The sequence below is a fragment of the Coffea arabica genome, chromosome 4c (assembly GCF_036785885.1).
Source record: "Coffea arabica cultivar ET-39 chromosome 4c, Coffea Arabica ET-39 HiFi, whole genome shotgun sequence".
Classification (NCBI taxonomy): Eukaryota; Viridiplantae; Streptophyta; class Magnoliopsida; order Gentianales; family Rubiaceae; genus Coffea; species Coffea arabica.
The window spans coordinates 47,087,534-47,159,622 of record NC_092316.1 but is presented as its reverse complement, the minus strand read 5'-3'; the positions used below and the strand labels follow the sequence as shown (position 1 = coordinate 47,159,622).

The window sequence follows — 72,089 nt, the reverse complement described above, 5'->3', positions numbered from 1 at the left end:
CTATAGTAGTTGGCTGGACAAGCACAAATTCGTCATGGACTAAATTAGTAATTGGCTAATGGGGAAAAGCAAAGTCATCAAGCACTCAAATACTAATTGGCTGGACTAGCACAAACACCACCCAAGCATCTGCAATCACGCGCCGACCGCTAGTTGACCAATAGTAGAAAAGCAATGTCATCCTACTAGAGGACCAGTGTCGGCACCAAAAAAAAAAAAAAAAAAAACCACACCCACACACACAGTGGAAGAAAATTCAATTTGACGCATATTAACATACATATACATACACATATTCACACACACACACATACATATATATAGGAAAGAGAAATTTTATATTATTCTATCAAATAATATCACAATATGAGAAAAGGATTAGCGGTAATACCACTTCCCCACCCCCCTCCCCAAATTCCCCAAAAAAAGAGCAAAAGAATATATACTTTACCCTACTTCAAGATCGGTCAAAGGTTAAGTTAATGTGCATAGTAAAAAATATTAGTGTAATAACTGAATTGCCAATTATGCAAGGGTGAATGGGCAATCATTAATACCTCTCGGCTGTCTAATCATTATCTTTAGAGTCAATGACAATTTGCACCCCAAGTTTGGGGTTAATCACCAAATATTTAGGTACTAATGTACTATAATTATTTAGGGATAATTTTAGAAACCTCCACTAATGCTTTGGATAATTTTACTAAGCTCCCCTGAAGTTTACAAAATGTCACCTACCTCCATTAATTTGATAGTTTTAGCCACCGAAACCTTAAAATAATATTGACTTGATCAAAATTTTAAAATACCTTCATTTAAAATAATATGAATACCTTACAATACCCTCGTGTAATGAGTTTTAATTTATTTTTCTATACAATTATAAAATTATCTAATACAATTATAAGAAAAATGCCAAATTTTTCATGTCTATATCTACTATTTGAGAAACAACTATAGTAATAATTTTATCACTATGATAGGATACTTTTGATGGTATTTTACTATAGATTTAGACTTATAAGATAGAGAAGAAAGTATTGAAATAATTCTTTTAGAGGTTGTGAATTTTTCGAGTAGTGGGTTACCATAGTTTGGCAGTGGTTTTGGACCTTTTCTTTCAATTTATTGTTGATTTTAATACCAAAAAAAAATAGAAAACAGAGATAAGCAAAAACATTGGATTACACATATAAAGTTAACTCGTTAAAAAAAAGCACTAACTCGACATTTGGCTACAATAGAAGCTAGAGACAATGATTGTAGTTTTATAATTTTGTTGGCAAAAAAATAAAAAAGAGGAATAAGAAGGAAAAAATGAAAAATAATTTTAAAACTCATTCTTAGTAAAAGCATACTAAACAATGTGCAATTTTTAAAATCTTGAGAGAACTAAGTGAATTTATCAAAAACCTCAAGGGAGGTTTTTGAAATTACCCCAATTATTTAATTATCTAAACTATAAAGTACTTTAACATTAACTAAAATTCGTTATAGAGAGAGCACACATCCTTTGGTATAATTACATAATTCTATAAAAGATAAATTCGTAATAAATTTGTATTTGGATTGATATTGCTAATTGTGTGAAGGCAATTTTTCTTATCTTATTAAGTGTTTTCTTTTAAAAACTACATCCTTTCTTACTCTTGACCAAATATTCTGAGTACTAAAAGCATATCTACATCATTTTAAATTAATCCAAACTACATACAGTAAAATCTCTATAAAATAATAATTTTAGAACCATGTAAATGCTATTAACTTAAAGAGATATTAATTAGTTCATAAATTAATAATTTATTAATTTATCGAGTGTACTTACAATTCAAAGAAACACTCATTTAATCAACTAAAGTTAATTTTATTTTATAAAAATTTGAATTATTCTATTAATAAAAGAAGGCTAAAAGTCTAAGGAATATAAACTAATCCAAATTTAGAGGTCTTAAATTTAGAAGAAATTGTTGTTGGCATCACTGAAAATCCTATTAATGATGAAACTGATCTGTTACACAGAAGGAAGTACTCAAACTCTCAACAAAGTCTTCATAATTTCTTATTGTAATATGAGAATTCAAATTCAGATCTTTTAAATGCAATAAGAAATATTAGGGATGAGATTTAGGTAGATTTAAACTTTAAAAAATTCACAGACCATACTTTAGGAATATATGATATGTAATTTTAGTGAATTATTAATTTATGATATGAATGGAATCAAAGCTTATGTAAGTTTTCAAAAATTTTAATATCTTATTATCTTATAACAAAATTATTAATTTAACTCATCAGCCCAAGTCGAATTTGGAAAATTTATGATTCAATATACTACAGGGAGATCTAACTCAAGAATTTCTGGCTTAAAAAGTTAATTTAAGAAAGTTTTTCTAAGAAAAGAAAACAATAAAATAAGGAACTTCTAATCCGTATAGAATTAGTAGTCTATCTTAAGTCCCCTATAAGCTAAATAAAGGACTCTGCCATTTAAAGATTATTAATTTATTGAATATTAATTTATAGAGCCTTTATTGTAATTGTCAATTGAGGTTGATGTACAACTCTTCATTATCTTTGCCTATAAAAATTTTGATAAGGTCCTTCCAAGAAACATATATACGTATGCATACGTATATGTACAGAGAAAATTAGGTGGTAGCAATAACACTAGAACGTAGTAACCTCGGACTTGGACTGATAATCATCACCAAAGACAAACACGTGTTGACGGACGTAATAATTTTTGGAAATTGGGTTTAAATCCTGTGTTGAATCAGACATAAGAACAACAATATACAACCTGACTTGACCGATAAACAAATGCCACATGAACAACTAGAGAGTACCCATTAGTTACACTTTACCCCCTAACTTGGGCCCTTATTACACTTTACCCCGATAAACTCCAAATATATACACTTTACTCCTTGTAATCAACTTTTTGATGAAATTAAGATGAAGTTATATTTTTTATGACAAAAATATCCCTACCTAATTCTTAAACACACATAATAATTGTAACATAATAAATACCTACTTTCTATAATAGTTGCTAAATGCAACTAAATACAATTACACTATATATTTTGATCTTTCAGCTCTAAAATGAATTAGCTAATTTACAAAAAAGAAGTTAAGCACCTTAATGAATTTATCTCAATGCTGATAGTAATACTTATTTTAAATGAAATAAATTTACTTAGAGCATTTGGAATGGAAATTATTTGCCTATATTTTTTAAATTGTAGCTCTTTTTATTGTGTTTTATATGAAATAAAAACTTGATTAAAAATGAGAATGTATTGAAAAATATATTTAGAGAATTTTTAATTTTTTAAATGTAGAATTCAAACAAAATACAAAGTAAGGTGTGAATGTGGTATAAAATTACCAAATAGCATCTTATTGACTCGTGAAAATCTTATGAAAGCTGCAAGGTAAATGAAAATTATCAAAACCAATCTGTTTACAATTTAAAGGAAAAATAATAAGTGATGAAAAACTTGTGCAGATATATTAGGAATTATTAAATTCTTTTTTCTGCAATACAAATCTTCAGTTCTTTGATATTATACTATCTTTTATTTTTTAATTTTTTAAATCATGTGACTTTGTATTTTTTCTAATAAGGTGTTTCATATTCCAATTAAAAGTATAGCATTATTCTAAAACTATTGTGTAAGGGCATGAATGTTATTTTGTTAGAATTTTGGATGGAGAATTCACCATTAATTTTGACTAGTCAATGAAGCGAGCAAGGTGTATATATTTTAAGTTTACAGGGGCAAAGTATTATAAATGGTCAAGTTCAGGCGGGCAAACTGTAATTAACACTTTTGGTTTATCTTCTACAACCAGTATTGATGAATGACAATCAGGTAATGAGTCTGAAACCCTAAAGCATGAACATATTATCGGAAAAAAAAAAAGAGCATAGACATAGATAACATGGCTGAAGCATCTGTTGACCTCCCAGCAGAAATATTACTGTCCAAACGGGTCCAAGAAATGGTCCTGGATAATAAGGAGCCACCTGCCCCATATAAATGTAGGGATGATGCAGATTCTGAAGATGATGATCCCATTTCCATGTCTCCAATCCCACTTATTGATCTCGGCTGTCTGTTATTGTCAACTTCAGAGGTACCTGCACAAGAAATTGTAGAAGTGCTGGAGAAAATTAATGCAGCTCTTTCTTCGTGGGGATGCTTTCAGGTCCATACACAACTAGCTTTTCTCATGCTGATTATGCAACTTCAAAATAATTGATGTGTCTTGAACTATACTTTTAGCTTTTTGACTTTTTCCTTTTGGCAGTTGGAGCTAATGTTGCTAATTGAAAAAATTGTTCAGCTAATATTAGTAAAATTTGCAGGCTATAGGTCATGGAATTTCAAATCTTTTGCTAGATAAGGTGAGACAAATTTCTAGAGAATTTTTCGCACAGCCAATGGAAGAGAAGAAAAAATATGCAAAAACAGTCGTAGACTTCGAGGGTTATGGAGCTGACCCTGTCCCGGAAGAAGGTCAGTCCTTGGATTGGTCAGATCGGCTCTTTCTTAACGTGCAGCCCGAAGATCAAAGAAACTATAAATTTTGGCCAATGAATCCAGAATCCTTCAGGTGTTTGTTTTCCTAGGAAACCATATTAGCTACTTATATAACACTTTTTTATCAATCTTTATCTATGTAGAGTACGAAACTAGATATTCACGTAACTTCGTCTCGCTGGCAGAGATGTTTTATTGGAGTACACTGATGAGATGAAAAGGGTAACAGAGCTCATCTCCAGAGCGATGGCAAAGTCATTGAATCTGCATGAAAATTGCTTTTTGAAACAGTTTGGCGAGCGATCACAATTACAAGCAAGGTTTAACTACTATTCGCCTTGCAAAAGACCTGATCTTGTGCTTGGTTTAAAACCCCATTCGGATGGATCAGGATATACCATTATTATGCAAGATGAAGTAGGCCTCCAAGTTCTCAAAGATGACAAATGGTATAAGATTCCAAAAAATCCCCATGCCCTCCTTGTTCTTATGGCTGATCAAATGGAGGTAAGCCACAAAATTCCTGGCATTCAAAACCTTAATGGCAGTTTGTGTTCTTTTACATTCAAATATGAGTGGTTTTGCGTACAAGGAAAATTGATCAGGTGTGATATATTACCATTCTCGAAACTTATGGTCTATGTGTTTATGCATTGCCAAGTAATTCTTAGTTCTGATTTTCCTTATGTTCTGTGCATTGACAGATAATGACCAATGGAATATTCAAGAGCCCAGTGCATAGAGTATTGAGTAACTCGGAGAGGGATAGGATTTCTGTGGCTGTATTTTATACTCCTGAGGTAGGAAAAGAGATTGGACCAGAAGATGGCTTAGTAAATGAAAGAACCCCAAAATTGTTCAAGATGGTGAAAGACTATGCTGATACTCACTTCGGCTATTACCAGCGGGGGATGAGAGCATTACATACAGCACAAGCTTAAACCTAGGCCTTTCTGCACTGATGGAATGAGGTCCGCCTGCAGGAAATTCAAAACTCGTTATGTACCCTTGTCCCTTTCCTGATTGTTTTCTCTGTTTTTATGCATATGAATTGTCCAAGACAGAGCACAAGATAGTACGCTTATAAGGTAAACCATTAAACTACAAGCTCAACTTGATCAGATGTCAACATTTACCCCTGTTGTTCGAGTGAGAAAAGTTGCATCAGCATGAACATATATTTGTTGGCTGTTCTTACATTGCAGTTAAGTTGAAGTATGTCATCCAATGTAAGTGGATGTTACTGATTAATTATCAGAAGGCTTGTGTTTGTTCAGCGATAACACAGGGGACGGTTCATTATCTAATTTGTTGAAATTCAGCTGTACCATTTTAGCCTTATCCTTCTATCTCACTAGTTAGCTGAAATTCTTCAGATTATTCTCACTTTCACTTCTAGAACCTTTAACTTCTATAATCTGTCTCCAACTTTTCACGATGTACGAGTGCATCCCTTGAATATTTCATATACTAAAGTGCTTAGAAGCATTTAACTGGCATTCTTACTTTGCAGCCAGGCAAAGTAAGTAGATAAGCAAACAGGAAAATTGTGTTGTTGGCTCCATTACAACATATACTTAATCTGTATTCAAGGTTTTCTTAGAAAAATGTATTTATTCTGGCATACTTTCCTGGGATTGCTGGCTTCATCTTCAGTTTAAAGCCGAACTATTCTCCCTTTTCTTTTCTTCTTCTTCTTTTTATTTTATTTTATTTATGGAGTAGTCCATTCTCCATTCTTGTCCTCCCCGCCCCTTGTATGAACTCATAATCAGATTATCGACTCGTTCCATGATTATAAGTTCATTCCATAGCGAGTTTTGGTCTGAGAGTTAGAATGGAATTGGTTTTGCCTATGATAAAAATGACACTAATCAATGTGTCGATGTCCACAGCAGACCGACCTAGTATAGTTTTTACATTTAAGTTCTTATCGTTCTGCTTAGGGTTACATGATAGCATCCCCAAAAACAGATCAGAAGTCTTCTTTCTTTTCTTTTATCTTCTTGTTATATTCGATCTGCATTCCCGCAATTCTTCGCCCACCCCTCAACCATTGTTGATCTGCCCACCTTTTTTTCCCCCAAAGTTCCATATCATGAATGCGTGAACAAAGATGTGTCAAGAAGTCAACAAAGTTCCACTTGAAGCTTGAAATTCCTTTTGGAAGTCAACGAAGAATAATGCAACTTTTTACCAGCACTGTTTTATTTTTTGTGTCGGCCATGGTACAACCCTTGTTTTAAACCCTTAGTAATATTCTAAATATGAATTCTAATGCAATTCCAACTCGGTCAATGACGATATTAATCAGCTAACCGTATTTTAGACTATTAATCAAAGTAATTAGCTAATAATTCAAAAATGTTTGCTGGACATCCATGCTTGGTAGTGCATGAGTAGAGGTGTCAAAATAGGTGACTTGGGCGGGTTTGGGTTGGGTAAAATGGGTAATGGGTATAAGTGAGTCAACTCATTTATACCCATTTAATTAGATGGGTATAAATGGGTAAGTCAAAAAATGAATTGGGTAACCCAATTACCCATTTATAATTCATTTATTTTAACTTTTTGCAAACTCATTTAAATTCATTTTTGCAAACTAAATTATCAATTTATACCACTCTTTGTACCCATCATTAGTTTTAAATATTTACTTATAATGTTCAATAAACTTAATTACCAATTTTTTTCATTTATACTCTATGTCACAAAATTACCTATTATTTAATAATTGAATAATACGAATATAAAAATTTGAATTAAGTACTATAAAAATTAATATAAAAACTTAATCCAAAAATTTTGAACCCCTAACATTTTTTTCATATATAAATTTAAATTTTCATTTTATAAAGATAAGAAAATAGGCTAAAATTTATCATAAATTGGTAATCCTAAAAAATGAGTAAGTTAACAAACTAAGAAAAAATAAAATAATAAGATAAAACCAACAAATAATAATAATAATAATAATAATGTTAACATCATGACAAAATGAAAAATTTGAAAAAAAAAAAAGGTAGGGGAAAAGAAGAGACTTGGGGGGAAGAGAATTTTAAATGGGTTAATTGGGTTTGATGGGTTACCCAATAATACCAATTTATTAAATGGGTATTATTGGGTAACCCATTTATACCCATATGCAAAAATTTAAGATACCCATACCCATCTATTCATGGGCGGGTATGGGTAAATCTAGTTAAGTGGGTTGATTTGCTACCTCTACATGAGTAACCAAATTATTCTGGTGACCCGGTCAGGAGCAACTATCCTAATATGTGATTGGAAATATCTATGAGTATTAGATAGTCTATACTTTTATATCACATTAATTCTCCTCTTGTATCAAAAAAGAAAAATGAAAGATGTGATTTTTCCATAGTTATTAAACCCAACCCGGGAGGGAACCCGGCGAACGAGGTGGGTCAACGGGTTACTGGTTCAACCAGTGGGTGAGTAGTTGAACCGGTAGGTCACTAAATATATTTAAATATTATATTTCATAATTTTAAATATAAGATATAAGATATAAATTGTAATAAATAATATCATAGCAAATACTCATATAATTTAATTTGCTATAAAATAATTAATTCATATAAGAATCAATAAAATATAAAGTTATTTAGTAATACACCAAATTTTAAGTATAAAATTTAATCTATATTCAGTGTAATTATCTAACTTATTTATAAGCTTTAAGTGCAAAAAAATATTAAAAATAATATTTGTCTTTAAAATGAATTATGTAATATGTTATTTTTGAAGTCTATTTTATAACTTATAGAGTTTGGGGGTCATAAATTTTTATTAAAAGATTCCAAATAAATTTGTTTTAGAGAAATAAAAAAAAAATAAAATTGAAAAAGGTTTATATATTATAAGTAAGAAACCTTGGCACCATATTGTGAAGTAGCTTGGTGGTATCTACGTTGTTGCAATGCTCATACGTCCAATGTTCGAATCCCATCTAAGGCATAAATTTTTTCTCAGGAACCCGATTTCTAGACAAAACCGGCCGGGTTCCGGTTTAATCCGGTCGAACCGCCGGTCCGTTGACTAGTCAACGGGTTGATTGCTTAAACGATCTAACTCAAAACCCAATCCGGTCCAATGCCTGGTTCACCGGTTCGACCGCCGGACCGGACCGGATTTAATAACTATGGATTTTTCCCTCGGGTTGAATTAGGCTAACAACATGAATACATATTTTAAATACATTTTTATTCTAATTTTTTAATTCAATCTTCAAAATTAATCTTACAGTAATGATGAATCATAATATTCGATTTATTTTATATTGAGATAGATAAAATGTGAAATTAAAGCAAACGTGGTATTAAGTGAGGGTTGTAAAAACAAGTTCAAACCCTTGTCTTTTTGCATTGAAAAAATAGTTTTAATATATAAGTAGCATGATATCAGAAGTTTCTCATATTGCGATAATAATGAAAACTTAGATGAATCAAACGTGAAACAAACATAATTCTGGGGATTGGAGATATATTTGTTGAAATGAGAGGGAAATCAATCGATGATATTTGTGCATAACATTTTACCTATTGGCATATTTTGTACACAAAAAACGTTAAACATCATACCATAGACATAAGTTGCACAAGTTTTGCTAACTGAAATGGTTTCTAACCCACAATTCAATTGGAGCAAGTAAACCACTATCAAGTTAGTTTATGAACAATGTATGTCAAATAGTAAATCATAAACCAAGTGGATAGGAGATTATTTGGGATAATTTTTTTTTAAAAAATACTGTAGCATTTTTTAATGTGATATATGTGAGATAAAAAGGTAATTAAAAATGTGTTGATAATGCAAGCAAGTTAATGTGTATAAATAAAGTATAAATAATGTGCAATCCAAACACATTGAAAAAGTGTAGTTGGGGAGAAGGGTTCATTAAACTTTGACATGCGTGTGGTGGAACTTTTAATGTCTAAGAAATGGTATAGAGTTAAAAGAAAAGCAGCGCCAAACGGCTTAAGTTAAAAAATGGGATAAGCAAACATCATTCAAAGCTTGAAATTGGTGTTGGGGTAATAAATTGGTTTGTGCTAGAGTTATTAACCTGGCTCGGTCCAGTGGTTGAACCGCTCAAATAGATGGACCCGCCATGGAATCGGGCCTATTCAACAAATGGACCGGAATCGCAAATAACTCAATTTGAACCGTTTAATCCAGACGATCGAACTAATGACCCGCTAAATCCGACGGTTTTTATGAATTCGGCGGATTTTGGAGATTTTTTAGAAATTACCTTTTTTATCAATTTTTTAATTTGACCAACCACACCAACATGGGCATTGTTGTCTTTTTAACAATTAGATAAGAAAATTTGAAAAGAAATTTGGGAATTAGGGTTTATTTCTTTCTTTGACACTTATTTTTATCATTTATGTTTGTATATAATATCAATATGAATTAATGAACTAAGAAACAAGTATGGGTATGGATTGTGTGTATGAACTATGAAATGTGAATAGGTTATGGCTTGTTAATATTTAAGAATTTCTGTATTTATATTATAATTTATATGTTTATTTATTTATATTATATATTTTTTTATTATATAGTCTGACCCAACGGTTCAACCTATGATCCACTGGTTGAACCACTAATCCATCAACCCGATCCTCCTGTCAGATTGATACCCGAGTTGGTTTTAATAACTATTGTTTGTGTAGCTTTGAAATCAAGGAAAAGTAGGAATAAGTACGAAAAGGTGCACTTCTCAAATTATGTGCTAAAAATTAAAAAAAATGATTATGTTGTTTAGTAATCAAATCCAAAATCCCACCTAAGTACTCCAAAAATGACAAAAAAAAGGAGGGATAACAATTATCCAAATAGTATGTTAGAATTCATCTGATAATACATTCTTCAAATCCAGAAAAACACATATGGAATATGATACCTACAAATTTATTCATTTCTTAATTTCAAATTTGAAGTTCCCTCCAAACTTAAATCCTAAACCCACCACTAATTTGAATTTTTATTTTCAATATATGCACCCTGCGAAAACTTGTTCAAATGATAACAGGAAAGAAAACACACTCACACTTCAAGAAAAGTTCACTTATATCTCAATCCCAAAATTGAAAATTCCCTCCAAAATTTGCATTGGTAGGACAAATTTTGCATATCATTTTCTTTTTCTTTTGGTGGCTAAGTTTGGTAAATGCAATTACAATGAAAGACATCAATCTCACAATTGCATCCAATCAAAATGTCAAATTGAGTTCTTTAAAAGGATATTTGCAAAAACCTCCCCTGAGGTTACTAATTCTTTGCAAATTCAGTCCAAACGATTAAAATATTATTTTAGGGAGTGAAATTAGAATTTTATACCGGATTTGCCCTTTGTGTTATATGTCCAATGAATGACAAAGTACTACAAATTAATTAACAATTAATAAACTTTAAGAAGTGTAGTTTATAGGCAAATACGGATTACCTATTTAAAGTACCGGTTTTTTACGGGTATTTTATTTTCAAACATTTAATTTAGTACAAATATTTATGCTCAAATACAGATTTGTATTTACTCTCAAATATTTAATTTTTGTTAAATACAAAACCTACCAATCTCTCTCTTTCGTAAAAATATTAATATAACACTTTTTCAATTTTAGTTACAAACATTTATGTATTTAACATAAATTAAATGATTCAGAATAAAATGCTCATAAAGAGCCAATACTTTACTCATGTAATGGATTAAAGCCATAAAGAATTAATACTTTATGGACCATTTCTTTTTTTTAATATATTAATTTATATTAAATAGATAACCTACCGATTTCCTTTTTGCAAGAATATTACTGTAACACTTTTTGAATTTTACTTACAAACATTGATATATTTATCATAAATTAAATGTTTGAAAATAAAATACCCGTAAAATGCCGGTACTTTAAATGGGTAATGCGTATTTACCCATAAACTACACTCCTTAAACTATCCGGGTCGCGGGCTAACAGGGCACCGCGACCCGGGTCGTGAATGATTTCGGTGACGACTCCTTTCAAGTAGCCGTTGCGCTCGCCAAAGTTCAGAGAACGAAAGCGGGTGGGGCTCTTGCGGTGGTGGGTGTGGGATTTGAAGACGGAGCCTGCTCCCTTACATTGAGCTCGGATCACACGACCCATTTTGGGGATTCGGGTTGAGGGGAAGGGGAACGGGGCAGCTGAGGGAGAAGTTGGTGGAGCAGAGGGGAGTTTAAAAACTCCTTATTCTTATAATGGGTTGAGACTTTTATGTTAGTTCTTAAACACGAGAAGGATTAATTTAAATAATGTATATAAGTGTTATATATTAGTTATTAATTTTCTACTTAGTCCAAATCTGAATCACTTTTATGTTTTCTCCTCAAGATTTAAGAATTCCTTGTACATTCATTTAAGGGAGAATTATAGTTTTGTTCTCTGATATTTAGCCAGTGTGTTGAATTGGTCCCTAATGTTTCGGCTAAAGCAAATTTTGATCCCTAAAGTTTATGATTTTAGGCACATTTAGGACAACTAATGGAAATTCAAAAATGATCATGCTCAATATCAATATCAAACTGCTGTTAATTAATAATTTTGAATTTGCACTTTTGATCCTTAATATTTTGTTTTTCAATCATTGTATTCTCTAAATTTTAAATAGTGGCATTAAGATCCTTAATTGAAATGAGATGCCTTTTTTATTTTTTTATTTCATTTATTCATGCCACTAATATGTCATGTGCTTGTTCTCTTTTGCATAGCTAGTCTCAAGTTTAATATAGTTACTGTTACATAAATTTCTTGTATATGTGTGCATGGAGACTTCAAGTTATTGTAGTTAGCAATTGTGATCATAAAAACTAATGAAAGTAGATACCAATGTGTAGTTCAAGTGTTAATATTTTCAAAATATAAAGTTAAATAAGGAAAGTTGATAAATGCAAAGTAGATTAATAATTGTTAGTATGTACATTCACATGGTAGGTTATGTGCATTTAGGCGTCTTGACAAGTGCCCACTAGGCACCCATTAGAAAAACCTTTGTAAAATTATTTCACTTGCTCCCCCCCCCAAATATGATTATTAGTAGCTAATTTATTTATTTTCTTTAATCTCTTTTTATAAAAGTATCCTATACCAAATTAACTACTTAGTTTCCTTATAAAACACTATTAGTATATAATTTACTATAGAATTAGTATTACTTTTAAGGGAAAATCGTTCAAAACGTCCCTCACATTTTACAAGATAACTTTTTTCGTCCCTTACTTTTAAAAGTATAATTTTACGTCCCTTACTAATTCACATTAACCAAATTTGGTCCCTACCTAGGTTTCCGACTAGTTTTTTGCCGGAATCCACTACGTGACTTGCATGTGATCATTTTTTAAGGGCAAAATTGTCAAATCAAATTTTTACATAATCTGATTCATAATCCCTCATATTTCACAAAATGAATTTTTTCGTCCCTAACATTTTACAAAATGAATTGTTTCGTTCCTCACATTTCAAAAAATGAATTTTTCCATCTCTCACATTTTTCAAAATAAATTTTTTCATCCCTCATTGATCATGTGTATGAATACCTTTTTTTTCTATAAACCCATGTATATGTCTATTTGATTTTACATGAACAGTTAACATGTAATTTATCTCTATTAGATTTCATCTAAACATGCTAATCATAGTTATACACATGCTATTAAATAGATATACCGAAACGGAAACGGTGTCTCAATATGTCTCAATAGATATACACTTGCTATTCAATACTCGAGTATACCGAAACGGTGTCTCAGGGTTCCAACCTACCCGATCGAGCCCAATCCTAGTTTGAGCAGGTTAGTAACCAAGAGCAGGGCCCAGTTCAGTTTAGAGCTTACAACATGCACAAGTAATCAAGTAAATCAATAAACGGTAAACGGTAATAGTTCTCGGTTATCGGTAAAAATCTGTCATTTTAGTAGGTCGAATGAGATAAACTATACACTCGCCTTAAAACGGTGAGCAATTTCATATGAGCAATTTTCAGTAAGACTTAACACTTAAACACGTAAGCAATATGCGGTAATTTCATATGAACATGTAATTTACGATAATCAATTAATCAAGCAGTCAAGTAATCAAGTAAGCAGGTAATAAAGTAAATCGATAAATGGTAAGTAATCACGGTTAACGGTAAACAGTAAATGGTAATCGGTAAACGGTAGTAGTTCACGGTTAATCGATAGACATTTATCATTTTAGTAGGTCAAGTGTGATAAAACACACATTCGCCTTAAAATGGTGAAAAAGTTCATAGGAGCAATTATCGGTAGCACTTAACGGTTAAACACATAATGACCATGGAGTAAACATGTCATAAAATTATTCAAATCACGTACTCCTATATGGAACACTCACCAATCAAAATAAGCGAGTAAAGAAAGTCATCAATGATCCACTTCGGGATTCTCTTCAAGATTTTCTTGATCGCCTGAAGAAAAGTGACCAATAATCACCCTCACAATTTCACAAATTCTTTATCAAACAAGAAAGAATGCACACTTACTTTAGAATTCAAGTCAATGTCTTTATAAGGATTTCATTTTATCGAAAGTTAAGATTCAAAGTGTGGATTTTAAAGTTATTGAAGAAACTCATACCCTCCACGAAAAAGGGTTCAAAACGATAGATTAATATCAAGATAAGAAATCAAATTTTCAACATTTCATTTTCTAAGAAATCGGCAAAATTTTAGTTTTGTGCGTCAAACTTAAAAAAATCATATCTTACACTCAGTAGGTCCAAAAATGGAAAACTTTGTACCGTTGGAAACTAATTCCAAAGTACTAGTTCCTAGAAGATACTTTTCCATGATTCTAAATGGAAGACACTCAAATTTTGGTTTAAAACTACTGACTTGCACTTCTAAGACAGATTCGGGTTGATTTTTGGTAAAATTTGAAAATTCGGCAAAATTTACAGAATGCGAACTAGCCTCTCAAATTTGAAACCCAATTTAAGTTATAATCAAAGTTTAAAACACAACAAATGGAACAAGAATCAGAGTTTTGAGCGCCAAGATATAACAGCTCAAATTTGGTTCAAAATGAAGACCATTGGGCAATTTTCTAGATTTGAAACATAAAGTTTGGGACTTCAGTTGGGCATCTAAATGGATTTGGAATGACACCAAATTTAGTATAATTACACTACTATATAAGGGCTACTCCTCTGTCAAATTTCATGCAAAAATTCATACGAAAAGTCAGTTAACAAGACCACTAAAGTTCTAGGAATTTCCAAGGCAATTTTGCCTTATGCTTCCGTTTTCCTTTTTTCGAACCTTTGGTTAATAAATTCATCTCAAACATGGTTCATTTATGAAGGAAAGATCTAAGAAACATCTAACATACATTTGGTAGGTGATTAACAAGTCCCAATTCGAGCTAAGCCATTCGGCTAGCCAAAACTAGGGTTTTCTATCACTGGTGCAGTTCTGTAATTTGGCCATAATTCAGTCAATTCAACTTGGAATTGGGCATGGTTGGTGGCATTGGAAACTACAAGAAATCGTTTTGAAATTCAGTTCATAGTTAGATTAAATTCAAGCAACAAGTTCCAGCACATTACTGACTCTCCAGCACAGCAATAAAACAGAACAAGTAACTTTGAAGAACCGGTACGGCTCACTCAAGTCAAATTAGGGGATGTATTTTATACCGTTAGAAAAAAAGAAGTGTCTAGTTTCAAATGCCGCAAACGGCACTCGATTTTGACGTGGGACCAAGCAATTATGATCATTCAAAGTTCGCTGCAAGAGTACCTCTGTGCACGTTTTCCAGGTTTGAACATGTTTTGAAAATGCAACTTTTACCCAAACAAATCAAGTGATTCTTGGTGGAAACTTTCCACACAATCTATACAACATATTTATATCAAAATCAAGGCAATTTGATCACAAAAAAGTTGCACCAAGTGCTCTGCAAAAACAGGGCAGAATTCGCCCCTTTCTCATGCAAACTTTCCTTTGATTTCCTTTCCACTTTTTCAACTTATATCCACTAGTTTAACACTTAATCAACATAAATAACACCCAAAATCATCATATTAGTCCAACATGTCCATTGTGAGATTTCATAGAGCCCACTCAAGTGATTTTCAACCAACCAAAGTTACCCACATGAAGCTATAAGCTTCCAAGTCCAATCTAACTCACAAAAATCAAGTTTCAAAGGTTGGATAATTTGCTACCTCTTGGTTGATGAAACTCAGAAATTTCGGTCACCTCAAAGCTCCAAAAAATCGTGGAAATGATGCTCTCTTCCTAGTCCAAGTGAATCTCCAAGTGATTTGCAAGTTGGATGCAAAATTTGAGGTGATTTGGAGAAGGATTTGAGATAGAAATGAAGTGAAAATGGAGAGAGCTCTTTTCTTCTTCTTTGGAGCTAAGTTTCGGCCAGCAAGAATGGTGAGGAGAGAGAGAGAGAGATCTGATAACTAAAGCTTCCCTTGGAAGCTTGGAAACTTGGGGCCAAAGTTTAGGAAAAGTCAACTCTCAATAGCGCGCGTACGCGCGCGTTTCATGCCCGTTTCCTCTCGGGTTTGTTTCACTTGTGTACTAAACATCTAATGCACTTCCTTTAACACTATTATTATCCACTTTTAGTAGTTTAACAATAATTTCTAAAATCCTCCAATTAGTCACGCGTGCGAAAACGCGAACTTCCGACTTGTGCACGATAAGCGAAATTTCTAAGAAATTCTTATAACGATAGTATAACTAACTAATACTTGAGTAAATAATCACGAAAATAACTATTTTAGAAATAAAACATGAGTTCTCACATGAGTCTAGTATTAGTTCCTCAAATCTCCAGTTAATGTGTACCAGCACGCCTTTCGGAAAACTTTCGACACGCGCACGGTACAAGCTTAATTTTAACTTACTCACATCTAATCTCTCAATTAACTTTTCTTAATCTACAATTGATCATTCTTAATTCTTCAAGACTAATGTATTCTCGGATCGAATATAGTCTCGAAAAACGTGTACTCCTTATTTCTCGTTAAACGAGCCCTAGAAAAATTAATTTTACTAACAAGACATGTTAAAAATATAATTAAGACATTATTCCATGTAAATAAGTTTAAAATGATTGAAATAAATTATCCTGAGAAAACGGGTGAATAAATAATTAAATAAACCAGAAAAATAAAATAAAATAAAAATAAGAAAATTTGAGTCCTCACAGCCTTTCCTCCTTAAAAGAATTTCGTTCATGAAATTCATACCTTCCATAACCTCTGATAACCCTGAACCTTATTGTGTGATCGTTTCATATGTTCTTGCAGATGCCACTGATCAGTTTCTTCCTCCATTGACTTGTCGAGGGATAGTTTTATTTTCTTGTGGAGTAGTAGTTTCTCGTGGATACCGCTTTGGACAGTTGTGAACTTTATGATTGGTGCTCTCACATCTCATACACTTTCTCTCCTTTAGCCAGCAGTTTTCTTCGATATGATTCGTCCTTCCGCAATATCCACAGGTCGGGCGAGGCATTGTGACTTGACTTGCATGCGAGGTTTTTTTTTATTGTATCTGTCCTACTAGAGCTCTTCATGACGTAGTCCCTTCTGGTTCCTTTATCATGAGTGGTGAAGGAAGTGATAGTTTTACTCCATCCACTCCTTTTCTAACTTTGGGTGGTGACCCAATTTCTCTTAGTCTACTATCGGATGCATCTCTTTTCCTCGCTTGAAAGGCTCTCAGTTGGGATTTTGTGCTTTCCACCCTTTGCGCTTTATCGAAAGCATCACTAAATGTTTCAACCTGTGCTGCGGCAAGGGTATTTTGAATTTCTAAATTTAATCCTTAGATAAACCGTCTTATTCTCTTTCGTTCCGTAGCCATTAATTCTGGAGCATATGTAGATAATTTCATGAATCGTGTTTCGTACTCAGCGACACTCAAAATTTCATGACAAAACTTTATAAAACCGTTTTCTCTCTTTTCTTGGAATAGTGGAGGAAAAAATTTCTCATTAAACTCTCGTACAAAGTTTATTTAAATTTTTGGAGTTTGATCCCTTTTCCACTTGTTTATTATAACATTCCACCAGACTCGAGCTACTCTTTCAAGTTGAAATACAGCAAAAGTGACTTGTCTTTCTTCTGTGTAGTCCAAGGCATCAAATATATTCCTTATATTCTCTAACCAATTCTCAGCCATTTCTGGATCAGGTCCCTTAGAAAATTTGAGCGGGAAGAATTTCTGAAACCGCTCTAAATCTTGATCCTCCCCTATCTCTTGGTTTTCAGGTTGATTTTCTTGTTCAACCCCTGACCCTATTGTGTTACTAAGAATTCTAGTACATCCGTCATACGAGTTAAAACTAATCTTATTTGGTCATCTCCTCCCCAACTCTTGGCTCGGCGTTTTAATCAATATCAGACACATTATCTACTCTTTGATTTCAGAATTTTCTAGGTTGACGTCCATTTCGTTGTCCTCTAGTTTCCATGTTCACAGCTAATCTATAAGCATATGCATAAAGCTCACACTAAACCATAATTGAATTACATGCACATACCAGTAACAACTTTTAAAGAAAAATGAAATCACTTACACAAATAACATTATCACCATACAAGCAAATACAAACTAGAGCTCATTAAATCATAACACAAGTCATAGTCAAGTAAAGTTCATACCAAATTAAAATCAGTAAACAAAAGTAAACAGGTGATTATCAAAAGCACATTCATCTCCAAGGTACAAACTCTTAAGCTCCACTCCCATCGTCCCACTACAAAAGATCACAAGTAGTGCTTCACTAGATTAATTAGAACTAGATGATTCCCCTTCCTTAACACGTTCAACTTCAATCCCAACACCAGGATCTTCTGGACTACGATTTTCTCCACCTCCCGCTCTTAATTATTGTGCCATCTTAGCCAAACGAGCATTGGTTTCCTGTAACTATTCAAATGAAATATCGATTCGTTCTTATTCCCCACAAATGGAGATCTCAAGTCCTTAAAATTGCCCTTAACTCTTAAGTGATCGGGTACAAGAATCTAAAACAAGGTAATTTATAACTCGAGCCGGCCGGTCCCAAGAGTAAATCACCATATTTGATATTCCTACCCAACATACATATCTAATTTTTTCTGAAGTATCAAGATAAATGGTTTATACCTATCACATTCATGATTCACAGGTTACGCTCTAGAAGAGCACTTAGGTCTTTACTCATTCACACAATAAGGATCAAAACACCACTTGACCCAAACTCACCTCGCGCAGAGACCATGCGAAGCGGCTCTAATTTTTATCTCTACAAATTATCACATAACTTTTAAACCAGTCCCACCGTCCGGTATCCTAAATTTTAAAACCTAAGATACACTACAAAGATCTGAAATTTAAACTCTGATACCAACTGTGACGCACCCACTTCTCCTAAAGGCGAATCCAATGGTATCAGCGGGACGCCTACCCAACTTTCACCGAAACTCACTACAATCCATAATACAAATCTAAAAATTTTTTGAATAATTTCAATATACATTTAAAGTACTTCAAAACACAACTAGTTAACCTTCAAGTTTAAATACAATCCAAAAGAATATGTATTACAGTCGTCGACTATAATACAATTTAAGGTCTTCAAAAGAAAACAACATAGTACTATTCGCGAGCATTCTCGGTCTTGAACCCTGTTAAGGAAAACAAAAATGTGGAATGAGTTAAACAGGCCAATGAGGTTCCAAGACACTCTAGCAGTTCTAATAAATCATGTAAGTTAAGCATGATATATATACGGTTTGAGATTTCACGTTGGCACATTTACAATAAGACAGTTATCGTGATACAGAAATAAGCACATATTGAAAGATACGGTGTTTCAGTTGAACCATTTCGGTCAACTTCACCTTATAACTCTAGATTCCATCGATTTGTCTGACCATCACCTTATCTCTCCAGTGGTAATATTCGGGTATACCAAAACGATGTCCCAGGATTCCAATCTACCCGACCGAGTCCAATTCTGGATCGAGCAGGTTAGTAATCAAGGGTGGAGTCCAGTTCAGTTTAGAACTTACAACATGCACAAGTAATCAAGTAAATCGGTAAACGGTAATAGTTCTCGGTTAGCGGTAAAAATCTGTCATTTTAGTATGTCTAGTGAGATAAAGTACACACTAACCTTAAAAAGGTGGATAATTTCATATGAGTAATTATCAGTAACACTTAACACTTAAACACGTAAACAATATGTGATAATTTCATATGAACATGTAATTTACAATAATCAAGTAATCAAGTAGTCAACTAATCAAGTAAGCAGGTAATCAAGTAAATCGGTAAACGGTAAATAATCACGGTAAACGGTAAATGATAATCAGTAAACGGTAGTAATTCACGGTTAATCGATAGATATTTATCATTTTAATAAGTCGAATGCGATAAAGTACACACTCGCCTTAAAATGGTGGAAAAGTTTTTAGGAGCAATTATCAGTAGCTCTTAACGGTTAAACACATAATGACTATGGAGTAAACATGTTATAAAATTATTCAAGTCATGTACTCCTATATGGAACACTCACCAATCAAAATAAGCGAATAAAGAAAGTCCTCAATGATCCACTTTGGGATTCTTTTCGAGATCTTCTTGATCGCCTGAAAAAAGTGACCAATAATCACCTTCACAATTTCACAAATTCTTTATCAAACAAAAAAGGATGCACACTTGCTTTAGAATTCAAGTCAATGTCTTTATAAGGATTTTATTTTATCGAAAGTTAAGATTCAAAGTGTGAATTTTAAAATTACTGAAGAAACTCATTCCCTCCACGAAATCGGGTTCAAAACAATAGATTAATATCAAAATAAGAAATCAAATTTTCAAAATTTCATTTTCTAAGAAATCGGCAAAATTTCAACTTTGTGTGTCAAACTTAGAAAAATCATATCTTGTACTTAGTAGGTCCAAAAATGAAAAACTTTGTATCGTTGGAAACTACTTCTAAAGTACTAAAAGTTTCTAAAAAACACTTTTTCATGATTCTAAATGGAAGACACTCAAATTTTAGCATAAAGCTACTGACTTGCACTTCCAAGACAGATTCGGGGTTGATTTTTGGTAAAATTTAAAAATTCGGCAAAATTCACAGAATGTAAACTAGCCTCTCAAATTTGAAGCCCAATTTGAGTTACAATCAAAGTTAAACACAGCCAATAGAACAAGAATCAGAGTTTTGAGCGCCAAGATATAAAAACTCAAAATTGGTTCAAAATGAAAACCATTGGGCAATTTTCTAGATTTGAAACATAAACTTTGGGACTTTAGTTAGGCATCGAAATGGACTTAAAATGGCACCAAATTGGCATGATTACACTACCATATAGGGGCTACTCTTCTGCCAAATTTCATGCAAAATTTTGTACGGGAAGTCAGTTAACAAGATCACTAAAGTTCCAGGAATTTCCAAGGCAATTCTGTCTTATGCTTCCGTTTCCTTTTTTCAAACCTTTGGCCAATGAATTCTTCTCAAACATGGTTCATTTATGAAGAAAAGATCTAAGAAACATCCAACATACATTTGGTAGGTGATTAACACCAAAAGTTTCAAAATAACAAATCCCAATTCGAGCTAAGCCATTCAGCTAGCCAAAACTAGGGTTTTCTATCACTGGTGCAGTTCTGCAATTTGGCCATAACTCAGTCAATTCAACTTGGAATTGGGCATGGTTGTGGTGTTGGAAACTACATTCATAAGGCTACATTTCATCAGAAAAAATCATTTTGAAATTCAATTCATAATTAGCTCAAATTCAAGCAACAATTTCCAGCACATTACTGACTCTCCAGCACAGCAATAAAACAGAAAAGGTAACTTTGAAGAACCGGTATGGCTCACTCAATTCAAATCAGGGGATGTATTTTATACCGCTAGAAAATAAAGAAGTGTCTAATTTCAAATGCCACAAATGGCACTCGATTTTGATGTCGGAGCAAGGATTTATGAGCGTTCAAAGTTCGCTGCCAGAGTACCTATGTACACGTTTTCCAGGTTTGAATATGTTTCGAAAATACAACTTTTACTCAACCAAATCAAATAATTTTTGGTGAAAACCTTCCACACAACCTATACAACAGATCTATATCAAAATCAAGGTAATTTGATCACAAAAAAATTGCACCGAATGCTCTGAAAAAATAGGGCAGAATTCGCCCCTTTCTCATGCAAGCTTTCCTTTGATTTCCAATCCACTTTTTCAGCTTATATCTACTAGTTTAACACTTAATCAATATAAATAACACCCAAAATTATCATATCTGTCCAACATGTCTATTGTGAGATTTCATAGATCCTACTCAAGTGATTTTCAACCAACCAAAGTTACCCACATGAAGTTACAAGCTTCGAAGTCCAATCTAACTCACAAAAATTAAGTTTCAAAGGTTGGATGATTTACTACCTCTTGGTTGATGAAACTCAGAAATTTCGATCACCTTAAAACTCCAAGAAATCGTGGAAATGATGTTCTCTTCCTAGTCCAAGTGAATCTCCAAGTGATTTGTAAGTTGGATGCAAAATTTGAGGTGATTTGGAGTAGGATTTGAGGTAGAAATGAAGTGAAAATGGAGAGAGCTCTTTTGTTCTTCTTTGGAGCTGAGTTTCGGCCAGCAAAAATGGTGAGGAGAGAGAGAGAGATCTGTTAACTAAAGCTTCCCTGGGAAGCTTGGAAACTTGGGGCCAAAGTTTGGGAAGAGTCAACTCTTAATAGTGCGCGTACTTTGGAGCTGAGTTTCGGGCAGCAAAAATGGTGAGGAGAGAGAGGGAGATCTGTTAACTAAAGCTTCCTTGGGAAGCTTGGAAACTTGGGGCCAAAGTTTGGGAAGAGTCAACTCTTAATAGTGCGCGTACGCGCGCGTTTCGTATCCGTTTTCTCTTGGATTTGTTTCATTTGTGCACTAAACCTCTAATTCATTTCTTTTAACACTATTATTATCCATTCTTAGTAGTCTAACAATAATTTCTAAAACCCTCCATTTAGTCACGCGTGCGAAAACGTGAACTTCCGACTTGTGCGAGATAAGTGAAATTTCTAAGAAATTCTTATAACGATAGTATAACTAACTAATACATGAGTAAATAATCATGAAAATAACAATTTTAGAAATAAAACGTGAGTTCTCACATGAGTCTAGTATTACTTCCTTAAATCTCCAACTAATTTGTACCAACACGTCTTTCGAAAAACTTTCGACGCTCGCACGGTATAAGTTTAATTTTAACTTACTCACATCTAATCACTCAATTAACTTTTTTTTAATCTATTATTGATCATTCTTAATTCTTCAAGACTAATGTATTCTCGGTTTGAATATAGTCTCGAAAAATGTGTACTCTTTATTTCTCGCTAAACGAGCCATAGAAAAATTAAGTTTACTAACGAGACATGTTAAAAATATAATTGAGACATTATTCCATGTAAATAAATTTAAAATAATTGAAATAAATTATCCTGAGAAAACGGATGAGTAAATAATTAAATAAATCAGAAAAATAAAATAAAATAAAAATAAGAAAATTCGAGTTCTCACAACCTTCCCTCCTTAAAAGATTTTCGCTCTCGAAATTCATACCTTTCATAACCTCTGATAACTCTAAACCTTGTTGTGTGATCGTTTCATATGTTCTTGCAGATGTCACTGGTCGGTTTCCTCCTCCATTGACTTGTCGAGGGATAGTTCTATTTCCTTGTGGAGTGGTAGTTTCTCGTGGATACTGCTTTGGACAGTCGTGAACTTTATGATTGGCGCTCTCACATCCCATACACTTTCTTCCCTTTAGCCAGCAGTTTTCTTCGGTATGATTCGTCCTTCCGCAATATCCACAGGTCGGGCGAGGCGTTGTGAGTTGATTTGCATGCGAGGTTTTTTTTTATTATATCTGTCCTACTGGAGTTCTTCGTGATGTAGTCCCTTCTGGTTCCTTTATCATGAGTGGTGAAAAAAGTGATAGTTTTACTCCATCCACTCATTTTCTAACTTTGGATTGTGGTCCAATTTCTCTTAGTCTACTATCGGATGCATCTCTTTTCCTAACTTGAACGGCTGTCAGTTGGGATTTTGTATTTTTCGCCCTTTGCGCTTTATCGAAAGTATCACTAAATGTTTCAACCTGTGCTGCGGCAAGGGTATTTTGGATTTCTAAATTTAATTCTTGGATAAATCGTCTTATTCTCTTTCGTTCTGTAGCCACCAATTCTGGAGCATATGTAGATAATTTCATGAATCGTATTTCGTACTCAGCGACACTCAAAGTTTCATGACGAAATTTTTTAAAACCGTCTTCTCTCTTTTCTTGGACTAGTGGAGGAAAAAATTTCTCATTAAACTCTCGTACAAAGTTTATCTAAGTTCTTGGAGTTTAATCCCTTTCCCACTTGTTTATTATAACATTCCACCAGACTCGAGCTGCTTTTTCAAGTTGAAATACAGTAAAAGTGACTTGTCTTTTTTCTGTGTAGTCCAAGGCATCAAATATATTCCTTATATTCTCGAACAAATTTTCAGCCATATCTGTTTCAGGTCCTCCAGAAAATTTGGACGGGAAGAATTTCTAAAATCGCTCTAAATCTCGATCCTCCCCTATCTCTTGGTTTCCAGGTAAATTTTCTTGTCCAACCCCCTGACCCTATTGTGCTACTAAGAGTTCTAGTACATCCGTCATACGAGTTAAAACTAATCCTATTTGGTCATCTCCTCCCCCAACTCTTGGCTCGGCGTTTTGACCAATATCAGACCCATTATCTACTCTTTGATTTCAGGGTTGTGTAGGTTGACGTCCCTTTCGTTGTCCTCTAGTTTCCATATTCACAGCTAATCTATACGCATATGCATAAACCTCACATTAAGCCATAATTGAATTACACGCACATACCAATAACAACTTTTAAACAAAAATAAAATCACTTGCACAAATAACATTATCACCATACAAGTAAACACAAACTAGAGCTCATTAAATCATAACACAAGTCATAGTCAAGTAAAGTTCATACCAAATCAAAGTCAGTAAATAAAAATAAACAGATGATTATCAAAAATACATTCATCTCCAAGGCACAAACTCTTAAGTTCTACTCCCATCGTCCTACTACAAAAGATCACAAGTAGTATTTCACTAGATTAATTAGAACTAGATGATTCCCCTTCCTTAACACGTTCAACTACAATCCCAACACCAGGATCTTCTGGACTGTGATTTTCTCTACCTCCCGCTCTTAATTATTGTACCATCTTAGCCAAATGAGTATTGATTTCCTGTAACTATTCAAGTGAAATATCGATTCGTTCTTATTCCCCACAAATGGAGATCTCAAGTCCTTAGAATTGCCCTCAACTCTTAAGTACTTGGGTACAAGAATCTGAAACAAGGTAATTCACAACTCGAGCCGGCCGATCCCAAGAGTAAATCACCACATTTGAGATTTCTACCCAATGTACATATCTAATTTTTCTCCAAGTATCAAGATAAAGAGTTTATACCTATCACATTCATGATTCATAGGTTACACTCTAGAAGAGCACTTAGATCTTTACTCATTCACACAATAAGGGCCATAACACCATTTGTCCCAAACTCACCCTGTGCAGAAACCAAGCGAAACAGTTCTGATTTTTATTCCTACAAATAGTCACTTAACTTTCAAACCAATCCCACAGTCCGGCATCCTAAACTTCAAAGCCTAAGATATACTACAAAGATCTGAAATCTAAATTATGATACCAACTGTGACGCTCCCACTTCTCCCAAGGGCGAATCCAATGGTATTGACGGGACGCTTGTCCAACTCTTGTCGGGACTCATTACGATCCATAATACAAATCTAGAAATTCTTTGAATAATTTCAACATACATTTAAAGTACTCCAGAACACAACTAGTTAACTTTCAAACTTAAATACAATCTAAAAGAATATGTACTACAGTCGTCAACTATAATACAATTTAAGATCTTCAAAAAAAAATAATTTAGTACTATTCGCGAGCATTCTCGGTCTTGAACACTGTTAAGGAAAATAAAAACGTGGAATGAGCTAAACAGCCCAGTGAGGTTGCAAGACACTCTTGCAGTTCTAATAAATCATGTAAGTTAAGCATGTTACATATACGGTTCAATATTTCACTTTGACACATTTATAATAAGACAATTATCATGATACAGAAATAAACACATATTGAAGGATACGGTATTCCAGTGGAACTATTTCGGTCAACTTCACCTTATAACTCCAGATCCCCTAGGTTTGTCTGACCATCACTTTATCCCTCCAATGGTAATACTTGAGTATACCGAAACGGTGTTTCGGGGTTCCAACCTACCTAACCGAGTCCAATCTTGGCTCGAGCAGGTTAGTAACCAAGACCAGGACCCAATTCAGTTTAGAACTTACAACATGCACAAGTAATCAAGTAAATCGGTAAACGGTAAACGGTAATAGTTCTCGGTTATTGGTAAAAATCTATTATTTTAGTAGGTCGAGTGAGATAAAGTACACACTCACCTTAAAACGGTTGGTAATTTCATATGAGCAATTGTCAGTAACACTTAACACTTAAACACCTAAGTAATATGCGGTAATTTCATATGAACATGTAATTTACGATAATCAAATAATCAAGTAATCAAGTAAGCAGATAATCAGGTAAATCGGTAAACGGTAAATAATCACGGTTAATGCTAAACAGTAAACGGTAATCGGTAAACGGTAGTAGTTCACGGTTAATCAGTAGACATTTATCATTTTAGTAGGTCGAGTGCGATAAATTCACACTTGCCTTAAAATGATGAAAATTTTCATAGGAGCAATTATCGGTAGCTCTTAACGGTTAAACATCTAATGACCATGGAGTAAACATGTCATAAAACTATTCAAGTCACGTACTCCTATATAGAACACTCACCAATCAAAATAAGCGAGTAAAGAAAGTCGTCAATGATCCATTTTGGGATTCTCTTCGAGATCTTCTTGACCGCTTGAAGAAAAGTGACCAATAATCACCCTTACAATTTCACAAATTCCTTATCAAACAAGAAAGATGCACACTTGCTTTAGAATTCAAATCAATGTTTTTATAAGAATTTCATTTTATCGAAAGTTAAGATTCAAAGTGTGGATTTCAAACTTACTGAAGAAACTCATACCCTCCACGAAATTGGGTTCAAAACAATAGATTAATATCAAGATAAGAAATCAAGTTTTCAAAATTTCATTTTCTAAGAAATCGAAAAAATTTCAACTTTGTGCGTCAAATTTAGAAAAATCATATCTTGCACTCAGTAGGTCCAAAAATGGAAAACTTGGCACAGTTGGAAACTACTTCCAAAGTACTAAAAGTTCCTAGAAGAACTTTTTCATGATTCTAAATGGAAGACACTCAAAATTTGGCTTAAAGCTACTGACTTGCACTTCCAAGACAGATACGAGGTTGGTTTTTGGTAAAATTTGAAAATTCACAGAATGCAAACTAGTCTCTCAAATTTAAAATTCAATTTGAGTTACAATCAAAGTTTAAAATACAACAAACAGAATAAGAATCGGAGTTTTGAATGCCAAGATATAGCATTTCAAAGTTGGTTCAAAATGAAGACCATCGGGCAATTTTCCAGATTTGAAACATAAATTTTGGGACTTCAGTTGGGCATCTAAATAGACTTGAAAAGGCACCAAATTTGGTATGATTACACTAACACATAAGGGCTACTCCTCTGTCAAATTTCATGCAAAAATTCGTACGAGAAATCAGTTAACAAGATCACTAAAGTTCGAGGAATTTTCAAGGCAATTCTGCCTTATGCTTCCGTTTTCCTTTTTTCGAAACTTTGGCCAATGAATTCATCTCAAACATGGTTCATTTATGAAGGAAAGATCTAAGAAACATCCAACATATATTTGGTAGGTGATTGACACTAAAAGTTTCAAAATAACAAGTCCCAATTCGAGCTAAGCCATTCGGCTAGCCAAAACTAGGGTTTTCTATCACTGATGCAGTTCTGTAATTTGGCCATAACTCAGTCAATTCAACTTGGAATTGAGCATGGTTGGTAGTGTTAGAAACTACATTCATAAGTTACATTTCATCAGAAGAAATCGTTATGAAATTCAGTTCATAACTAGTTCAAATTCAAGCAACAAGTTTCAGCACATTACTGACTCTCCATCACAACAATAAAACAGAACAGGTAACTTTGAAGAACCGGTACGGCTCACTCAAGTCAAATTAGGGGATGTATTTTATACCGTTAGAAAACAAAGAAGTATCTAGTTTCAAATTTCGTAAATGGCACTCGATTTTGACGTTGGAGTAAGGAATTATGATCGTTCAAAGTTCGCTGCCAGAGTACCTCTGTACAGGTTTTTCAGGTTTGAACATGTTTCGAAAATGCAACTTTTACCCAACCAAATCAAGTGATGTTTTGTGAAACTTTCCACACAACCTATACAACATATCTACATCAAAATCAAGGCAATTTGATCGCAAAAAAATCGCACCAAGTGCCCTGCAAAAACAAGGCAAAATTCACCCATTTCTCATGCAATCTTTACTTCGATTTCCTTTCCACTTTTTCAACTTATATCCACTAGTTTAACACTTAATCAACATAAATAACACCCAAAATCATCATATCAGTCCAACATGTCTATTGTGGGATTTTATAGAGTCTACTCAAGTGATTTTCAACCAACCAAAGTTACCTACATGAAACTATAAGTTTCGAAGTCCAATCTAACTCACAAAAATCAAGTTTCAAAGGTTGGATGATTTACTACCTCTTGGTTGATGAAACTCAGAAATTTCGGTCACCTCAAAACTCCAAGAAACCGTGAAAATGATGCTCTCTTCATAGTTGAAGTGAATCTCCAAGTGATTTGCAAGTTGGGTGCAAAATTTGAGGTGATTTGGACTAGGATTTGAGGTAGAAATGAAGTGAAAATGGAGAGAGTTCTTTTCTTCTTCTTTGGAGCTAAGTTTCGGCCAGAAAAAATGGTGAGGAAAGAGAGGAAGATCTGATAACTAAAGCTTCTCTTGGAAGCTTGGAAACTTGGGGCCAAAGTTTGGGAAAAGTCAACTCTCAATAGTGCGCTTATGCTTGCATTTCATGCCCGTTTCCTCTCGGGTTTGTTTCACTTGTGTACTAAACATCTAATGTACTTCCTTTAACACTATTATTATCCACTCTTAGTAGTCTAACAATAATTTCTAAAATCCTCCAATTAGTCGCGCGCGCGAAAACGCGAACTTCCGACTTGTGCGCGATAAGCAAAATTTCTAAGAAATTCTTATAATGATAGTATAACTAACTAATACTTGAGTAAATAATCATGAAAATAACTATTTTAGAAATAAAACATGAGTCTAGTATTAATTCCTCAAATCTCAAATTAATTTGTACCAGCACGCCTTTCAAAAAACTTTCGACGCGCGCACGGTATAAGATTAATTTTAACTTACTCACATCTAATCTCTCAATTAACTTTTCTTAATCTATTATTGATCATTCTTAATTCTCCAAGACTAATGTACTCTCCGATCGAACATAATTTCAAAAAACGTGTACTCCTTATTTCTCGCTAAACGAGGTCTAGAAAAATTAATTTTACTAACGAGACATGTTAAAAATATAATTGTGATATTATTCCATGTAAATAAGTTTAAAATGATTGAAATAAATTTTTCAAAGAAAACGGATGAGTAAATAATTAAATAAATCAAAAAAATAAAATAAAATAGAAATAAGAAAATTCAGGTCCTCATAGTTCTCCTGGACTTCAATGATCTCAGGATATGCACAAAATGGGAAGATGGATTTAGCTAGGAAGCTTTTTGAGGTCATGCCTGAGAAGACTGAGGTGTCATGGACTGCTATGCTGATGGGGTACATCTAGAGTGATAGAATTGAAGAGGCATTGGAGCTCTTTGATGCAATGCCTATTAAATCAGTTGTTGCTTGTAATGCAATGACACTTGGGTTAGGCCATAATGGGAAGGTCACTAGAGCAAGGAGGATATTTGATTCCATGAGGGTGGAGGATGATGCTACATGGACTGCAATGATTAAGGTTTATGAGAGAAAAGGGTTTGATTTGGAGGCCCTTGATATGTTTCAGTGTATGCAAAGACAAGGTCTTAGACTGAACTTCCCATCATTGATAAGTGTGCTTTCTGTGTATGCTAATCTTGCAAGTGTTGATCATGGTAGACAGATTCATGCTTAGTTGCTCAGATCAAAATTCAATGATGATGTATATGTTTCATCTGTATTGTTAACAATGTATGTGAAATGCAGCGACCTTATCAAAGCAAAGCAAGTATTTGACAGATTTTCTCTGAAGGATGTAGTCATGTGGAATTCTATAATAACAGGATATGCCCAACACGACTTAGCAGATGAAACGCTGCAAGCATTCCGTGAAATGTGTTCTCTAGGCAATACGGTAGATGCTATTACTTTTGTTAGAGTTCTCTCAGCTTGAAGTTACACTGGAAAAGTCAAAGAAGGGAAATAAATTTTTGAGACTATGAAATCCAAATATTTGGTAGATTCTGGAACTGAACACTATGCTTGTATGGTTGATCTGCTTGGCTGAGCTAGTCATTTGGTTGAGGCTATGGATATGATTAACAAGATGCTAGTAGAAGCAGATGCAATTGTTTGGGGTACTTTCATGGCAGCATGTAGGAACCACATGAACTTGGACTTGGCAGAAGTGGCAGCAAAGCAACTTCTGCAGCTTGAGCCACAAAATGTCGGATATTATGTTCTGCTTTCCAATATTTTTGCCTCTAGAGGCAAATGGGAGGATGTAGCAAAGCTGAGGAAGCACATGCAGTTGAGGAAAGTTAGCTGCTCGCCTGGTTGTAACTGGATTGAGGTTGATAAGAAAGTGCATATGTTTACTGGTGGTGAGCATATGCCGCATCCAGGACACCCAATGATTATCGAGAAGTTAGAGAGCTTAGCTGCATTACTAAGGGAAGCTGGATATGTCCCTGATGGCAACTTCTTCCTGCATGATTTGGATGAAGAAGAGAAGGTACGAAGCCTGGGACATCACAGTGAAAAGTTGGCTATTGCATATAGACTTCTGAAGTTGCCTAGCAGAATGCCCATAAGAGTAATGAAAAACCTCCGAGTTTGTGGAGATTGCCATGTTGTTGTAAAGTTAATTTCAAAAGTTACAGGAAGACTAATTATTTTGAGGGATGCAAATAGATTTCATCATTTTAAGGATGGAGTATGCTCTTGCAATGATTACTGGTGAACCTTGAAACCTCATCTTGAAAAGTCATTCTGGTAGCTTTGCAGAGAATTGGTCAGTGCATGACCTGTGCTTGCATAAAGACAGATTTTGGCACATGGATATGCGCAATTGCTTGGCATATGCTGCTTCTAATTGTGATTATATGTCCTTTAGCATGTCACTGCTGATTTTTGTAACTTTGGCTGAAAAATCTATTTAAGCAGCAGCTATGAGTTGCTGGTCTTTACATGATGACTGAAAACAAATGTCATACATGATGGAGAGAGGGCTTCTGGAGTTGAAGACCCGAAAAACAATTGAAGTGGTGATGTGGCCACCAAAGATAGGCTGCCTTTCATTTCTTGAAGGTGCAACCACATTTTGCAGTAAAGGTTTCCATGTTTCTGAATATTCTGCTCTGCATGTGGTCAGGTGTGTTTGGATTTTCTAAATTTGAACTTCACTGCAATACTAATTGAACATCATGTAGAAAGCACATTATTTTGACACGTTCTTTACATTTAACTGTCTTTTGAGTGTTAGTAAGTTTTCAATAGTATAGTCTTTCTATCTCCTACAGGAGCTATAGATATTTGGAGCCTTTTGCAATCAGTTTGGTTTCAATTTGCTACCAATCTTGTATAACTTAGTATTACATTTGATACAAATCCCGATGGATAAGTCAACATATTTTAAGACTATTCTTTCTGATTATATTTCATGATTCACTCAATCTTCATGATCAATTATGAGAAAGGTTCTCCAATACCTTCTTTAGTTTTTTTTTTCACGAAAAATAATTTTTCAGCAGTAAAAAGATATGTAGTTATAGCTTGTGCATTACAATGGCATGTCGTCTTCTGAGCCTTTTTTTTTTTTGGGTGAAGCATATATGGTTAAAAATGTAAATCTTTATTGTTTAATGCTTCTATATCTTCGTATTCGTTATTACAAAAAAAAGAAAAAAAATCACGATCATCACTTTTTTTCAAAACACAAATTTATTTTAAATAGGTCATACAAAAGTCAGTTAATTCTAATAATTTATTGGAAGATATAAAATATCTACTGAAGGCAGGATACTAAAACTGATTTTTAAGAATTTCAAATACGAGTTGAAGTCAATAACAAATATGACTTTTATTCATGTAGGAGAGCAGTTCAAGAAGAGCTTTTGGTCATTTTTGGATTCCCAAGTGGAGTGAGCTTTGTCAACGACCACAAGCTGAATTTGAGCCTATGCACCCAATAAGCAAACTAAAGCCACGTATTATCTATTTTGATCCGCTCTATCAAGGTAGCTAATTTGCTTTAAATGTTCTAGCAGTCCAAATTACCTAGATATAAATTTATACATGTATGTATGTATGTATGTACGTATGTTTGTGTGTATATGTGTGTATATATACACACACACACGTCCACACATACAAGTATCAGGACTACACCGATGAACAAAAAGTCAAACTGGTAACCCTCGAATTCACCGATTACGCTATTGTCTGGTGGGAGCAGGAACGCACTAGCAGGCGCCGCAATAGAGAACGGTCAATTAGTACATGGGAGGAGTTACGAACCATTATGAGAAAACGGTTCGTACCCAACCATTACTACCGTGATCTATACCAGAGACTCCAGACATTAGTTCAAGGAAGCCGCAGTGTGGACGACTACTAAAAGAAGATAGAGATCACCATGCTCCGAGCAAGCATTGTGGAAGATAGAGAGGTTACCATGGCGAGATTTCTTAACGGCTTGAGACCTGAGATCGCCGAGTTGGTGAAGTTGCAAAACTACGTGGACATGCCTGAGTTAATTGATAAGGCATCCAAGATCGAAAGGAGACTTAAGAGGAGAGGTAACCCTCGTAACCCTAGTTTCTCGGCCACGCCTCTTTGGAGGGTCAATCCTACCTTCGAGCGGGAACGGCCTAATACAGGGGTGTCTAAATTCACTCATAAATCCGAGCTACCAAAGCAGGTATTAAAGGTAACTACCAAGCCTCCATTCGACTCCTCCAAGCCACAAAACCGCAACAAGTGCTTCAAATGCTAAGAATTTGAACACATTGCTTCTCAGTGTCTCAATAGGTGTACCATGGTTGTCCTACCAAGCGAAGATGTCATATCGAACGACGAGGACGAGTTCGTCGAGATGCCTCCATTAATATAGATGAAGGTGAAAATTCCGAGGTGGAGGTTGAGGCCACTAATGAGCAAGTGGATGTTGCTCTAGTAGCCCGTTGGACTCTTACGACCCAAGTCAAGAAAGTGAATGAGATCCAACGTAACAACATCTTCTACACACGATATCACGTTAAGGGAATGGCATGTAGTTTCATCATTGACGCGGGTAATTATACCAACGTGGCAAGTACTTTCATGGTGGATCATCTTTCTTTGCCCACGTTGAGGCACCCTAGTCTATACCGCTTGCAATGGCTCAATGAGAGTGGCGATATCAAAGTCACCAAGCAAATGGTGGTGCCTTTTCGGATTGGAAAGTATGAGAATGAGATCCTTTGCGACGTCGTTCCCATGCAAGATTCTCACATTTTGTTGGGACAGCCATGGCAATATGATAAGAAAACTACTCATGATGACTTTACTAACAAGTATTCCTTCTTGCACCACAACAAGAAGATAACACTTATTCCTTTCACACTTCAGTAGGTGCATGAAGACCAACTGCAATCGCAACAGGAGCATGAACGAGAGGTGGTTAAAAAGTCACCTAATCCTAAGACAATCATTAAAGCACCGGTCGAGAGGACATCCACCTCTGGTACATCTGGTCGATTGGAGAAGCGGTTTACCTTACTTGCCAAGAATAGAGAAGTTTGCAAATTACTCTTGTCCAAACAAGTTGTCTATGTTTTATATTGTAAAGAGGTGATTTTACTCTCTCATGAGTCACTCAATGACTTACCTCTTAAAATCTCTTCTTTATGGTAGGAATTTGATGACTTTTTTCCAAACGAGATCCCAAGTGGACTTCCGCCACTCAGAGGGATCGAGCACCATATTGACTTCGTCCCCGAAACATCCTTGCCAAACAGATCAGCCTACAAGATGGACCCTGAGGAGACTAAGGAGATCCAACGGCAATTAGATGAGCTCTTGGAGAAGGGTTGGGCTCGAGAGAGCATAAGCTCATATGCAGTTCCAGTCATTCTCGTCCCAAAGAAAGAAGGCACTTGGAGAATGTGTGTAGACTGCTGCGCCGTCAACGCTATTACAGTTAAGTATCGTCACCCTATACCTCATTTAGATCATATGCTTGACGAATTGTATGGTGCAGTCATTTTTACAAAAATTGATCTTAAGAGTGGCTACCATCAAATTCGAATGAAGGAAGGGAACGAGTGGAAGATGGCCTTCAAGACTAAAAATTGTCTGTATGAGAAGTTAGTTATGCCTTTTGATTTGACTAACACTCCTAGTTAGTTCGCCCGTTCTTAGGCAAATTTGTTGTTGTTTATTTTGACGACATTCTGATATACAGTAAGAGTCCTGAGGAACATGTAGCACATGTATGAGCTGTTCTTGATGTTTTGCGCAGGGAGAGGTTATTCGCTAACCTTGGCAAATGTATTTTTTGCACTAATGAACTTATTTTTCTTGATTATAAGGTTAGTGCATATGACATTAGAGTAGATGAGAACAAAGTTTAGGCCATCAATGAGTGGCCAGTGCCCAAGACCACGAGTGAAATTCGGAGTTTCCACGGCCTTGTAAGTTTCTATCGCTGATTCGTGAAAGATTTCAGCACTATAGCTGCCCCTCTGACCGCCATTATCAAGAAGGATGTGAAGTTCGAGTGGGGGGGAACTCAGGAGAAGGCGTTCCAACTCCTTAAACACAAGCTCACACATGTACCCTTATTGTCCTTACCTAATTTTGATAAAACTTTTGAGATTGAGTGTGACGCTTCTGGTGTAGGGATTGGAGCTGTGCTGATCCAAGAGGGAAGGCCTATCGCGTACTTTAGTGAGAAGTTGAATGGTGCTGCCTTGAACTACTCCACCTACGATAAGGAGTTCTATACTTTGATTCATGCGTTGGAGACATGGCAACATTACCTGCGACTAAAGGAATTCGTCATCCACACTGACCATGAGGCGTTGAAGCATCTCAAGTCTCAACACAAATTAAGTAAGAGACATGTGTGGTGGGTCAACTTTGTGGAGTCCTTTCCCTATGTGATCAAGTACAAAACTGGCAAGACCAATGTTGTTATAGATGCACTATCTAGGAGGTATGCCTTGCTTGTTCTACTTGATGCTAAACTCCTTGGATTTGATCTCATCAAAGAAATCTATGATACCGACACTAATTTTTCTGCTATCTATAAGTTTTGTGCTAAGTCGAGTCAAGGTAAGTTCTTCATACATAATGGATTTCTGTATTGTAATGATAAATTGTGCATTCCGTCATGTTCTATTCGTGAGTTACTAATCCGTGAAACTCACGAAGGTGGATTGATGGGACACTTTAGTGTCACCAAGATTTTGAGTGCTTTACAGGAATATTTCTATTAGCCATGCATGAAGCGGGATGTGGAGCGAGTAGTGTCACGCTGCATCACTTGTCACCGTGCCAAATCCAAACTCCAACCATTCGGTTTGTATACACCTCTACCTATTCCTTCGGAACCTTGAGTTGACATTTCAATGAATTTTGTGCTTGGTCTGTCTTGGAGTAAAAGGGGTCATGATAGCATTTTTGTCATTGTTGATCGATTTTCTAAAATGGTTCATTTCATTCCATGTCATAAGACGGACGATGCTACTCACATACCTAATTTTTTCTTTAAGGAAGTTGTCCGTTTACATGATGTACCTAGGACTATTGTATCTGATAGAGATGTTAAGTTTCTCTTTTACTTTTGAAAAACTTTGTGGGGGAAGTTGGCCACTAAATTGCTATTTTCTATATCCAGTCACTCCCAGACTGATGGCCAAACTGAGGTCATTAATCGCACATTGTCTACTTTACTCCGAGCCATCATTAAAAAGAATCTCAAAACTTGAGAGGAGTGTTTATCACATGTCGAGTTTGCTTATAACCGTACAGTTCATAGTGCTACACAGTTTTCTCCATTTGAAATTGTTTACGGTTTTACTCCTTTGACTCTCTTGGATTTGATGTCTTTGCCGTTGTCTGAGCGTACTAACCTTGATGGCAAAAAGAAAGTTGAGTTTGTACAGGCTTTGCACCAGCAGGTGAGAGTCAACATTGAAGCTCGCACCCAACAGTTCCTCAAGCATGCCAACAAAGGTCGGCGTCACGTGGTGTTTGAACCAGGTGATTGGGTCTGGTTACACTTGCGCAAGGAGCGTTTCCCTGTCCAGCGTCGCAACAAGTTGCTACCCCGTAGAGATGGACCATTCCAAGTTGTGGCGCGCATCAATGACAACGCCTACAAGCTCGATCTTTCCAGTGAATATAATGTCTCGGCTACCTTTAATGTTGTTGACCTAAGTCCCTATCTAGCAGAAGATGAGGTCGATTTGAGGACAAATCTTTCGCCAAAGGAGGGGAATGATGAGGAGGTCGAGAGAGCTATCCAAGTGGAGCAAATGAAGGTGCCATTGGGGCCTATGACACGAGCTCGCGCGAAGAGATTGAATGAGACACTACAAACATTGGTTCGTGCTGCCCGAGAGTCGAGTGGAGAGTCAAAGGCTATCGAGGGCCTCAACGAACCTAGACTTGTTGTCCTAGTTTTGGCCATCACTGAAGATTAGAAGCCCATGATTCAGCTAAATGGTCCATGACCATTATTAGTTTAGTAGAAAGTAATAAAGAGGTCCAACTAACTTGTCGCTTGGACCTTAGTCGTTGTTAGTTCTTGGGTCAATGGATTAGGCCATGTGGGCCACATTAGTGATTAGTTTGGCCCATTAGTCATAGTTAATTATCTTAGTATTTAATAGGTCAACTTGGGTTGTATTATGCAGTTTATGATGATTAATAAAAATACACTTGAGAATTCTCTCAAAGTTTCATTGAAGCATCCTTGAATATCTTAGATTCATTTCTTTGGTTCAATTGACTTATCAATTTAGGACCGCGCTAGATTGTGGCGTCTTCTACTAATACCGAGGTTCGTTGACCACGTGATCAATGGGTTTAAGTGATTCCACTGCGTTCGTGTGTCATCAACGTGAATCCCTGCCTTCTAAATCTTAGCCTTTCTGTACGGGTTGCATCACAAGGTTGGTGCCGTTTGTATCAATACCATAGATAGATGTTTCTAATTTTGTATATAGTTATTGGCAGTATTCTTCTTTGCAGTAATTGTAATCCTTAATAATATGTACATTCTATTTTTCATCAATTCTTTGTAGTTCTGTGGACAATAAGTTCAATCTGTGTCTTTTTCGATTGAGTTCTCTACTTTTGTCCATTTTTTTGGCTCAATTTTTGTGGATTTCTCTCTTGACTTGCAATATCCAGCTGAATATACATGGTTATGAGAAAATATTATCGATATTAGTACTCTTATAGCATTTGAATCTTTTGATGTTGACTGCTACTTAGAAGCTCCAGTAGCTTGGTAGAATTATTTAGGAACTTGTTACGTTGGATGTATATATCTGAAGATACTATGATAAGTTTAGACATTGACTTTTAATAGGATGACCAATACAACGGTGGCCATTGTTGTTCTACTGTATTAATAGTGACCATTAATTGTATGGTGTCAAGTTCAAGTTTGAATTAATGTTTAAAATATTAATAACTATTAAAGCAGGATACAGGTTCTTATGCACCTTTTGTCATTAACAAAGAGATATTGTACTGAAAGTTTCTGTGATGACAAAGTTAGAACATTCATCACAAGAAGCAATGGATGGTTGCTATTATCTTGTGGCAATGTAGAATGTACCACCACAAAAAATATGTGGACTTTTTATGATGAAAGTGTCATCACAAAATTCCGTGTCAAACCTTAGATTTAGTACTTTTTTGTGATGAGTATAACATAAGGTGATGTCTGGATACCACTTACTATGATGATTTTATCTTCACTAAAAATACTTAGAGGTGACGAACAAATAGTGTCGTTATAAATACTTTTGTGACTACCACCCTTTACTTATCACAAAAACCTTCTGGCCACGAGCTCTTTTGGACGAGCTACTAGTGACGAAGTTATCATCACAAAAAAATTTTTGTGGCGAATATTGCAGTTGTTATGACAATTTTCTATAATCGCAAAAAGGCCTTTTTTTATCGTGCAGTTGAACCCGTGGTTTTTTTTTTTTTTGCCTATTAAACTAAAAAAAAAAGAATAAGTTCTTCTTAACCATAAAGACCAATAACAAAGTACCACATCCACTCACCTTCTTCTCATCTATTGCCTCTTATCAAGTTTTCATATCAACTTTTTAGTTTCCTAACTTCCTTTAGACTCCTTTTTTTTTTGGCAAAATTGCAATATTTAATTCCAAAAGACGTGGTTTAAAGTTTAAACTCACGATGTGTAATTCCTAAAGACATGAATTTTGTTTAATTTCAGAATGTTGTGGTGTTTTTATGTAGGATTTAAGATTATTTTTTAGTAGATACACTTGAGATAAAAATTATTTGTTTGACCTTATAATTTAAAAAATTTATTTGTGAAAGATCAAGTTCTTTGAAAATATTAAATCTTTTGTCAAATAAAGTCTTAAATTAGTCCATTGGTTATCTTATTTTTATGCACATAATATTAATATAATTTATTTTTAAAAAAATTTATTGACCCTGTATTGAACCGGTCTGATCGGTTGAATCGCAATCCAAACACCTTATCTGTTCAATTGACGGTCCGGGTTTCAAAACATTGGTAAAAACTTTTGTCTGCATTGATTAAACCCCTTAGAACTATTTTTGTAAAGAAAATTACTCCCTTTACACACTTATAGTTCATTGTGAGGTTGAAAAATAAGACTGTTCTCCATTATAAATGTGAACATTGAATTGTAGTTTAGAGAGGGTTAGTTTTGTGTGAGTTGTTAAATCTTTTGAATCAACTAGAATGAGTTTAGCGTGAATAAAAGGTGAGCTTTTCTTTGTACAAATTGATTTGCTTCACCAATATTTGAAGAAGCATATAGTGAATTGAGCTCTAAACTTGGAGAAGTTTGGGATTGGATGCAGATGCCAGGAAGGGTACCGACTCATTATAAATCAGTTTGCAATCATTTATTTCATTGCTTTCTTTTACTTGATTAATTGTGTGAATTAATTGTTTTATCTTTATTGCTTTCTACTTGCTTAAATATGTCATCATTAGGTTATTTTGGCTAGTAAAAAATTGAGTGGAATTTGCCATTATTTGCTTAAACTTTTTATCAACTTAATTCACCCCACTCTTAGATCGCATTTGGGCGCTGCCTTACATTACAATTAATGCACCCCCTTGCATTTAGACATTTTTTAAAATTAGTTATACTTTTCTAAAAACTAACACGTAAAGCACCTTCTAAGGAGTGCTCATTGAGCATCCATTAGCCAAACTAAAAGAAAAATTGTGTTTCCTATGCTAATTGGACCTAATTGGGAAAGATTTAAACTCACAAGGATGGAATTGATGCAATTGAATATTGCGGGGAGACAAAGTGAGAAAAGTTATCTTTTGAGTGCTTTTTTTTTAAATTAACACTATAAAAATCATGTTACGAATAAGTGAGAAGTATGGCAAACCTTAAGGGGATTAACTATATAATTGACTCTAATTTTAGGGCTGTGTATTTACTAATGCCTTTGTGATTACTAGAAGCGGCAAAATAGATTCATGTCCACCAATCCATTCATATAAACCAACTTTAAATGGATTTGGATGATTCATATAAATTTAATGGTTTTAAATGAATAATCATTTAAAACCGATTATGTTGGTGTAAATGGATTATCCATGTCATCCATATACATCCACTTAACTTAAAAAGGAAAAAACTCACATTATGATTGCAAATATTTATAGAAAAATGGAATGAAATTTTGTGGAATCACCTATTTTTTCCTTCATATCTTCCTCATATGCCAAGTTCCCAATAGTATTAATTACATTTTTTTTGTTTCTAAATTTTAGACTTCGTTCATCCTTTTCAAAATTATAGTCTCTACTCTTTTCTCTATTTTTTTTTAAAATTAAACTCGTGTATAGCAATGGCTGCAAACTTGTGCATTTTTAAGTAAGGAAGAAGCTAGAATGCATCATATGATATCAAAGTAATTTTTTCTTTTTTTTATTTATATAAAGGATTTTTCTAATGAGTGTGCCCGCGACATTGGTTAGGATACATAAATGACACCTTTTTTTTTCAGTGGTGAACTACAGACCTATAAGTTTGTACACAGTCCTGTATAAGATTATTTCCAGAATCATTGCCAATAGATTGAAAAAGGTGTTTCATCACTGTATTAGCAACTCTCAATCTGCATTCATACCTGGCAGACAGATTCTTGATAATGTCATAGTTGCTCATGAAATACTTCATTTTTTGAAAAATAGGAGAAAGGGAAGGGTAGGTTTCATGGTTGTTAAACAGGATATGTCCAAAGCTTACGATAGAGTTGAATGGAAATTTGTGGGTAGACTTATGATGAAAATGGGGTTTTGTCCAATCTTTGTTAAATAGATCATGATCTGTTTGTCCACAGTTTCTTACTCCTTCAACTTAAATGGACAAAAAGTAGGACATATACAACCTAGTAGAGGGATTAGGCAAGGGGATCCTTTATCTCCTTACTTGTTCATTATCTGTGCAGAAGGACTATCTTGTCTGCTCCACAAAGCTGTTATTGAGAGGGAGCTAATAGGTATCAAAATTTGTAGGGACAGTCCTTCCATTTCACATTTATTTTTTGCAGATGACTCGTTGCTGTGTTGTAAAGCGAGCAAGCAGGAGGCAAGGAAGGTGAAAAGCATACTGGAAAGCTATGGAAAAGCCTCAGGCCAGGTGGTGAATTTTGACAAATCAGCTATTTTTTATAGTAAGAACACCACTGAACGAATGAAGGAAAAGGTTAGTGAGGGCCTTGACAATATGAAAGAGGCAAGGAATGGTACTTATCTAGGGCTACCAATGGCAATTGGAAGATCGAAAACACAGGTGTTTGGTTTTGTGAAGAGTAAGATCAATAACAAATTGCAAAGTTGGAAACAAAAGTTGTTGAGTCGAGGAAAAGAAGTTCTCATCAAATCTGTTGTTATGGCTATGCCAACGTATGTTATGGCATGCTTTAGACTCCCCAGAGGCTTGTGCAGAGCAATCTCAGCAAGAATAGCAAGGTTTTGGTGAGGAAAAGGAGAGGAAGGGACATGTGTACACTGGGCAAGTTGGAAGAAGTTATCAGAAGTCAAGGGAAAAGAGGGAATAGGTTTTAGAGACTTAGAGGCTTTCAACATTGCCTTGCTAGCTAAACAACTTTGGAGATTCCTAACATCTCCAAATTTGCTAGTAAGTAAGGTAATGAAGGCAAAATACATGAAGGACCCAAACTGGATGGAAGAAAGTCCCTCAAGCGCAGCTTCATGGAGTTGGAAGAGTATTTACAGTGCAAAAACATTGCTACTGATTGGACTATGGAAAAGAATTAGTGATGGCAAATCAGTGAGTATATGGAGAGATAAGTGGATTTCTGGTTCAGACCAAGGCCAGGTGAGCATATCAAAACCTGAGGATTGCCAGTTAGAATGGGTGGGTGAGCTGATAGATGAGGGGAAATGGAACACTGATCTCCTCCAGAAGTGGTTTTGTAACTAGGATGCTAATAAAAGGCATCCCCACGAGTATTGGGAGGAGACAGGACAAGTTGATATGGTGTTTCTCCAAGTATGGAACATACACAGCAAAGACGGGGTATGCAATAGCTAGACAGGCAGAAGGAAAACAATGCAGGAAGAAAGGACAAGATGTAGAGTCTAGCTGGGAAATAAGAAAGCATAGTGTGTGGAAGAAATTGTGGCACCTGAAAGTAAAGGCAAAGCTGAAACATTTTATGTGGAAATGCTTACAAAACTGCCTACCTACAAACGAGATTATGTACAAAAGGCTGGGGAAAGGAGAGGGAAGGTGTATTTGTTGTGGGGAAGAGGTGGAAACAATCGAACACTTACTCTTTTTTTGTGAAAATGCAACAGAGGTATGGTGCATGGCTCCAATAAGGTGGGATGGACTAAAGGAGGAACAACATAACTTATGGCTATGGTGGGAGAAAGCTATGCAATCACTCTCGATGGAACAAGGTCAGGATAGTTAATCTCACCATTAACATATTTTGGCACATCTGGAAAGCCAGAAACAAGAGAATTTTTTATAGTGCTAATCAGGAACCACACAAAACTGTACAAAAAGCACAAGAGGAGTGGTTGGAGTTTGAGCAAGCAAGGGAATCAGACCAGGAGAGCAGCACAACCCAGAATATGAGTGGACAAAAAGCAAGAAACGAGCATTGAAAGGAAGATGTGGTATGTTTGTATACGGATGCAACCATCTCTGCAGAAAGGATCAGGACCGGACAAGGGATCATTGCAAGAAATTGGAAAGGAAAGATAATGAGAGTCAAAGGAATTGTACACCAGAGGAAGGGAACATCGAGCACTGAAGAGGCATTCGCAGTACGAAATGCTCTACTGATGGCCAAGCGAGCTGGATGGAAGAAAATTATTGTACATTCAGACTGCAAATCAGTGGTTGAGCAAATTAACAGATGCAGTGACTATGAGTACAGCATTGCAACTATTCTAGAGGATGTACAGGATCTTAAAACAGGCTTTGATAGGTGCTCTTTTGTGTTTATTTCTAGAGCAGCAAATGAAATCAGTCATGCACTAGCTCATTTTGCAGTTAAACTGGTGCATAGCATTGAATGGGAAAATGACTTCCCAATATGGCTGATTGAGTTAGGGATGAGAGAAATGAGGGCAGTATCCCTTTTTTGTAACTAATACTTGTATTATCAAGTGTTAATATTAATGAAATCTGTTGTCGTTTGTTGGAAAGAAAAAAAAAAGACTGGGCTATAATGTTAGAGTCAAGGTAAACATTGTATGGTAGAAAACTATTAATTCAATTTGAAAATTTGATAAAAGGTTATGAACTTTTGTAAACACAAAATTAGTGCTCTCACTTTGGATCCACTAGTAACAAAAAGAACAAAAGTCTGTGAACTTGCTTCTAAAAAATAATTGTTGTTTGCATTAGGTTGAGTATTTTCTTGGAGTACTTTTCTCTGCCTTGTCTTAGCTGTTTTATCTTTATTATTAGACACAGAAAGTTTCTATCAGCAAACTGGTACCTTGAGAGATGCCATTCAGTTCATGCATTTTAATTCATAAAGTTTGATGCTTATCAATATTGCAAATTACAAATCATTGCAACGTTAAAAATTGTCTATGTAAAAAATCTATGTTAAAAAGAGTAAGCTAGCTTGTATATCAATGGTATAGCTCATGTGATGAAAATATTTTACTTGTCAAGTAACATAAGACCTCTTATTGAAACTCCATTTTCATTCAGGGCATCCCTCTTGTACAAGAGTACAAAAAATTGGAAAAGTAACTTCTCTGCTTTGTAAGGTTGTATTCATTCGCCCAAAAGTTATAATAATGTAGCCAAGTTCTTAATTGTTTGTTACTTTACCAGATTACACTTAAAGTAATAATGAAATGCTAAATTGACCACAGTAGCTGGATTTTCTTGGAAATAATAATTTGAAGCTACTTTACGAAGACCTGAAGTAGAGAAGTGTGGCAAACCTTAAGGGGATTAACTATATAATTGACTCTAATTTTAGGGCTGTGTATTTGACTAATGCCTTTGTGATTGCTATCTATCTAGAAATCACAAGATTTTTCTTATCCTTAAAAAAAGAAAGAAAGAAAGAAATCACCAGATTTTTTAATAAAAGCCCTCAGAAAAATTCCTGAGATTTTTTAGTAATCTTTTGGAAAGCTTAGGAGGAGTTCCGTTTCATTTGGATTTGGATTTGGATTGAAACTTTAGAAGAGACAGTGAATTCCATATGAAATGCCCCGTTTGTTATGAATAAAGTTTAATGAAAATATAGGGTATTCTATTTGCTAATGCCTTGCTAATTTTGAGACATAATTCGATAGAAACTTTTAGGTTTTCGAAGATAAAATAGAGTAAATCTTATACACATTGACAATATATGCACTATTACTGTTGAATTCATGACATGTATATAAAAGTTGAATTTCAACTTCAAATTTTGCATAGTTGTCATTTATCCAATACCGATAGTGTACATTGTCAGTGTAGGAAGATTAATCTGATAGAATAACCCACTCTATCAAGAATTAATAATGTCTGATACAACATGAGTTTGTCTAATGGTAGGTACTCGTTAAGATATATTTCAGATGTTATATTTTTGGAAATGTAAAATTAATTAAGAAAAGTAAACAAATACAAGGGAAGGTAGGTAAGATTAAATAGAGAAAGTTACTTTGTATGGTATTTAGTTATTTGCTAATTGCTAACATTAATTGAAATTTTACAAATGAAGTGCTTAAAAAGGAAGGGCACTTAAAAAGGAAAAATTAAATACTCTTAACAGTAGGGGACAAAAGGAATTTAAAAGGTGAAAATTTTGTATTAACAACACATAGTAATGCTCCCAAATATTGGACAGATGGTATAAAAAGAGATTAATCTAAATTAAATTGATAGTGTATACACTAACCACCTATATGCATATCACGTGTCCAAAACTTGAAATTTAAATTACTTGTCATACATATAGATCCACTAGTATATACACTACCAATGGAATAAAAATTTATACAAGGAAAAACCCCTATTTTATAAAATGTGACTAGTTATTGTTTTAATAAATTCTATAGGATTCTCTTTCTACAACGTTTTTTTTTGTCTTTTCCTATTTTCCTTGCTGTTGCTTTCTTTTCTAGACAATTTTGTTTGTATTTTTCCCTTGTTTTCTCCCCTTTTTAGGTCACTCTATAATTTTATTTTCATTTATAATTTCACTTTCGCGGATCACCGGCTTGACCTTCGATTAGCTGATTCTCCGTCACCAATATCTATGCCCCACCCAAAACATGATATTGGTGAATCTTTTATTAACAAGCAAACCTATCATCAGCTAAATACTACAAACTGGTCAATTGTTCATACTACACTATATAATTATTCATAAGTAGATTATATATACACTGTTAGTGTATACATTATCATGATTAGATGTATGATATATGAGCAAATTTTAAATTTCAAATTTAAATTTTACAAATGTATTATATATCTAATGGTGATAATGTATACATTAACAGTGTATATACAATTAATTCATTATTTATATGATGATTCATATTGCTCCTCCATTGTGTTATCATAGAATTCTTCTTTGTCTAGTAGACGAATATTTCACTGGTTCTAGTATCATATTTAAAATACTACATTTCACTCTGTCAAGAATTGATAATGGTTGATACAACATTAATAGTTTCCATATATCGATCAGCATATATGTGTTCGTGAAGACTAAAGAACATATCAAAGAATAAGGTAATGTATCCATATTTAAAAAAGGGAAATGCTTCTATAGCATTATTGACATAAAACTAGCAGGATCTTTGATTTCTTTCCAAACTCAAAATTCTTCTACTTTTACTGCATCACGGGGCATTTCATATGCATCTTTAGGCCTTGATTTCTTCACCCCTGCTGCAAACCACAGTTTGTCAGATTTGTAGCCCTCAACATTGACACTAGTAACTTTGACCCATACCAGAACCTTGGTCTTCATTCCTTCAATTCCTGTGAGCTTTCCCCTTGACAATGTTGCTTTGATCCGTGTAGCATACCTCACAACAGATGAGTCCTTGAAGCAAACTTCACATGGAGAGGGCAAGTAGACAATAAGCTTGGACTTTGACGCATCAAATTCATAACAAGTTATGTTCTGGGGAAAAAGGCCAGGCGGTAGGTTGAATTCTCGCAGGAGATCTGGCAAGGACTTCAGGGGCTTACCTGAGGAATTACTACATGGTTTAGATGGCTGTCATTCAGAGACTGACAAGCTTGCACAATGTTGACTGCTATAGCAGGCAGGGTAGCAGTAGAAAAATGATCCAATTGTCATTAGATTATAGATGTGCATGCTCTCATTATGGATGAGCAACTGCTGTGGTCTTTTCTGTTCTAAATACTAGTGAAACCATATATCATGGTAGTTTGATCTTGAATACCACAGTTATAGCTAAGATGCCGATGCAGCACAGTTAATGATCCACTTTTAGAATGAGGTATACTTGCACCACAGATGCCACAATGTGGTAATACAAAATTCTCCGTGATGAATTCATCTGAAAACAAAAATGGATGTAGGATTATCATCATACCTTTCAGCTTGTTGAATACCCATTTTGCCTTTTCTTCAACAGTATTAGAGAAGGTCTGGAAATAGAAAGCGCAGTTACTGGAAGAGCAGCAAAACGGGATTGTAATCTTATGCAAAAGATCAACAAAGATGAGAAAAGAAAAGCCGAGATAGTAGTTGCAAGTTCATCTATGTAAAATTGTCCATGAGAAGAAACTATATATATTTATGGTTCTTTGTAAATCAACAAGAAAAGTGAAAAAGGAGAAAGAAAAGAGTCCTCAGCAAGAGACTGCTGAATGTAAGCCAACCCAAAAGAAATATAGTTGAATATGATGACTGAAATCAAGTTTACTTAAAACATAAACAGGTCTTCCTGGCCATGGTTCACAATTTATGACTTAATAGATCAAGTCCAAGACAGATGGTATGCTGTTTCATGGATTTCAAAAATCAGAATTTATTAAGAATGACATTTGCTCTGAAATTTCTTGGATTAAAAATCTTTACAATCAGAATTATGAAACTGACCAAGTAGGAACAATTTCAGTTCCCTTGGGAGCCAGTCTGGAAAAATAGCTACTTGTCTAAGTTAACGAGAATGCTAATGGCCAAAAGAACTCTGTGTAGTTCTTCATTATAATTATCTTCAAAGGTAAACATACAAATTGGATGGGATGGGAAGCCTGAATCTCATTGGAAGATCACAAAGTTAAAAAAGAGTTACTCTGCTAGAGTGCATACGTTGCAATATCAGGTCTGGTGGTATGATTCTTCTGAAGTCAGCAGAAATACAATGTCAATAAACTCAAGTTTTGGAGCCAAGAAAGGGCACATTAATGACACATTAGGCACATTGGAAAAAAAAAAGGCACATTGAACTTTGGAGGCCAAAGAATTGGGGAGACAAGGCCCCTCACTAGCTCTGAAATGACAGACAAATCCCAATGAAGTAGCCATATTCTGGTAGTAGGATTGATCCCAGCTCTAAGCTTAAGAACCTTGAAAAGGCTTGAACGATGTACGCGATAAAGATTAAGAAGAATCCGGCACAATTTTTCACTAAATCTCTACTAATCAAAAGGCGGTAATATGAAAAGTGAGGATTCTTATGGATAAGCATAGCAGAAGTTGGAAACCAGAAGCTATATTTTATGAAAAGAAGCAATGATCAAAGTCTTATTACGTTCTAATAGAAACTGACCAAGAATTATTGACAACCTCTTTCTTACTTGATCCTCCTTTTGAGGTTACAACTATGCCAATTTTCAGATTCGACAGTACAGTCCCGATGGAAAACACAGTTCTACTAACTCCCAACTGAACTCAGAAATGTCAAAAGCGCAAAATAATATCAGCATCTATAATAATGATTGTGGTAAAGCCTGTTGTCCATAAAACCACACGCTCTGCACTACACATCCATTAATGCCACTAATCTCAGAATTAGAAGGAAAATCAAGAATGCTCTGTCTGATCAAAACTTTCCAATCAATGCATCTCAGAATTAACAGGGCATTGAAACAAGAATCCTCTGTCTTATCTCAAATTTCCACCCAAATCCAAATTAAACTGGAGCCCTCCTCTCCTTTCCTCAAGATTCCTTTTATCTACTACTAAATCTCACAAATCTTATTATGACATTGTATTAAAAGTTCTTGCACGTCAATTCAGATAACAATGACAGAGTCGAAATACCACTTAAACAAAGCAGCATCAAAGGAACTAATGCAGTCTACAAATTAAAATGCAGAATTCAAATAACTGAATAACGATCAAGAAAGAAAAGGAAAAGTTGATTATACAGAGAGGTCCTGAGTGATGCTGGAGATCTCTTCCTTGGCTTTCTTGGAAACCCAAAACGTACTAGCTTTTAAGCTCCCAACTGTTGTCAGAGCTTTCTCCATTCTTGCAGGCTGCAATAAATCTATCTTATCTCAAGTGAAATTCACCTCACAAATCACAACTCTCATCTTCTTCTTCTACCTCCCAATGCTGGACGGTCGCTTTTGTTGGTTGCTTATATGAGTGTGTGTGTGTGTGTGTTGTCACTTCTATCTCAATCATCATAGGTGTCTGACAACTCATCCTGTATCCGTCATTGCAAGCAAAATAGCGGCGCCTCACGAGAACACCAAATAATATACAGTAAATTAAAGTTAATTATAATAGGCACCAACGAACTATCACTAATTTGTGGTTTTGCACCACTAAACTATCGATTCTAGCACTCACTTAAATTGGTTGGGAACTAATGAAATTTGGTAGCAATTTTTGAATGGAAAGCCTTTAATGCTTTTAAGCGATCAAGAATACTTAGTACAATGTAATTAAGTGCTAAAATTGATATCAATTAGGGGTACTAAAATATTTTTAGTGAAAAATAGTGGCAGAAAATAAACTACGAAAATTTCAATTTATTTGAACAATGTAGTGTAATTTGATTGTATACAATAATTAAGTTCTACCGTTCAACCACTAGTCTTTTTCTTTTTTTTTTGTCGATACAGGAATATCCGTGTCAATCCTTACGGGATCCGACTAATCTCCTGCGACCCGGACCTGGTGCCCCAACCTGGTCCAAACACGTTAAGTGCGCGGAGGAGTTCAACCACTAGTCATGGGTTAGGGAGTTGTATTTCTGCCTAGTAGATTAGGGTTCAAAACATGACTAATAATTTTGAGGCAGTGAAGAAATAAAAAAAAGTTTTGATTCAAGGATGAAATACATATTAAAAGTAGTTTGAGGATGCGTGTTGCAATTAATCCAACAACATATACCGGAAGTAAAAGCGACTTCAAGTGTCATACCAACGAGAGCATTGGGTTTCTCTAATATTTGCACATTTGGCATGGAATAAAAATACTAAAGGTAGCGTGGCTACTCATAAAATTTTAAATTATTGCTCACCCTCTAAAGTGAATATATTATTCCATAAGAGTGTTATTTCTGCGAAATTAAACTAAAAAAAAATGAAATTAGTCCTTCCTTTTTATCCATGCACTTGATGCACAAAATAGAAGGACCGTATTTTAATTATTACTGAATTAGTTTTTGGATAAGGGCGTGTGACGAACAAAAAGATGAGAAGATTTAAATAGACAAAAAAAAAAAAAAACAGGGGGTATGTGAAGAATAACCGGTGAGAAAATTTAGAAAAGAAAATTTTTTTTGAACAAACTACAACCCAAACATAGTCAATATTTTTTTTTTTTCATTTGTAATCCAAAACAAAGTTTTGGTACGGTCATAAATATCACTACTCTTACTAGCTAGGATGGAAATGAATATTTTGGTTTTGAGCTTTTCTTTTTTCAAAAACAAAAATAAAGAATTACAAGTTTTTCCTTATTTTCCTTATATGTAAGTATCAAACACTTGTATGTTTGCATAAAAATAGGGTAATTGCGGTGGGTTAATCTTCTTTCTAGCACATTTTATTCTGAAAGCAGTTAAACAAACTTTGGGAGGAATTAAAAGGAGTTTTACATAATTGGCCAATATTCTGAAAATTATGGATTATATCACAGATTAATCTTTCCTATACTGATAGTGATGAATGATAACTGTGCAAAATTTGAATTTGAAATTTAATTTTTACATTCATGTCATGAATCTAACGATGATAGTGTATACACTGTCAGTGTAGGAAAGATTTACTCTTATATCACTGGCTTATACTTTTATAGAGCTCGATCTTTGCTTATATCAAGAGCATCTTCAATTGTTGTCATATTTAGTAATAAATTAAGAAAGCGATTTATGAACAGAAGGGTTGTTCAAAAGGTTTAATCGCAAAAAATCAATGTTGAAGCTAGTTAGGTCCCACGGATAATTAAATTAATATGAAAGTTACACATCACCTCACATATAACCCTACCGCATAATTAAGATTTGACATTTACATGGTCGCATCAGCATTTATCCAATTTGCAACTCCTTGTAGGCCATGTAGGGAAATTGTTCTGAGCTACTTGTTTAATTTTTATATTCAAGTCTTACTATACGTGAGTTTTGTCTAATTTTATGTTTGCACTATTTGTAGGTTAGTTTATAGTAGTGTTTGTAATATACTTTATTTGAGTTGTAATTTGTTTATATTATTCATTATTGTGGGTTCTTCATAATTTTATCAAAAACAAGTAAAAAATGGGTACTTTATCCATGATTTTTTTTTCAAAGGATAAAATGCAATAAAAGCAATTGGGGAAATTATTAACTAAGCCAATAACAATATAAAGCTTCGTTTGAGTTAAAAGTGGAACATTGATCCTTCAAAACTTGTGTTGAAATAGTATATTTTCAATCAAATTACAGACAAGAGTCTTTACAAGCAAGGGATAAATTAATAAATTCTATTGATACTACAGCTAGTTGGCAGCCATATGAATCGTGAAATTCTTTAGATTGTGGATTGACAAAATCAATAATGGTAGAAAAAGTATACATTGATAATAGAAATCAGAGGAAAGATATGTTGAGTGATACAGAGAAGAAAGTATAAGTGAAAGGTGTGACGACCCCACCGCACCCAGAGGCGTATCAAAGGGCTTAGCGGATCGTCTGCCTAACTCGCGCCAGGACTCGAAAACGCAAAGCAATGAAACTATTTAAACCAAAAGAGTACTATTCACAATATATACATTCCAAAAGAGTTCTATTTACATCCTTAAGAGTAGATATCCAAACTATTACATTATCCTATGGTAATAACCAAAAGTAGAAAGTAAATCCGAAGAAGGGTTCTTATGCAGATCACCAAAACAAGAAGAAATATCTTAATTGTCCAACTATGACAACCTGAAACTATCTATACTAGTGATAGTACCAAAAGGGTCCCCGCGTCGTCCCCTGATAAGGAAAACAAAGGAAAATGATAAGTTAAAAACTTAGTAACTAAACAGGGGTAAAAGCGTAAATTTCATAATAAGACGAACAATTACGTCACAATGATGTCAAATCAAGAGTACAAAAGTAACAGCATAAGTTAAGGATACAGATTGGCTCCAAAGCCAAATCGTGTGCCATGGGTAACCTCCTGTCGACACTCCGTCAACCACAAATAAGGGTCCGTAGAACTCCACTTGTACTCCCACCATACCTCTTATCACCCTCACTAGTCAGTCAACCACACAAAATGGCTCGAGCAATCAAAACGAAAATAAACTTGGTTCACAAACTTGTGACCTCAAGACTAGGTTGGACTGATTTCGACCAAATCCCGACCGACTCGAATAGTCCATCTGGGTCTTGAAATCAGGCCCCAATTTCATCATAGTTTACAAATTCACAAAAGTCACCCCAAACTACAAGTTCAAGGGGTTCAATCCCAACACAGTTCATATACACATGTCATATACAAATATATATGTAATTTAGGGTTTAGGTCGAGTGTGATAAATACACTCTCGCCTAAGTACCCTCTCATTCACCTCAAAACACATAAACAACTTATACATAAAAATGGCCTGAATACTTACACACAGAACAAGAATAGCAAAAGTGCGAAAATCGTGTCGCGAATGATAGCTAGTAGGCCCCACTGGCTCGGTCAAACTCACCACCGTCTGAAATAGAAGATTGCACTACATATTTCACAAATGACTACTAAGAGGCATAAATCAAGCAAAACGGCAAAACGGACACACGCGCGCGCGGAAACGGCAAACAGAAAAGGAAACGGAAATGGTCGGCAAAAAGGAAACGGGCAAATTTGCCGTCCCAAACTGTTTTGACTACAAGTTAGGTTAGAAATATCAGATTAAAGTGTATGAAACACCGTTTCGAAGCTAGAACGAGTTACAATTTTCATGAAGGCCCTGTAGTCCAGATTGCAATGGAACTAGGGCAAAAATACACAAGACAGTCCCAACCGTTTCAATTCAGGTTACCGAACAGGCCTTGTTTGAATGACCATAACTCATGACTCATAGATCGGAACTAAGAAATTCCAGAGGCGTTGAAAAGCTCATTTATAAGGATATAACTTTTGTGTTTTGACCAAAAGCTGAATCCGTGCGGAGCATAGGGAAAAATGGGTCCAAAGTTGGTGCTCAGAACTGACTGGCTTCAATGGCAATTCTGATACCTTACATTGTTTTGGGTATAACTGGAGTTACACTGATCGGATTGGGCTGAAATTTTTCATGCACAACCAAGACTTAAGAATTTACAACTTTCATGTTTTGAGAAAACCCTGAATCAATATGTGGCACAAAGAAAAATAGAGCCAAAGTTCGGATTCTGGGCTGCCATGTTTTCTAGTTTGAACGGTTTCGCGCGTCGCAAACGCATGATCCGTTTCTATGATTCTCATGCAAGTTTTCTAACCAATATCATACCAAATAAACATACATATACTGGCTCCTAATTGCTCCACAAGAGACCCGAAATTCTTTCCTCAACCTAACCTCAAAATCTAACAAACACTAACTATATTCTATACTTTTAATCTTACAAGTTCAACTAACCTCCAAACCTAACCAAGCACACCCTAACCATCTAAGCTCTAACTAAGCAAAACTAACTCCCCCTTAAGCCAGAGTTTCATGGCCAAATCTGATTTTTCTAAGAATCAACCATACAAGTGAACTTATCACACCAAAGATTCCATTTACAAGTCAAACCACCAACCAAATCAACTTAAAGAACCATGAAGCAAGAAACCCTAATTTTTCATAGCCTTGACCGAAATTTATGCAGCATTAAACCACTAAAATAAACCATTAAACTACTCAATATTCACCATGTAAATCATAAAAGTGTACAATCACAACAAGAGAATCACTTTCATGGCTTCAATATTCATTCACCCAAAAACCAACTTCCAAGTGAGATGATTTACCTTCAAGTAAGCTTTGTAAGTGATGGAACTACAACAATCAAGTACCAAAGTTGTTGCCCTAAGCTCCAAGATCAAGATGGATAGCTAAACTTGAATGAATTTGGAAGAAATTTGTTTCTCCTCTTCAAACTTCAATCTCGGCTCTCTTTCTCTTTTTCTCTTTATTTTTGTTTTGTTTTAAGCCTTATGGTTATCTTACAATTTCCTATGATACATATAAGTCAAAACTCATGAGAGACATTTTCTACTACAACCAATAGAGCTGTTAATTGAACCGGACAGCTCGTGAGCCGAGCTCGACCCGGCTCGATAAAAGCTCAACTCGGCTTGTTTACAGAGAGAAATGAGCCGAACTCGAGCTCTAATCAGTATTCATTTAATAAACGAGCCGAGCCCTGCTGGGCTCGTATAAGCTCGATAGGCTCGAAAGATAGGGGCATTTTCATCATTTCAGTGTGTATGTGGTATTCTAAGTCATCTCCCGTCTGCTGTAGCCCTAATTCCTCCTTTCCTCTTTTGGTATTTCGTTTTCCCATCCCACAAGCCACAGCCGTCACCCCGCAACTGCACCTCAATCCCTGCAGCCTCCATTCTCACCGCCAGACGCCATCCTCTATTCTCACTGCAGCCTCCATTCTTACCCCACCCCGCAGCCTCCATTCTCACCGCCAGCCTCCATTCTCCTAATTTTTTCTTTTTCCCTTTCTGTCAACTCTTTTCCCGTTCCACACCTACAGCCGCAGCCTCCTGACAAAAGCAGCCCACTGAATCAGGCGACTGAATTCCATCCTTAGCCAGTAGCTCGCTTGATTCTCGCTACCGTCACTGACTCACCATATGGAGCAGCCATACGAAGCCACCTCGGTAGAGCCAGGGGCCTCTACCATACCCCGATTCTTTTTTTCTTTTTTTTTTCCTTTTCTTTCTTTGTTTTTGGGTTCAAGAATTTAAATTTCAATCAATTTAACAAGCACACATGTATCGAGCAGATTAGTGTGTGCTTAATGATTATATACTGATTGTTGTATCTGAAAAAGATGGTATTGAAGACTGGCAAATATACTAGTAAATTAATAGTGAATGTCGAAATTGTCTTCAAGTACTGTTTTTCTTTTTTGGAGTGTTTCTTACAATATTTATATAGAATGATTATTGTTCACATTCATCGAAATTGTTCTATTTTCTATCACTGGAGTTGGATGTTGACGTTAATAAATGAGATAATGTTTTGGGCCCTATGGCTGCTTCCAAGTTTTGCACTAATTAACTGGTCAAGGATGGTAACATCTGCATCAGTAGGTTCCTACTGATTGCTATTTGGGTCGTTAGTTTGTTTAATTAGTTTTTCTTTTTGTGGTAAGAGATGTGTGTTTAATTGGTACCAATTCCTCTGATTTCCGTCTACTTAATTCCTTTTTTAATCACTTCCTTTTTTTCCCTTTTCTTGAAAATTAGCTAGCAAATTTAGTATATATACACACACACACACACACACACACATATACTGGGACCATTATATGAAGACGTGGGAGAAATTGCAGCTCCGATTGCTATTCGATTATTGGTCTGGGCAAAGCCTGAGCATAGCAAATTATAACAACCTGTGGCTTGATATGCATCACTCTGTACATCATTCATTGAATTAGCTTGATGAATTTGGTCAAGTTAATTATGATTAATCATAAGTTCCTTAAAAAAGATGAATGAATTGCAATAATTAATGCCACTGCCACTTAGACACTTAATTGGTGGCTTCTGATATGTTTGGTGGCTGTTTATGTAAACTTTTGATGTTGTAATCTGATATTTAGTTTGAACATGTTATCTGATATGTTTGGTGGCTGTTTATGTAAACTTTTGATGATGTAATCTAATATTTGGTTTGGATATGTTATCTGATATGTTTTGGACATGTTGTAATCTGATTTGGTTTAGATATTGTAATCCGAGTTTTTATATTCGATCTGGCTTGCAATTTTTGGCTTCAATTCGAGCTTGTGGAATTGAAGATGATATATTAGGGAATGTGCTCTTCTTTTGTCCGGCTAAATATGAGTTTGTCAGGAACTGATATGCTCTTACCCGTAAACGAGCTCGAGCTCGAGTTCCGAGCTCGCAAAACTCAGCTCGAGTTCGTCTCGAGTTTGAGCTCGAGCTTCAAGCTCGACAGGATCGGCTCGATCTCAAACTCAAGTTCGAGCTCGAGCTCTCTACCAGTATATCGAGTCGAGCTCGAGCGCCTTGTGAAGCTCGAATTAGTAATTGAGCGAGTTCGAACTAGCTCGATTAGAGGTTCGAGTCGAGCTCGATTGTCATATGCTCGAGCTCGACTCGGCTCGTTTAATAGCTCTAACAACCAATCACACAAAAGTTTGAATATTGCTCCTTAGCCCCTACAACATCACTTTCTCATTCTTACACTCTTGCTCATAAATATATGAAAAACTTTCAATTAATTCCATAGGTTACAAACTTAATCTAGTCCAAAACATGTAATCACACTTAATTGCTTCTCTTATCACCCTCCTATCTTAATCACCTATACTTAATCATACCTTATCTCACATAAAAGCAACGAAACAAAAACCTTCTTAGTATAGGCAAAATTAGGATTTTAAACCCAACTTAGGACTTCTAATAGATTATAACACTAGAGGTTTTGCTCGTTTAGGGTTTTCTAACCTTTTTAAACCCACTTACTTTTTGTAAAATAAATCAAATCCTATACTTACCTGTACCAAAACACACTAGAATACCTAACATGAATTACAACTCAGACTTGTGATTAATACAAAAACTAAAGTTTTAGTCATAACCCAAATTAGGGTTTTCTATATCATTAGTACAAAATAACAGTTAATGCTCTTTAATACCCATAATATCAAAATGAAGGACTAACCGGGGTCTCACAACCTCCCCCTCTTAAAATAATTTCGTTCTCGAAATTAATACCTTTATTCGTGAACAGAAAAGGATACTTCTTCTGCATGTCATCTTCCACTTCTCAAGTGGCTTCCTCCATATCATGATTTCTTCATAAAATCTTCACCAAAGGTATCTGTTTATTCCTTAGTTCTTTCACCTTTCGATCCAAAATCTGCACTGGTTGTTCTTCGTAGGTGAGGGTTTCATCTAGTTCCACGTTCTCAGAGTGTAAAATGTGGATGGGATTAGGATGGTATTTCTTGAGTAATGAGACATGAAAGACATTGTGAATTCGGGACATATTGGCCTGCAATTCCAATTGATATGCTACGTTCCAACTCGTTGTTGAATCTTATACGACCCTACATATCGAGATTTCAATTTCTTTTCTTTTCTTCCCCTTAGTGGTGTAACCTTTAGAAACACCATGTCTCCCACCTTAAACTCCAGGTCTTTCCTTCGATGATCGGCATAACTTTTCTGTCGACTTTGAGGTGTTTGTATTTTCTAGCGAATGATTTTGACCTTTTCTATTGCTTCTTCAATTCATGATACTGTGGTCAAATCCAACACTTTTCTCTCACCTAATTCATCCCAAAAGATCGGTGAGCGGCACTTGCATCCGTGTAAGGCTTCATATGGTACCATTTGTATGGTGGAGTGATAGCTGTTGTTATAGGCAAACTTGATCAGAGTGAGGTGTTGACTCCAGTTCCCTAAAAAATTCATAACACATGATCAGAGCATGTCCTCAAGGGTTTGCATAGTTCTCTCCGATTGTCCATCTATTTGAGGATGGTAAGCTGTACTTAAGTGAAGTTTAGAGCCCACAGCTTCTTGCATCCTTTGCCAAAATCGTGACACGAAATGGGGATCTCTGTCCGAGACAATACTCACCGATACTCCATGTAGCCGTATAATCTTATCTAGATACAGCTGATCTAGTTTTTCTAGGGAGTCCTTCATGTTCACGGGAAGGAAATGGACGGATTTGGTTAAACGGTTCATAATTACCCATATGGTATCATGTTCTTTTTGTGTCCGTGGTAATTCTGAAACAAAATTTATCGTAATGTTTTTCCATTTCCACTCTGGCACTTCTAAGGGCTGGAGTAACCCTGAAGATTTTTTGTGCTCTGTTTTAATCTGCTGACATATTAGACATGTTTGTACAAACTGAGCTACCTCCTTCTTCATACCATCCTACCAGTATAACTTTTTCAAATCTTGATATATTTTTATCGTACCCGGATGTACAGTATACCGTGATCGGTGAGAGTCTTCCAATATCTCCCTTTTAATGTCTTTATCCTGTGGTACAACCAACCGATTGCGATATCTCAATATTCCATCTGAATTCACATTAAAGTCAGGTATCGTCCTTTTTCCAACTTTCTCCTTCCATTTTTGTACTTGAGAAACATCCTTTTGAGCTTTTTTTATACGAGATATTGGAGTAGAAGTTATCATAATATTGCTAAAAAGTACTGTCGATGATTTGAGTTGAGGATTTCATTCCCCAACTTTCTCTAATAGTTCTCACTCTTTTACCTGCAAACTGGACACTTGAGCTTTATGGCTAAGAGTATCAGCTACTACATTAATCTTTTCTGGATGATACTTAATAGTAAAATCATAATCTTCCAGAAAATTCATCCACCGACGTTGTCTTAAATTCAACCCTTTTTGTGAAAATAAGTACTTGAGGCTCTTGTGGTCGGTGAATATCTCAAAAGTTATTCCGTACAGATAATGATGCCACTTTTGAAGAGTAAAAACTACTGCTGCTAATTCCAAGTCGTAGGTGGGGTAGTTTTGCTCATGAGGTTTTAACTTCCGAGGTGCATATGCTATCACCTGCCTGTTTTGCATCAGTACACAGTCTAAACCCATCCGAGATGCATCTGTATATACCACAAAACTGTCATTTTCATTAGGCAAAGTCAAAATTGGTGCGGAACTTAATCGCCCTTTTAGTTCTTGAAAACTGGCCTCACACTTTGAAGTCCAGACAAATTAATTATGAATTTTGGTCAAATCCGTTAGGGGTCCAACTATTTTGGAAAAATTCTTGATAAAGCGGCGATAATATCCTGCCAACCCTAAGAAATTCTGAACTTTTGTTGGATTTTCTGGTCGTTTCCACTCAGTGACAACTTTCACCTTGGCGGGGTCTATCGCTATACCCTCTTTTGAAATAACATGGCCTAAAAAGGATACTTTCTCCAATCAAAACTCACATTTGCTAAATTTAACATATAATTGGTGTTCCTTAAGAGTTTGTAATACTAGCCTCAAGTGTTGTTCATGGTCCTCACAAGTCTTAGAGTAGACCAAAATATCATCAATGAATACCACAATCAATTGGTCCAGATAGGGTTTAAAGACTCGGTACTAGGTTCATAAACGCGGCTAGAGCATTGGTCAATCCGAAGGGCATGACTGCAAATTCAAAATATCCCTACCACGAATTAAAGGCGATTTTAGGTACATCCTCCCTTCGTATACTCAACTGGTAATATTCCTGTCGAAAATTCAACTTAGAAAATACAACTGCACCTTGTAGTTGATCAAACAACTCATCAATAAGTGGCAAGGGATATTTATTCTTAATGGTGAGATTATTCAACCTTCGGTAGTCAATGCATATTCGTAATCCTCTATTTTTTTCTTTACAAACAATACCGGGGCTTCCCACAGTGATTCACTTTCCTGTATAAATCCTCGATCTAGCAATTCTTGCAACTGAGTTTTCAACTCCTTAAATTCTACAGGGGCCATACGATACGGAATTTTCGATATTGGCTCTGCTCTAGGATGCAAATCAATCTTAAATTCTATTTTCCTTTCGGGAGATAGTGATGTCAGTTCTTTAGGAAACATTTCAGGAAATTCACATACCACCGGTATATTTTCTACCTTCAACTGATCCATCGGGAGCATTCATTAACATCGCCAAATAATCTTGTGCCCCCTTATATAGTAATTTTCAAGCCCGAATCCCAAAGATAAGAGTAAAGGAAGTTAACTTTTCTCGTACATCTAATTGTAATGTGGGCTCACCCGGTATATGAAATTCAATTTTCTTGGTACGACAATTCAACTGTGCATGATACTTGGCCAACCAGTCCATTCCCAAAATGATATCATATCCCTTAAGAGTTAACTCAATAAGGTCTACCAACAATTTTCGTTCTCCTATCCATACCTCACACTCCTTGTAGACCACGTTAGCAATTAAACTCTTATTGGTAATAGGGGTTTTAATTTCTAAATCATATGATAATTTTCACCTTTAACATCTACATGAACCATAAATGCAAGGTTTACAAAAGAGTGCGTGGTACCAAGGTCAATTAAAACACTTGTGGTACACCGAAAAAGAAAGAGCGTACCTTCAATGACTGTCGAAGGGTCAGTCACCTCTTATTGACCCATTACATATATTCTGGCCGGTACTTTGGGTCGATTTTTCCCTGCGTTTATCGGTTTAGTTGTGGTCCCTTCTGTCGGTGGCTTAAGTCCTTCTTTCTGCATCTTAGGGCATTCGGCAATCATATATTCCGTACTGCTACATTTAAAACATTTTCGTACTAAACTATTCTTCCAGCAGTTCTCGTTTGTGTGATTGCCCTCGCTGAAACCACAGATTTGTTTAGTTCCTGTAGTTGACCCTCCATCCTGGGTACTCCTTTGGGGTTCTTGCCCTACTTGACCTCTTCCAAAATTACCTCGGTTTGGAGTCCTTGCGGGTCGTGGACCACCCGTTCTTCGACCTATCTTAGAGGGTGACTCGTTTTTCGAGGTCTGTCCGACAGTGAAGTTACTCAAACTAGGTTGCCTCCTTTTCCGGTCATGGAAGGCTTTTACTTGTTCTCTAACCATCTCAATCCTTTGCGCCTTTTTTAGTGCCTGGTTAAAGGTGTCTAACTGAGCAGCTGCTAGTGCCTCCTGAATTTCCACATTTAAGCCTTGAACGAAACGACGGATTCACTTTTGCTCCATTAGCACCAAATTTGAAGCGAAACGAGAAAGTTTCGTAAATTGAGTTTCGTATTCTGCCACACTGGATGCACCTTGGCACAGGAGGATAAAATCATCCTCCCATCTCTCCTGTACAATGGGTGGCAAATATTTCTCATTAAATGTCGGCGTAAAGTTGACCCACGTCTAGCGGGTCTGTTCCCGCTCCCACTTGACTTTAATCACATTCCACTAAGTTCGGTCAGCTCTCTCAAACTGAAAAACGGTAAAAGATATCTGCCGCTCTTCTGAATACCCAAACGCGGCAAATATATCCAACATGCAATCCAACCAACCCTCCGCTACGTCAGGGTTGGGTCCACCTATAAATTTCGAGAGTGCAAACTTCTGGAACCGTTCTAAGGCACGATCCTCTCCTCGTGATTACTAGCATTATTTTCAGGGTTTCCAGTATTATTTCCCTGGCCCTGACCCTGTTGGTTAACCATTCGTTCTAACAGGTCAGCCATTCACTGGATGGCTGTAGCTACTTGTTCCGGCTCATTCTCATTTTCTCCTTCAGGGTCTCGTTCTCGCCCTCTACCTCTATCTTGACCGCTGGAGTCCATTTAAGTTCAAATGCTTATAAATCGAAACATAATGTGTACTTATTATTCGAGATATGAACAAAATAAAGAACACAAAATATAAATATACATACACGAAAGACATGCAAAAGATAAACCCAAAAGATTGTACTCAGATATATACATATATTTACAAGGTCACACCAAAAGATATACAAGTTATCTGACATCCAGTCGGTACAAAACCCATTAAATACATGAGCACTTCGGTTCCAAAATCCAGTCAGCCAGCTAGATAACAAAAGAAACCAGCCCTACTGGCTATAACAAAAGCATGTCAGATGTTCAAAAGAAAAGTCAAACAGCGGCCCTACGCGCCTCCCCTAGGGCCCTAATCCCCGACAGAGCCTAGAGTGTCCACCTCATCCATTGGCTCTGGACCGATAACTCGTGGTGGTGCCTCAGCAGCCATATCTAGCAGAACCTCACAGTCCAACATGATCCCCTGGACCCGCTCCCTCAGCTACCCCTTCATAGCGAAGAGGTACTGGTGTGTGTCGTAGAGCTGACGACGAAAAGCATCCGTCCTCTCCTCCTCATCCCTGAGCCCCTGCTCCAACTCCCTAATGCGCAGAGTTTGGCCGTGAGCCATCCCTCTAGCCTCCTCTAGCTGCCTAACCAAGCGATCGTTCATCTTTCCCAGGCGACGTCGCTCGTCGTCCACTGCCAAGATGACATCGTCTGGGTAGCCGAACGTGTGTCAGCACTTATATGGCCGGTTCAGCCAACCAAAAGGGGAATACAGCGTATACGGTCCCCCAGGCCTCCTCTGGAATCAGAGCACACGCCGACGTAGCATCTGGTTCACCGGACCCCCTATACTAGGAGGTGTCAGTCCTAGTCCTGATCCACTGGGTTCCCCAGCCTCCATACTTACAAAACATTATTTGGTCAATTCGTCGGCAATTCAGTTTAAAACATACCATTCAACTTAGATAGATGCACATATTCCTACTGCTTATCACGTATGTCCCAATTATCAAAATCCTCTAAGTTAGGCGCTCTGATACCACTTGTGACGACCCCACTGCACCCAGAGGCGTACCAAAAGACTTAGCGGACCGTCTGCCTAACTCGCGCCAGGACTCGAAAACGCAAAGTAATGAAATTATTTAAACCCAAAAAGTACTATTCATAATATATACATTCCAAAAGAGTTCTATTTACATTCTCAAAAGTAGATATTCAGACTACTACATTATCCTATGGTAATAACCAAAAGCAGAAAGTAAACCCCGAAAAGGGTTCTTATGCAGATCATCAAAACAAGAAGAAACATCTTAATTGTCCAACTATGACAACCTGAAACTATCTATACTAGTGATAGTGCTGTTGACCTTGGTTGATCAGTTCTTGATTTTGATGATTAACAAACCAAAATGTAGATTTGGACTAATATTTTTATGTGAGAAATTTGTTAGAACAGGTCTTTGATCCAAAAGAGAATGGAAAAGATTTGAATCAAAGGAAAGTTAAGAAATATGAAGGTTCGGACGTAGAGGATCGGACGCTCGATAGAGGATCGGTCGTCCGACTGACAACGATACTTTTCGGACGCTTGGATCGGACGCTCATTCATTGCTTCGGCCGTCCGACATAAAAAGAATGAACGTTGAACATTCTGATTTCTATCGGACGCAAGGTTCGGACGTTCGATAGGTGGTTCGGACGCAGAGCAAATGGTTCGGACGTCCGACAGGCCAACGGCTAGTTTCGACAGCATTTAATATTTGACCGTTGGAGAGCCTTTTGGAGCTATTTCTCACCTTCTATAAATACCCTAAAGCACAAGAAGACACGGACTTTTGGCCAACACTAAATACAAGCTTACAAGTGAGATCTTTGAGTAGAAATATTGTTTGTTGGTTGTATAAGGGGTTGGGAAAGTTGGGTTGTGAGGTTGCTCAAGTGAAGGTTACTCTCTAGGAGGAGTAAAACCTTGGTGAAGGTGAACCTATCACTTGGAGTGGTAAAACCTTGATAAAGGTTGTCTCACTTGTATAAAATAGTTCTTAATTGAAAGGGTAAGCTTTCAATTGTAGCTAGTTGAGGGTTTACTTGGAGAGTAGTAAAATTCCTTTGCTCAACCAAAGTATGTTTGGCGTGAGGAAGAAGTGAGCCTTCACTTGTACAAGTTTGTTAGTACTACCATCACTTGAAGAAACTATTTGGTGGATTCAACTCCAAGTTTGGAAGTAGCTTGGGAGTTTGATTGGTTTGAATTTCTTTTACTTTATTGTTACTCTATTTTTGTGCTTTAAAATTGCTTATATTCTTTGTTATTGTATTTACTTAACTACTTGTCTGGTTAAGTATTTTGGTTGTATTTGGTTGCATCAGGGCTTTCAAGTGCCAAAAGGGTCCCCGCATCGTCCCCTGATAAGGAAAACAAAAGAAAAGAATAAGTTAGAAACTTAGCAAGTAAACAAGGGTAAAAGCATAAATTTCACAATAAGACGAACAATTACGTCACAATGATATCAAATCAAGAGTACAAAAGTAACAATACAAGTTAAGGATACATGTTGGCTCCAAAGCCAAATCGTGTGCCACGAGTAACTTCCTGTCGATACTCCGTCGACCACAAATAAGGGTCCGTAGAACTCCACTTGTACTCCCATCATACCTCTTATCACCCTCGCTGGCCAGTCAACCATACAAAATGGCTCGAGCAATCAAAACGAAAACAAACTTGGTTCACAAACTTGTGACCTCAAGACTAGGTTGGACTGATTTCGACCAAGCTCCGGTCGGCTCGAATAGTCCGTCTAGATCTTGAGATCGAGCCTCAATTTCATCATAGTTCACAAATTCACAAAAGTCACCCCGAGCTACAAGTTCAAGGGGTTCAGTCCCAACACAGTTCATATAGACATGTCATGTACAAATATATATGTAAATTAGGGTTTAGGTCGAGTGTGATAAAGTACACCCTCGCCTAAGTACCCTCTCATTCACCTCAAAATACATAAGCAACTTATACATAAAAACGGCTTGAATATTTACACATAAAACAAGGATAGCAAAAGTGCGAAAATCGCGTCGCAAATGATAGCTAGTAGACCCCACTAGATCCGTCTAGCTCACCACCGTCTAAAATAGACGATTGCACCACATTATTTCACAAACGACTACTAAGAGGCCTAAATCAAGCAAAACGGTAAAATAGACACACGGCGCGCAGAAACGACAAACGGAAACGGAAACGGAAACAGTCAGCAAAACAGAAACAAATAGACTTGCCGTCCCAAACTGTTTTGACTACAAGTTAGGTTAGGAATGTCGGATTAAAGTGTATGAGACACCGTTTCGAAGCTAAGAGAACGAGTTACAACTTTTATGAAGGCCCTGTAGTCCAGATTGCAACGGAACTAGGGCCAAAATACACAAGATAGTCTCAACCGTTTCAATTCAGGTTACTGAACAGGCCCTATTTGAATGACCATAACTCATGACTCATAGATCAGAATTAAGAAATTCCAGAGGCGTTGGAAAGTCATTTATAAGGCTAGAATTTTTGTGTTTTGACCAAAAGCTGAATCAGTACAAAGCATAGGGAAATATGGGTCCAAAGTTCGTGCTCAGAACTGACTGGCTTCAACGGCAATTCTGACACCTTACATTATTTTGGGTATAACTGGAGTTACACTGATCGAATTGGGATGAAATTTTGCAGGCACAACCAAGACTTAATAAGCTACAACTTTCATGTTTTGAAAAAATCGTGAATCAATATGTAGCATAAAGAAAAATGGAGTCAAAGTTTGGGTTCTGGGCTGCCCTGTTTTCCTGTTTGAACGGTTTCGCGCGTCGCAAACGCATGATCCGTTTCTATGATTCTCATGCAAGTTTTCTAACCAATATCATACCAAATAAACATACATATACTAGCTCCTAATTGCTTCACAAGAGACCCGAAATTCCTTCATCAACCTAACCTCAAAATCTAACAAACACTAACCATATTCTATACTTTTAATCTTACAAGTTCAATTAATCTCCAAGCCTAACCAAGAACACCCTAATCATCTAAGCCCTAGTTCAGCCAAACTAACTCCCCTTTAAGTTAGGGTTTCATGGCCAAATCTGATTTTGCCAAGAATCAACCATACAAGTGAACTTATCACACCAAAGATTCCACTTACAAGTTAACCACCAACCAAATCAACTTAAAGAACCATGAAACAAGAAACCCTAATTTTTCATAGCCTTGACCGAAATTTATGCAGCAATAAACCACTAAAATAAACCATTAAACTACTCAATATTCACCATATAAACCATAAAGTATACAATCACAGCAAGAGAATCACTTTCATGGCTTCAAGATTCATTCACCCAAAAACCAACTTCCAAGTGTGATGATTTATCTTCAAGTAAGCTTTGTAAGTGATTGAACTACAACAATCAAGTACCAAAGTTGTTGCCCTAAGCTCCAAGATCAAGATGAATAGCTAAACTTGAATGAATTTGGAAGAAATTTGTTTCTCCTCTTCAAACTTCAATCTCGGCTCTCTCTCTCTTTTTCTCTTTATTTTTGTTTTGTTTTAAGCCTTATGGTTATCTTACAATTTCCTATGATACATACAAGTCAAAGCTCATAAGAGATATTTTCTACTACAACCAATCATACAAAAGTTTGAATTTTGCTCCTTAGCTCCTACAACATCACTTTCTCATTTTTACACTCTTGCCCATAAATATATGAAAAGCTTTCAATTAACTCTATAGGTTACAAACTTAATCTAGTCCAAAACATGTAATCACACTTAATTGCTTCACTAATCATTCTCCTATCTTAACCACCTATACTTAATCATACCTTATCTCACATAAAAGCAATGAAACAACAACCTTCTTGTCATAGGCAAAATTAGGGTTTTAAACCCAACTTAGAACTTCTAATAGATTATAACACTAGAGGTTTTGCTCGTTTAGGGTTTTCTAACCTTTTTAAACCTACTTACCCTTTGTAAAACAAATCAAATCCTATACTTACCTGTACCAAAACACACATTAGAATACCTAACATGAATTACAACTCAGACTTGTGATTAATACAAAAACTAAAGTTTTAGTCATAACTCAAATTAGGGTTTTCTATATCATTAGTACAAAATAACAGCTAATGCTCTTTAATACCCATAATATCAAAATGAAGGACTAACCGGGGTCTCACAAAAGGTCATTGTTCTACACCCCCATTTACACTTAAAAAAAAAAACTCTTCGACAAATTAAATGCATAAATTATTATTGAATATTTGTGCATAGACTTGAAAAAGCTTTAGTTGATCTCAATTTGTTTGAACAATGTGCCATAATTTGATATTATAAAATAATTAATTGCTATTATTGATGATTTAAGGGTTAATTACATATAATAAGTAGTTTGAGGGTGCATTGCAATTAACCCAATATAGAAGGAAAAAAAGTGCTAATTTCTCAATTCGTAACGAGAAAGGAGAAAAAAAATCTCCCAAAATTTGTCATGTTAATGATTCATTTACTTTTAACCAATTCAAACTTATTCAAAATCGCTCTAATTCTGTTTTTTTTTTTAAAAAACCTTTTGTACAATAACTAGTGGAGAAAAAAAGAAAACTAGACATACTAATTGTGCAATTACAAAAAATAATTTTTTTTGAAAATGAAGATGGGCACGGTGAATTACAGGAAAAGAAAAACAGAAAAGTAAACCAGAATTCGAAAAGTTGAAAATGAAAATAGAAAAATGCCCCAATAAATTACACTAAAGCGTCTGCTTTCTGATACGTTTTATAAAGTCGCTTACGATTCTTCTTCTTCCTTTTTGGCTCTCCTTCAACCAGATCGAACGCGTCCATCATCTCCCTGTCTCCTCAGCTCTTCCGCCGCTGGCCTTCTCCGTCGTCCCCAGCATCCTTCCTCCGCCGCCACTCTCTCATTCCTTGACACGGTTCGTTTCCTTTCATTTTTTATTATTGGTTTTGTATTTTGAGATTTTTGTCTGCTTTAACAACTATCAAGTAGTAGTTTTGAACAATTTTACATCGATGAAGCAGTTTTAGCTCTATATCTATCCACCACCCCACTGAGAGAAGTGCTGATAATATACATGTGGTGTAATGGAGTCTGCCAAAAAGAAATTGTCAGGTGTCCCAATTATGGCCTCAAAATTTAGTGTATTCGTGTGGAACAAAATTGTTTATGACGCACAAGTATAATTTTAGTAGTAGTAATGACATCCAATGTGATAATGATGATGATGAATTCACCAAACATTCAAGCATGAAAAGAAACTAGTAGGACTGATTTTGGATGCCTAATGTGAACCAGGATTCAATAGAAGCATACCCTTTTCTTGGTCAGCTGGCATTTTGGGGGTTTGCTTCAATTGAAACAGTCTTTGATTATTCGTATTTAGAATTTCAGGCCAGATAAAATGGAAATTTGCATGATGATTCTTTTTTATCTATGTTGCCTCCTGTGCTTCAATCTTCATAGAACCACTTTGAGTACAGTTGATCATTGTTAGAAAAGTATGTGTTTTAAATGATCATGGTGTAGCAAAATTAAGAAAGAATTTTTCCAAGAATTTGCCGCACAGTGCCGCTTCAGAACACTGTGATGATATACAATTTTGTAAAATCCTACTACTGCAATTTTCAAACTGCATGCGACATAAATACTTAGTTTGACACCTGCCAACTTCCAATCCTTCCGCATCTTATTTTTTGTTGAGTTGATTTCTATATTTTGTTATTACTGTGTAGCTACTTTTTTGGCCTTTTTATTTACTTTCTGCACTTTGGTGCATGCAAAAGTCCTCTGGGTTCTTCACTTCGTTTGTTTTTTGGTGTTTTGGAAAAAGTTCAAATGGATGGTCCAAAACAAATGCGATGATGGAGTACTTTTTACCTTGGTTATTGAAATTTGAAATTTGAAATTCAAATCTAGTAAATTTGCATAGCATTAATATTTTGGATGTTACATTTGGGTTTTCTTTTGAGAGATGAATGGGAGAAAGAACTTTATTCTCCATCATGTTCTTAATTGCTTTCTGAGGTTAAGAGACTTAGATATTGGTCTTCTTCTAGTTTCTTGAAGACAGGCTGAACATTATACAACCATTACATGTTGCTCTAGGTTTGTCAAATTGCTGACTTGCTGTTTCCAAAACCTGTTACCTTGCAACATGGACTTTTACCCCTTACCATTTGCCTTTCATTAGCTATACCAACTCTCCTTTTCTTGTTTTGGGGGTCTGAATTACTATAAGAACTTTTCCTGTGAGAGATTGTACTACATGAAAATGAAAGAAGCTACTTTTGTATATGTAAACCATGGACTTTGTTTAATGTAAATGCTGCTGGAAATCTTATCTATTAAGGTTACACTGATATAGTATCCTCCAACTAAGAAAATGCTACCCTTAGCCTCTAGAAGATCCAATTACAATATTCCGAGACTATTTCCATTCGCTCAAGTTCTCATTTATGAGAAACATAGAAGTAAAAAAAGTTGCTGGTCACCAGAAATTTTGTGAGATACGTATTTCATTTTGGTTTTGGTTGTTGAATAAATTTAAAACCTGTTTTGTCCCGTGCAGCACCATTATTTGTTTATTTGTTCAGACTGGAAGTTCAGAAACTGCTGCTGTCTTGGAGTATCAGCTAGTAAGTTCCCAAAATCTGATTCTTTACCATAGCATTGACATTGGAGACTCAAAAATTATGCTAACTGCATGAAAACTATGTTATTGAATGTCCTTGTCGTATGCAAATTGGATTAGACTTTTGCAACTGCTATGAAATTCTGTTGTTTTTAAGAATTTGATCCAACGTAATTGGTTGGGATGTTGTTATATAAAATTATATGTCTTTCTCCATCTGCGGTAGAATTGTAAAACCATCGAGTTCGTCTAGGTGCAGGAGAAACTCTGCCAGATATTGTGCATCGTGCATTAGTATTGTTAGTGTCTCAAACTTGATCTGGTAAATGTTTCTAAAGTTGAGTCAGTTTATATTCGGTTGTTGATTTTAGAACACGGTAATTATGCAATTGTGTGGAAAAATGTGCAGTTATGACTTTATGTGTTGTTATATCGGTTAAGGGTGTTTATGTGATCATTTTTATGGTTGCTGGGTTACTATAAACTAGGAAAATGTTTTTCATGATTGATATGTTCATCGCACCTTATGAACAGAGAAATTAGCCCATCTCCTTGAATAGAATAAAGAAAGAAGGCAAGAAAAGAGGAATTTACAAAACAAACAACAGTGAATCTTCACAGAGAGACTAGTGATGATGTTAAGTTTGAAGAAACTAACTTCAGCAGCAGCAGCACCTGCAATTCTTCATCATTCAAGGCGTCTTGTCAGACCAAATTTTATCACTAATGATAAGCTGGTGGGTTCTTTCATCCCTTCAAAAAATCCATCTCAGTGGACCTCCAACCGCTTCCTTGATATCTACCAGGTTAGTCCAAGTTTATCTTCTTATTCCGTATTTGGCTTAGCAGAAATGCACTGAATGACTGAAAGATAAGGGGTTTGATTTGGTTTTAATATGGTGCAAGTCTCTGTAAAATTTTGATATTTTTTATGATTATTGAGAACCTATCTGGTTTCAGCTTGCAAACAAGGCTGCAATTGAGAAGGAACGTGCTAGGATGTAAGTTCAGTGTTTGACATTATGCTCTCTACGCTTGTATGGAAATATTTATATGGAAATGTATATGTGGACTGTTAATCTTTACATAAGTTAAATGTGATTTAGGGCAGTTCAGATGAAATGAGTCGGGGCTATTTTGCTGATTTTGGAGAGATGAAGAAACATGGTGGCAAGGTGAAATGAAGAGCTATTAATTTACAGTGCTTAATCGTAGTAGTTGATTTTAATGTTGGATTTTTTTGTTGTACTTTTACAATGATATGCTTGTAGGCCTTTGAAGTTGATTTTTTGGTTGTGGATATGGGTTGTTTTTATGTAGATTGCAATGGCAAATAAGATTATAATTCCGGCAATGGCAGCTACTAAGTTTCCTGCATTGGAAGTGAACTTTTCTGATGGTTCAAGTCTTAAGCTGCCCATTACATCCAGTGGAAATGGCTCTAGTGCTGACAAATTGGATGTTCCTAAAGCGTCATTGCTCTGTCTTTCGTTCCGCGGAAGCTCACAGGTTTGACACGTCTGATCTGATAGTTGTTATGGGCCTAGATGATTGTTTGTTTCAATTCATTGGCCTACAGTAAATCAAGCACATTTCTGCCTTTCATGTCATCCTGCTTATATTAAAAATGAGGCAGATTGATACATAGAGCATCATAAGAAAGAAAGAGGCTTAATTATATGTGATTTTATTTGGAAGAAATTGGAAATGGGCATGCCTCTTAAATGAGATAATGGCAGAAAGAAGATAACTAACAACTTCTTGCTTTAGGCTTGCCATTAACGTTCAATATTTTCATGGTGTAGCGTGAACATGTTGCTCAAATTACTTCTTGAGTACAGCTGAACTGAAATAACCTTTCTGAACCTCAATGTATGTTCTTCATTTTATTATACCGGCATCCTTCGTGTTAAAGACTCGTGGAGATTTTAATTTACTTCGTATTAGTAAATGCTATCTTTTGTGTTCTACACCCTGAGGGAGGTCCAGTTGCTGTATTGTTTTTATGGAGTGTTTTTATTACATCTTATTTTGAATGCCTTAGTACATTGTGATTTTATATGGACAGTTTTAGCATCAAACAGTCTCGTGTTCATTGAAGAATATCAGGGAATAACTTTATAACATTCTTCATAATATTCTTGTTTTCCCTGTTCCACTGCTGTTTTGTGGTCCTAATTTATTGTTGGGAGCTTAGCGGCTGTAAAGAACTTGATGCTATCACATACTGTGAAACTGTTGTATCAAGAGAATTTACTTCTGTGGTATCATCATGGGTTGCCTTGAAATGTAGTTTTTTAGATTATGAATCTAGAAATAAGCAATTGGATAAGTGGCATTTGTTAGGAATGACTTCAGATTCAGAGCAGACAATAAAGCACAGATGCTATGTGTGGTGAACTGGGGTTGCTTTGTCAGTTTGTTAGTTTGTCTTGTAGGCGTTTGGTGTGGGCTTTTAGCTTGTAAATACATGTTATGATTTTAAGTTTCTAGTAATTCGTACTTATGTTGATTAATGCATTTGTAGATGGTTATTCCTTATTTATAGAACTACACACATTCAAAATTACTTCCCTTGGGTCTTTGATTTGCGTAGTGAATGAATAAAGCTTATTTATGAGGGGAAGAGGAATCGGATTCCTGATTCTTTTTCACAAAAGGAGACTTTAATAATGTTTTGCTTGGATTTTGTTTTGATTGGATATAATGAGCTTAAAGATGTTTAAAAATTGTTCCTAGAACTTCATCCTGAAAAGCTTCCTGCTTTGTAGGCAATGATTAATTCTTGGAGCAAGCCATTCCTTGATGAGTTCTGCAGCTCCAAAGAAACTCAGTTATTTGAGGTATAGCATAATTTTCTTTCAATTGAAGGTTTGCAAATTGCATTTAACTTTTTTTTTTTCCTTTTGTATAGAGAGAGTGGCTCCAATTTTGTTGTTCTTTGGTGCAATAAGAGACTGGATGGGGTTTATCACTCTCACTCTGCTTGGATTTAAAGGAAATGCATAGCTTATAGAAGCCATGACATAATTTGCTATATATGTGTTAATAAATCTTAAACATGTCCAGGTTTCCTTGATAGAGTCGTGGCTACTAAGGCGTAATCCAATAAAGAAGCTGCTTCTGCGAATAATGAAGAAACCTAGCCCTGATGATAAGAAGAATGTACTGCAGAGACAAATCGTATATTCTTTCGGCGACCATTACTATTTTAGAAAAGAGCTCAACATATTGAACCTTCTAACCGGGTAGCACACATTTTCTTTTTGTTCTCCATTCCTCTTATTTTCCATCTGAATTAGTTTGACGAAGTTACTCGTGTATATTTTTTCTTCACAGTTATGTGTTCTTGCTCGACAAGTTTGGTAGAATACGGTGGCAAGGTTTTGGATCTGCAACTCCAGAAGAGGTGTCTTCACTGTTGGCCTGCACTGCACTTTTGCTTGAAGAGGCATGACATTAACAGGAAATAAGATGCCCAATGTCAATATTTACTGGCATGAGGTGAAGAATGGATCCTAACTTACTAGTTTCTCATTGCTTGTGACGACTGCATTTTGGCTAATGAAATTGACAAGGAACTATCAACTCAAGCAGCTATGAAATGCAATGCAATCGAAAGCCTGGAAAGTTTACCTGAAAGACAAGAAGTGACTGTGCAATTGATCTTTTGACAAAGAATCCTAGCATAGATGAAACCGTTCATTACTTTGCTGCAGGTATAAACTGTAAAGCAAATAGACAGGGAGTGGGATAGTAAAATGGGACAGAAATCTGTTGTGGTCGGCGCAGGCAAATCTTTCATTTTGGAAAAGCATTT

General features: G+C 35.6%; 4 protein-coding genes and 1 pseudogene across 7 annotated transcripts in view; 4 read left to right on the top strand and 1 right to left on the bottom strand.

Moving 5' to 3' along the window:
- The first annotated feature begins 3,827 nt into the window (after positions 1–3,827).
- LOC113738812 (protein SRG1) lies at positions 3,828–5,891 on the top strand. 2 transcript variants are annotated; one of them, XM_072046261.1, is made up of 4 exons: positions 3,828–4,215; positions 4,376–4,623; positions 4,736–5,155; positions 5,255–5,404. In XM_072046261.1, exons 1-4 carry the CDS (start codon positions 3,949–3,951, stop codon positions 5,256–5,258), a joined length of 939 nt encoding a protein of 312 aa, XP_071902362.1. In that variant the 5' UTR covers positions 3,828–3,948; the 3' UTR covers positions 5,259–5,404. The 2 variants fall into 2 exon arrangements, with proteins under 2 accessions (XP_071902362.1, XP_027121883.1); XM_027266082.2 differs by having other exon boundaries at positions 3,830–4,215; positions 4,736–5,057; positions 5,255–5,891.
- Positions 5,892–27,911: 22,020 nt separating this feature from the next.
- On the top strand, positions 27,912–30,995 carry LOC113739235 (pentatricopeptide repeat-containing protein At1g56690, mitochondrial-like; annotated as a pseudogene).
- Positions 30,996–32,569: 1,574 nt separating this feature from the next.
- On the top strand, positions 32,570–36,623 carry LOC140004830 (uncharacterized). Its single transcript, XM_072044982.1, has 7 exons — positions 32,570–32,854; positions 32,965–33,108; positions 33,547–33,711; positions 33,829–34,315; positions 34,436–34,505; positions 34,643–35,250; positions 35,950–36,623. Exons 1-7 carry the CDS (start codon positions 32,570–32,572, stop codon positions 36,621–36,623), a joined length of 2,433 nt encoding a protein of 810 aa, XP_071901083.1.
- An 8,719-nt stretch (positions 36,624–45,342) lies between these two features.
- Positions 45,343–48,291, bottom strand: LOC113740231 (uncharacterized protein At5g01610-like). Its single transcript, XM_027267775.2, has 3 exons — positions 48,042–48,291; positions 46,259–46,313; positions 45,343–45,887 (listed from the first exon to the last, which is right to left on the bottom strand). Exons 1-3 carry the CDS (start codon positions 48,141–48,143, stop codon positions 45,508–45,510), a joined length of 537 nt encoding a protein of 178 aa, XP_027123576.1. The 5' UTR covers positions 48,144–48,291; the 3' UTR covers positions 45,343–45,507.
- An 18,122-nt stretch (positions 48,292–66,413) lies between these two features.
- LOC113740230 (uncharacterized) overlaps positions 66,414–72,089 on the top strand; it is a 5,725-nt gene continuing 49 nt past the window's right edge. The window contains exons 1-10 of one of the 3 annotated variants that reach the window (XM_027267773.2): positions 66,414–66,553; positions 68,207–68,273; positions 68,804–69,075; positions 69,230–69,270; positions 69,381–69,444; positions 69,590–69,778; positions 71,041–71,112; positions 71,339–71,517; positions 71,609–71,773; positions 71,867–72,031. In XM_027267773.2, the coding sequence (XP_027123574.1) occupies positions 68,902–69,075; positions 69,230–69,270; positions 69,381–69,444; positions 69,590–69,778; positions 71,041–71,112; positions 71,339–71,517; positions 71,609–71,726 (837 nt within the window). In that variant the 5' untranslated portion in view covers positions 66,414–66,553; positions 68,207–68,273; positions 68,804–68,901 and the 3' untranslated portion in view covers positions 71,727–71,773; positions 71,867–72,031. Of the gene's footprint in view, positions 66,554–68,206; positions 68,274–68,803; positions 69,076–69,229; positions 69,271–69,375; positions 69,445–69,589; positions 69,779–71,040; positions 71,113–71,338; positions 71,518–71,608 lie in introns of those variants that run through there. The other 2 variants (XM_027267772.2, XM_027267774.2) reach the window with 2 other exon arrangements.

Coding starts and splice junctions, on each gene's coding strand:
- LOC113738812 (XM_027266082.2), top strand. CDS start 3,949: ATGGCTGAAGCATCTGTTGACCTCCCAGCAGAAATATTACTGTCCAAA. Junction 4,216..4,375: donor CTTCGTGGGGATGCTTTCAG/GTCCATACACAA, acceptor TAAAATTTGCAG/GCTATAGGTCATGGAATTTC. Junction 4,624..4,735: donor ATGAATCCAGAATCCTTCAG/GTGTTTGTTTTC, acceptor TCTCGCTGGCAG/AGATGTTTTATTGGAGTACA.
- LOC140004830 (XM_072044982.1), top strand. CDS start 32,570: ATGCTCCGAGCAAGCATTGTGGAAGATAGAGAGGTTACCATGGCGAGA. Junction 33,109..33,546: donor AGCAAGTGGATGTTGCTCTA/GTAGCCCGTTGG, acceptor ACACTTCAGTAG/GTGCATGAAGACCAACTGCA. Junction 33,712..33,828: donor TACTTGCCAAGAATAGAGAA/GTTTGCAAATTA, acceptor TCTTTATGGTAG/GAATTTGATGACTTTTTTCC.
- LOC113740231 (XM_027267775.2), bottom strand. CDS start 48,143: ATGGAGAAAGCTCTGACAACAGTTGGGAGCTTAAAAGCTAGTACGTTT. Junction 46,314..48,041: donor GCATCACTCAGGACCTCTCT/GTATAATCAACT, acceptor TTCTATTTCCAG/ACCTTCTCTAATACTGTTGA. Junction 45,888..46,258: donor GGTATTCAACAAGCTGAAAG/GTATGATGATAA, acceptor GTAATTCCTCAG/GTAAGCCCCTGAAGTCCTTG.